At 36.6% G+C, this 72,089-nt stretch overlaps 1 protein-coding gene across 4 annotated transcripts; it reads right to left on the reverse strand.

The window, feature by feature from the left end:
* Window positions 1-2,357: 2,357 nt before the first annotated feature.
* On the reverse strand, window positions 2,358-56,802 carry LOC145662320 (phosphatidylserine synthase 2-like). Of its 4 annotated transcripts, none has more exons than XM_081727773.1 (12): window positions 56,648-56,802; window positions 40,849-41,071; window positions 38,442-38,543; window positions 35,114-35,264; window positions 34,099-34,233; window positions 30,917-31,081; window positions 26,627-26,745; window positions 21,591-21,705; window positions 19,914-20,059; window positions 19,517-19,627; window positions 13,422-13,511; window positions 2,358-8,804 (listed from the first exon to the last, which is right to left on the reverse strand). In XM_081727773.1, the coding sequence occupies exons 2-12, from the start codon at window positions 41,022-41,024 to the stop codon at window positions 8,675-8,677; spliced, it is 1,440 nt and encodes a 479-aa protein (XP_081583899.1). In that variant the 5' UTR covers window positions 41,025-41,071; window positions 56,648-56,802; the 3' UTR covers window positions 2,358-8,674. The 4 variants fall into 4 exon arrangements, with proteins under 4 accessions (XP_081583899.1, XP_081583898.1, XP_081583900.1 ...); XM_081727772.1 differs by having other exon boundaries at window positions 56,564-56,734; XM_081727774.1 differs by lacking the exon at window positions 56,648-56,802 and adding an exon at window positions 56,279-56,412.
* Between the last annotated feature and the right edge of the window lie 15,287 nt (window positions 56,803-72,089).

Below are 72,089 nucleotides of genomic sequence, written 5' to 3' on the forward strand. Positions count from 1 at the left end.
TAAAGAGAGTGCTAAACAGCCATAGCCCAGATTTTTTGCAAAGAGTTTGTCAAATTTATGCAACGGTGAGACAAATGCCTAAATCTCAATGGGGATCATGTAGAGAGGTGAGGAAGAACCCACTTACACATGTACCTTCAAGAATATTTTACAGCTTAGGGAAACTTATATATTAAACAACCCACATATATATGTATATGCCACATAATTTTTCAATGATAGTGCTTGACATAAAAAAATAATGCTTACATTATAGGAATTACAACAGTTTAAACCAGTGAAAGAACAACGAAAATAATCTAGTAAACTCTTGCATATTTTTCAAAGTAAAAATATGATCCATGGTACATACATTATACTTCGAAAATAACATTAGCAAAACTAGAGATTACTCAGAAATTCAAATTGGTTTCCTTTAATAAAATTATATATATATTCCTGGTAATCATATCCCTTTTCTTTTCGTTTCTAATCCCAGGAAAAGTTATATAGACCTTGTTGAAACCTTTTCGCGCTAAATACGTTATTTTTAAAACTTGCACATTTGACAAAATATAAAATTTTTAATTACACACATACTTTGTAATTACATCCACGAATAGATGATTATGGGTAAATGAAACGTTCATATGCATAAAACAAATTACTAGAACAGTGCATTATCATTATTTTATGAAAATTATGCAAGAGCACTTGGCTTGAAATGGTGCAGAAAAGAACTACCACTAAAGCACAATTTGCTTAAACATTTTCGTTAAATGATAGGACGATTCTAACATATTCTACAGGCATTCTATGGATTGAAATACAGTAATTAAAAGACAAAAATAAAGATTATTAATTATATTAAACATAATATTTCTGGCGGTAACCTCCCAAGAATAATCAGAACATACGGACATATACAAGTTTTACCAAGAAATATACAAATGGGAACGTACCGTAGCCAAGATTTCTGAAATAGGTGTCTGACTTTGGTAAATATTTCTAGCATCTTAAATGAAATCTTAACATGCTATAGGTATATTGAATAACCAGTAATATATGCTAATCCATCGCGAGAAATAATAAGTGGAACCATATACCGAAATACTCACACAAAATGTCGTCAGGATGGCATTTAGTATCACTGAGGGCTGTGATACTCAAATCCACTGAGGGCTCCAGAGTCGGTACTGTGATTTATAGTGAGCCGTTGTAAACGACACGTTTATGCGTATACCCACCATCACTGACGCGCCTGCTCCCTACTGACTCCCTAGCGCTCGGGACTAGAGATGGGCGAGGGGAAAACCCAGTGGGAGGGAAAATATATTTTGGGTTTAAACCCGTTTCTCCCAAATCGTATTTTCCCACGCAAAAAATGGGTGTTTAAGCAAAAATACGTTATTTTTTGTTGATGTTTATTGCTTTTAATTTTCAGAATGTTTACCAGTGTAGTGTACGTCAATTTTCAAGGATGTTATAAAATAGAGAATGTACCCATACTGCACACGCCATCTTTGTTGGCTCAACTTACCTAGTATAATCAATATCTTGTAAGTTAAAATTAGAAACTACAAAATTTATTCTTGAAAATTAAGGAAACAATCGGAAATGAGCTTGATCACGAAACTAACTGAGATTCGAGTGAGCCTGAGCCCATGTCAGCGAGTGTCTCTCAGAAAGAAATGAGTCCAAGTTCCATTAAAGGTAATGATTCCAAGTCTGAACGAAGTTTTTATTATTTGCAAGCCCAAGTAAGAGCAAGTGTAACTGAGGATAGTGAGCACGAGTCCCGTTGAGGGAAGTGACCCAAAGTGCGAACGAATTTGAGGCTGCGGAGCCCGAGCCTAAATAAGCGCAAGAACAAGTGAAATTAACGAACACCATCCCGAGTAAGCCCAAGCGCCACTGAAAGTATGAACCAGAGTTGCACTGAAGATAACGACCGGAGGTCCGAACGAAATTGAACATGAGCCCAAGTGAATGCAAGTCCCACTGCGAGTACGAATGCAATTGAGATTAATGAGGGCGAGCTCTACTGAGGAATGGAAAACCCGAGTCGAAATGAGTATGTACCCGAACAAAATTAGTGAACGTGAGGCTGGTGACTGCAAGTCTCATTAAAGGATGTGAGCTCGAGCTCGAGTAAACGTGAGCCTCAACGAGAACTTATACCGCAAAAATTTACGCATCGCTAACCAAAACAAGCTCACCTAGCCTAATTCCCGTAATCGGAATTCCATCTGAGATTTATTTTTCTAATGTGAAATAAATAAATAAATAAATAAATAAATATATATATATATATATATATATATATATATATATATATATATATATATATATATATACGTAAGTTCTTTTGCTATTTCTTACTAAAATCAACGTAATTTTAATTGACCTAGAGATAAGTTATGAGCAGTGCGGCCAGCCAACCACTAACTTCCCGACATTATTGATATTTGTGGTTGAAGCTCCGTAGGTTACCTTCATAATCATTTTTTATTAGTCATTAAGCAACTTTGTTGCAACAGACTTCGTCATTCAATATGCAATAACAAACTACGTAAACAATATACCATTATTATCATGCTTGGTATTCTCTTATTTCACACAAAAATTATTTGCAACGTCCAAATTTTCATAAAATAATAAAATTTACGAGAACTGTATTATTACATTCGTAAAGAACCTGTAATTTTTTCCATGTCAAGAGAGATACACTTATAAATAAAAAATACTTGTAGATAAAAGATATCATATATTTTTTCTCGTCGTTATATGAAAAAACCCTCATATTTTCCCAAAATGGGAAAAAAAATAACCTGGGTTTAAACACAAGGAAAAAACCCAAAAATATTTTCCCGGTTTTTTGCCCATCACTACTCCGAACCACTGCTGAGCTCTTGCCATGACTGTTAGATAGCATTCGTGGTTTTTAGGAACCACTTAGCAAAAGTTGGTTCGTGTTTTATGCACGGTACATTTTATGCCAAACGTCTACATTGCATTTATACCCATCACAATTACAAATAACGAACCGTAATCATTACCAAGAAGTGAGCTAGTCACTACCAAGTGATTTGCGGGAGAAACTAAATAACACCCCGTCGTTATGACAAAATGTATGGCAAGGCTAGGGCTAAAACTCTTACTGTGGGATTTACTGTAACCTAAAACTCAAGTTTTGCCACAACAAAAGGTCAAGACAAGGAAAAACTTATTCCGATTTTAATTTACGACTAGCAGCGTTCACCCCGCTTCGCTGCGGTCACCCCGGAACGCAATAAACTTTGTTACTTAGATAATTTTTACTTTTTCGCTTTCAAGTGATATGATAAAAACCATAGAAGATTGCAGTAAATCTTAACATTATATCGCCTGTCATTTATGTTAACCCGCCCCGCTTCGCTGCGGTCATCCCGGTGCTGGAATATTGTAAAAGTGTCTGTAAAAATAAGCAAATCAATTAAAAAATTTTAAACAGAAGATTCAAGCTATTTTCCGCTGTATATCGCCTGTCATTTATGTTAACCCGCCGAGTGACACGGTCATGCGGGTTGCATATAAATACGTTTATTTTTACCTATGATGAACTAATAACAAAGGATTTGTACGTTATGGACACTTGAATGGTCAATTATCTCAAGACACTGGTAATTAAAAATTAAAGTGATATGATAAAAAACATCTAGGGTCCAAATCCTAATAACCCCCCAAAAATGAAAGAAATTGGTTCAGCCGTATTAGCGTGATGAGCGGACAAAGGATTTTGTACGTTCTCTTTTATATATATAGAAGATAACAACGGAGAGTTGTAAAGTGATTCCTTTTTATTTTATTTATTTTTTTTTTTTTCACAGAGCTATATAAATTCAAACTGATCCAGCAGTTCCAAAGCTATGATCAAATGGATATAGACGCTGGTATGCACTTTTGTTAATGACTGTACATTGTGATTTACATACAGTACCGTCAGTTCGATTTGATGTCATTTAATATACAATTTTAAACCTGTGCATTTGTATTGTCTTGAAATAAACGGTAGAAAGTTGTATGTTTTATGGTTACGCCGCGCTAGTTCAGTGTTATTGGCGATGTGGCTGGATTGTCAGTACAGAGCAAAGTAAACTAAAAGCGTAGGAGAATGATCACAAATTTAGCAGAGTAGACAGAAACAGGAAATGAACTTAATGCAAGGCTCTGAAACACAATTTTCTGTCGCTGGCTTGTCTCTTAAACATTCTCGATTTTATTTGCTATTCAGATGCTTAATTCTGCAAACATCCAACATAAATTAAAGAAAGAAAAAAAAAAAAGCAAACTTAATACATTAATAGGTCGCTTAACTAAGTGTTGGAAAATGATTAGAATCGACCCACTTTAAACAATACATAGAATATACAAAATAAAATTTTCATTACAAAACAACGAAGACTTGAGGAATAACTTTGACCTTCTCAGTACATAAAACAAACAATAAAATCAACGATTATTTGTAATGTTATCCTGTAAATACCATATTTACCCGATAACCACATATATTTTTATTTCAAAGACAAACTGTTGACTACAAACTTTTGTACAGAATAGAACTCTTCAGTACTTAGGGCGATTGCCTTTGGTGTACTCTGCCCTGGGTTCAGAATTCCTTAGAAGCGGAAAGAGGCATATCATTGTCGATTTTGACCAGCATTGTAAGGCAATTCAGGAATTTCTTAAATTAAGAATTAGACAAAATGATGGCACTGGGAGCTGGTCTACTCAACACACATTAAATCATCTGGCTGTAGGGTAATCAAGTTATTTATTACGATCTGATTGTTCTATTTTTTCTAATCACAAAAGAATATAAGTGTACTTTCCAAAACGAAAAAAAAAAAAAAAACTGTTTTCACTTGACTCATGTTTCGTTCTTTTATTATTTAAGAATATAGGTGGTTCACACGTTTTGATTCCTGTAAAATATGGTTAATATTTAATGCAAGCCTCATAAAAGCTCTTATTTTGAATAAAACAAATACCTGTCTCCAGGCCCGTATTTATATATTGTGCGTCCATGTACACACAAACTTATGTCTCAAACAAGGAAACAAGTCGTGATTTTGCGAACATACCACCTCTTGTTGAGTAGCAGTTTAGGTATTACAAGTTACAAAAGCTACAACGTAATTTTACATGGCCTAATATGGGGGGTGCAAAGTCTTCATAAGAATAACATGGGGATATTTCAAAAATAATCGAAAACGACCAATATTAGAGTTGAATTCATAGTTTTTAGGGTCACTGAGATCACAGTTTTAATCCAATTCAACTTCAAGGTCATATTCCACTCCCCCGGGAGGGGGCGAGATTTTAAAAGTAATTGAAAACGACAGATATTAGTGTTGAATTCATAGTTTTCGAGGTCACTGAGTTTAACGGTATTAGTTTTCACAACGTTTCAAGTTTATCCCCATCCCTTGAGGTGGGGGTGAGAGAGTATGACTTTTTAAAAACAATCATATAAGCTAGCTAATTAGTAACTATCGTAATTACAGTGAATTAAAGACATTAACATATTTTCTCGCAGTTCCGTGGGACTCTGCGGGTTGCTAGTTTTAAATATTACTTGTGAACCTTGAAAAAAAAAATCCAAAATTTTGCCGTCCTGTGCTCGAGCACAGAATAGCACTTACCTAAATAATACGGGCCTGTCTCCATACGAGAAAAACATGTTTGCTTTCGATTTAATCTGATGTTCATCCTTCATAGCCTAGTGCAGGTTGGCTTCGGCCGACAATCGAACACTGGATCTAGCGTACCAATTTTAGAGCAATTTACCAGACTCTTGTGCACGAGAATTTTGTATATTGTACACATGATTTAATTTTATTGTTTTTCCTGCACTGCATAGTACATTGTGATTTGTGCCTTAGTTTCCTTATGCCTCTTTATTAACGACGATGTCATCAGTCATTGTACACCGATTAGAAATTACGTACGTGTTATTCGAGTAAATACAATATGTAACAGAACTAGAACACAATCTTTACTCACTCTGGTTTTAACAAAATTAAAAGTACATTTAGTTCTCATGACCATTCCTGTCTGCACTTAGGAAATTATTCACCAAACACAAACTACCAACAAACCGAACAACAAGTTAAAACATGTTATGAAATGAAACAGTGCAAATACCAAACACATACACACACACACACGCATAATAATAATAATAATAATATAATAATAATACTAAGGACGGATAGATGGGTACGTAAAGGTAAAGGAATGGTCACGATCTATCGATGGAACCAATACAAAAGGAATGGAACAAATGCTCCAATAAGGTTTTAAAAAAATCAAGCGTTTTGTAAACTTCTACAAACACACGTTGTCAAAATTGGATTTTAAAAAAATCTACTGCACGTTTCTTCTTCTAGGATGTTCCATTTCTTCCATAAATATCAAACATATATTTTTCTTTAATTCTTTGGTATACATACGTTTAGATATTTCTAATTAAACTTACTCAAGCTGATTAATAAAATTGCAAATAAACACAAGAAAATATATTTTAATGAACGAACTTACACACATTATCAATGAAACATCCTGTGATTGAAAAACGAAGTTTAATTTGATAAATAAACAGTTGATTTTAACTAAATAATACGTTTGTAAATGATTTTTTTTTACAAAAATCGAAGGAATGTACACAATCATTTCACTGTCACCTCATTCCGGGATACCAACGTATGATTAACCTCATTCCTTTCTTTTTTATTATTATTATTATTACACATTCATCTCTGGATATTCATTATTTTACAATATTATTCTAATGTTAGACATTTATGTATACAGGGTGTTCCACGATATATTCATCAACAATTTAATATTCATTTTGATATGCTTACGATCTGGTTTTTTTTTTTTTTTTTTGTTTGTTTGTTTGTTTTAACAGAAGTTATTTTTTTCTTAGAAAATACTAATTGTTCTAAATGGACAGTCATATTAAAAATAAACCTGACTCTTTGAAAGTCCTTAAATTGTTATAAATTTATAGAATTCAACGTCCAAACCGTAAACTTTTTATGCCTGACTGGGATTTTGATTTCAAGCCGATCCACAGTAGTCTCAATAGCCGAAATCGTGGTCAAAAGTTTAAAACGTAATTTAATATTTCTAAAACTCAGTATACAGAACAGAAATTTTTGTCCCGAGTCAACATACTGATTGTTACATTATTGAAATATAATTATGAACTTGTGGTAAAGAATTTATAGATTTTTATTAATCTGACATAAACCAAAAAGATCGTTCACAATGCACGCCTAAAGGCAAATTTTTGCATACTTGCAGAAAAATTTGGATTAAAAAAGAAAAAAGTAAAGAAATCGGGAGAAGCTATATTTTGTTTTAAATTTACGAAAAATGATATAAAATATCGAAAAAAATATTTAAGAGTGGGATCTTGTGGGACGTGGGACTACCTGATTATTTTAATTTTTGCGATTTACGTAACTATTTTTTCCCCATTTTATTTTTCACGTTAAAATTTACTTACTTTTAGTCGATATATGCACTCGACACAAATCAAACCGTCTAAAAGAAGCGGATACAGAACTTACGTGGGAAATAGAAGCAGAATTATACTATTAGCTGGAAAGCAGTTAATACAAGGATCATTGGACAAGACAAGAAGAGAATGAGTAGATAATATTAGACAAGATCTGAGGAAAGGGGATAATAACAATTCTTATTCTCATTGGATAGCAATTCAAGGGTTAGCTTTTGTTTCTGCCACGATTAACCTGCGGGTTCCTTAAGGTATAAAGGCAATCGTAAAGGGAAGGAAAAGAAGAGGAAGACGATGAGGAAGAACGAAGTTAAGGAACACGAAGGAGTAGACATGGAGGAAAATATTTGTTTGTAAGTTCACACACCAAGGAAATTCTTATCTAGCCAATATCCCCACGGTTGTAACTCTGCATCACTGCACGAAGTAAAAGTTAAAAAGTATCTATTACAGCAATAGTGACCGATCTAGATGCAAAACGTGAAACACCCTGTACATTAAAAAAAAAAAAAAAACGGACAAAGAAACAAACAACATTTCAATTGCCAATTCGTTCTGTGTTCCGCATCCAATGTGATTTTTCAGTATCTAGCATTTTCTTTCTTATACAATTTACTTCGTTTAGAACTACTTTACATAATTACAAAATACGTTTTACATAATGCTAGAAAATCAGCTTTGGTATCAACAATTAAAAATAACGGGGCATAATAATTTAAGCATGGTAAACTATTCTACACACTCACTAATTAAAAACAGTACACAAAAAATTTGCATATTACACAATATGCAGACTACGAAAATGTTATATCAATTTGTCTGACATATATATCAAAATATATATATTATATAATGCTTACAACTTGAACGGCCTTTGTTTCCGAAAGCGATAACGCAGTTATATTCTTATATACTTTTTTCAAATACTGTTACCAAATTATAAATTTCGTTTCCTTTGTACTTGAACAATCTAAGAGTAAATTCTTCATATCTTACTTCTCGAAGCATTTAACAATTTAGTTATCAACTTACATATACTGTGAAATGACTTTACATACACAGCTTTATACTGTTTTCCAGTACGAAATAACTTAGCAGTACTAACACAATAACAAGACATCAATACTAAGATGAAACAGGGCTATAATCTCCATTAGATAAAGAATCATTATTGAGGCCATACTTGCCAAGTTCGTAGGAACTAACAACTGTCCATCGCTGGCGCCTCTCTGCTACATCATGCGGACTCCTTCTCCTAAATTACAACAAAGAACTTAATTACTTGACAATTTATTCACTCAGAATATTAATTTTTACGGATTTGTTTTTTAGCGACAGAAAATGAAGCATGTTAATAACTCATCACACACTGCGCGTCATGCTTGCATTTTCCTAAATAGTTTCGGCAGATTCGCTTGCCATTATCAGTAGGTTGCAGTTATTTTAAATTTATTTTTCCTTTAATACTTCTGCTTGGTTTTAACTCGTTATTATGTTATCGTACGAAATATAAAGTTCCTGTGTTGTTATAATGTAGTAATTATGTTTTAATGTTGAAAGCTTATTAGTTAATGTTTTAACTTTGGTTTCACAATGGCATATTTATGCATTATAGTTATTTAATATAAGTTACCACCAATAACGCACAACTGATTTTTCTCTACGTTTGTTTGCACGTGCTATTAAGCAGAAACAGAAGTTTTGATTTTCGCTGTGAAGACACGTAAAGCATCACATTCATTTTACTAAATACGAACAGTATATAGTTGCTAAGTTCTAATGTACTACCTGTTTTACATTTTAGGAAGAGAGATGACAATTCTAAATATATTAAATCACAAAATACAGTGACCCAAACTTCCGGAAGTGATTCTAAACATCAAATGGACGAAAATAGTTCTCATAAACATCGTAGAGCCATTAATAAATCAAAATAAAAGGTAATACGAGGGAGGATCAGAAACTAAGGTTACAAGGAAGATATGTCTGGAGTTTCGTCTGTTATAGAGGAATGAGGAATGTGCGGTAATTTTAATACATGGAGTTGGCAACTATGCAGAGTTCCCCCCACCCGACATCTACGGCGCTAGTTGTAGGTAGGCACAAATAGCGACTCGTCTGGAAAACTGGTCTCTCGAAGAAGTCCGTCTAGTTATTCAATTTCTGTGAACGAAACATATAACCGCGGCTGAAATTCACCGGCAGCTGATAAGAGATTTACGGAGAGACTGTAATGTCCCATCAGCATATCATGGAATAGTGTCAAAAGTTTGCAGCTCGCAGAGAAAACGCGCGCCATACAGCCGAGATCACCACGCTGTTGAAGGAGTTTCGCTGGGACATCGTCGACCATCTTCCCTACAGCCCGGACCTCGCTCCAAGCGACTTTCACCTATTTCTGCACTTGAAGAAGCATCTAGGAGGCCGTCGCTTCGCTTCAGACGAGGAAGTGAAACACTTCGTGACAACGTGGCTGAACAAGCAAACACAGGATTTTTACCAGAAAGGAATCTTCAAATTCATTCCACGATGAGATGAGTGCCTCAATCAATATGGAGACTGTCGAAAAATAACCTAATGTATTGGTTATATGAAATAATATATACACGTGTCACTGCAGGCTTTGTAACCTTATTTTCGGATCATATCTCTTACACAAAAAGAAACTAGGAACTTTTAATAGACAGAACTTTCAAGACTCAACAAGCTGGTTGGTTAGGACTCGGAATTTACCATTTCTTTCAGCACCGAGACTATATGAAACATGGACCTAAGGTATAATTCGATCGATTGGAATGCGTTAGAATTTCAGTGCTTTCTCACAGGGACTCGACCCGGGACCCTGTCCACCAAAGGTGCAGACGCTAGCCATTAAACCAGCGGGCGTGAAGGCCGAAGACTGAACGAGCAATATTAATAAATACCAAATTTTCGGTCATTTGTCACTATCGGCCATGTTGAAAGAGTCACTCCCTACCCACTTATTTGGTTGGTCGGATTGAGGTTTATAGTTCCTTTTCAGCAACGAGGCTATATGAGATGTACATCAATAATATAAGGTAAGTTCAAATTTCAGTGCTCTCTCATTGGGACTTCATACGCCAAAAACGCACGCGCGCACTAGCCACTAAACTAATGAGCAGGGCTCTAATTATTTGTTTGCTCCTCTCTTTCTACTCGGTTACACATTCTTTCGTCATATAAATTCAAATACAACTTCCAGCGTATATCAACTATTATTTTCCTTTACTTTGCTTCTTTCAACACTACGCTCCATCGAGTGCACTTTATAGCGCATTATGTAAGCACCTTTTATTTCGATATACAGGATGTTTCTAAATAATATCGGAGTTTTAAGGTTTTGTACTATTTATTACAATTAACTTACAATTATAAATAATACATCAAATGAAAGAGCAACTCAAACAGTTTTGTACGCACGCATGTGCATACACTGTTTCCTCTGTCTGCCGTTAGAAAGCGCTAGTAGGAAAGATGGCGACTAGTTGCTGCATGACAATGAAGATTTTCTAAATCCTGTCGTCTTCAATGATGAATTGACATTTCACTGAAGTGGTGATGTGAACACTCATAATGTTTGCATTTAGTGGTTAGCAAATCCCACGAGATGGTACAGTTGCAACGAGACGCCCTAAATTTAATGTGTTTTGTGCCCTACCCCGGCGGAAAGTTTGTGGGCCTTGTTTCGTATGGTCTCCACGTTCACCTTTGGGGATTAATAAAGGATCATATGTATTGCCTCCGCTACCAAGAAAAAGGATTGAAGCAGTGGTTACAGCAATTCTCCACTCTAATCAAGGTTTCGGAAGAACTCGCCTATCGACTCGATGTGTGCCGTGTGATGAATGGTACTCACATTGAACACGTGTAGCAAAAACTGTTTGATTTACTCTTTCATTTCATGTATTATTTATAAATGTATGTTAAATGTAATAAATACTACAAAGCCTTACAACTCCGATTTGAAACACACAAAACATCCAAGTAAAACCAAAAAAGACATTTAATATGATTATTATTTAGTGCTATTGGTACAGAAATTGCAAGGAACAAACACTACTACACCTACGCCTAAACTTACCACCTTTCAATACAGAACACTCACTCAGAAATTAGACTTTCAGGTAGCGACGCTTTCTTCTGGTTTTTAAAGGTAAAACAAAAATTGCAATGTTCATTAGAAAACTGTCTGCACATGTAGCCATAGAAAAAAGTATAATGAAACAAACAAACAAAAAGGATCCATTTCTATGCTATATGTTTCTTCCACAAGTACATATGAATATTCTTACTCTTGGATCAGAGAAAAATACCGTTCCTAATAATTTATAACTACTGAGACCAAATTATTGTGCAAACGACAATAGACTTAATCTATTTGGATTTAGAAAAAGACAGGAAAGTCTAATTTCAAAACGCAAACATAAAAGAAAAGACTGTAACTGGATAGCTGAGTATGTTTCCAGAATTTTAAACATATGCTGCTGCACGCACTAAATTCAAAATGATAGTTTATAATAATTGTATGCTTAACCAAATTTTCTGCAAGTATAGTCTGCGGCTTTGTTACAGATTGTTCGCCGATAAGCCGTTTAAAAAAACGAAAGAGCGAAAAGTGTAACTGGGTCTGGGATAGAAACCTATTTTACGGCTTACCGTGCTGATAAGCTAACCACTATGCATCCCAGCTTTCTCAGTCAAACCTTTTCACTGCCTGGCTTTTCATTGAATTTCTATCTATAGACATGGTGAAAAAATCTCTATGATTATCTCATTTCTCGTAAAATATTAAAATATATCCTAATGACTGGAACAGGGGTGCATCTGACATTTGTTAGCATTTTTTTTTTAAGTACCTGACTAGAAATAAGTCAAATACAATACATAACAGAAAAGAGATCTAATTTCTTGAATAAATCAATTTTTTCAGGAATCAGCATGTTAACAGTGTTAAATACCTGCGCTATCTTTGTTTCTTAGCTGATTGATTTATGAGACAAATTATTTTTTTTTTTTTTAATTGAAATGAACGGTAATTTTAATGGATGGAATTTACTGATTTCTACCTCAAATCTACTTAAAAGTCCCTCATTTCATTTATTTCTATTTCACAAATGTACTTAAAAGTCCGTCACTTCGTTGATTTCTACTTCACAAATCTACTTAAAAGTCTCTTACTTCGTTGATTTTGGTTCATAATGTATCCACGTAATTTACGTTATTAGGATATTAAAATATCTCTTAATCATTTTGTGTCAATGTATTTAAAACTTTGGGACAGTATTTACAGTAAGACTAGGTATAATGCAAATTCATTTTGAAAAACCAAGACACACTCGACAAGAGTTAAAGGAGAAATGAGTAAAATTACGTCATTAAAATCCAACTTATTTGAAAGCGAACAGAAAAATAATTCCCCAAATAAATGAATGGTCTAAAAAAAAAAAAAAAAAGCAAGGGTGGCGAAGGCATTCAGCATCAGAAAGTGTAAATATTTTAAATGGTCTGTGTGGCAGTAAAAATAAATAAATAAATACATAAATAATAAAGTTAAGAAGAAAATCTTAATAAAATTAACTTAATCAATTTCTTATAGCAGACCTATGCATCAGACTCGATGAACTAAAACTCGGTTATTATATATGAAACGAAAGGAAATGGAAGACAATGTGTTACCGATAACCTGCAACTTACCATATTCCAAGAACAGTAATAATTAATGTTTCCATTAAAGAATCTATCAGTGAACAGAATATAGATCCCTTTACACATTCACTCTCAACGTAGGACATTTTATATATTCTTGTAACTACTCTTAGCTCTGTATGTAGTTCGTATAATTTGCACTTACTTTCTATGAGATCCTGGCGAAAGGAAAAATTTCCATATTGTCCATCCTAAAACTATGGAGCCACCGACTAACCAGAATATGGTAATATGCCTGTAAGAATAGATTCTTATTATTAAGGTTTACACTATTATGAAAAGCTGCTGAAAGATTCGTAGCCTAACCCAGAAAGAATAGAGATAGAATGATGAAATTGTACAATTTTACAAAACATCCCTCTGTATCTACAAACACAAATTTTCATACTAATAACGAAATTCTCTTTGTGCTTTTCAGCCCATGAAGTGATCATGTGTGCCCAACATGCGAATTTCACGAACATCGAGATCAGAGTTGTCAAGGATTTAGGAATTAGATTTCTGGGCTTTCGGTATCTGTGGCCATGTTAGCCAGTCACGTATGAAGGATGACGTCCCTAGGCGATCACACTATCCGAGGAAAGGGAAGGAAGAAAGGAAGCGGCCTGAGATCTATTTGTTAGGTACCATCGCGGCATTATCCTGGTGTGAATGAGAAAAACCCAAGAAAACCTCACTCAGAATGGCCGGCCTGAAAAAGCATTTACACTGTCACCGACAGCTGTCATCAAATTTTTGTTCCACCAATGAAAGTCACCGAAGCAATTCATGAGGAAATCAGTGAAACCCTATGGGATCCTCCTCTGTCATACGCAGTGGTGAAGAAGTTGGTGGCCCAGTTTAAACGTGGCGATTTCTCAACAGATTCATCAACGTCACGTGCAGGAAGACCAAATACAGTGACTGACTCCGAAATTATGCATAAAATTCCTAACATTATTCTTGAAAATCGCAGAATCTCAGCAAAACGTGTGGCAGAGATTGTAAGCATTTCTCGGGAACGCGTAGATAGCATAATTCAAACTGATTTGGGCTGCGCAAGCTCTCGGTAAAATGGGTTCCAAAACTCTTGTCAGCAGATCAAAAGTCTGACAGAGTGGGGAAATCAAGAGAAGTCATCTCCCATTTTGACCTCAGTGTCGATCAATTTCTGTCACTAATACTAACAAGCAAGGGTTTTCAAGTGTCACACTCCGATTTGCTTGAAACTCCTGGAGCGAATAAAGGAACCACAGTAGGACATACGTGTTCTTTTACATCGGCCAACGTGGGGGATGAAGGGGGTAAACACTCTCCTAAAGTGCGAACATAGGGCAATATGACGCATTTTAGCAAGGCCATAACCAGCAACGCATACTGAGAATTTTCTTGAAACTCCTGGAGTGAATAAAGGAATCAAAAGTAGAACATACGTGTTTATATATATATATATATCGGTTAACGTGGGAGATGAAGGGGTCAAACACCCCTCCCCCCCCAAAGTGCGAACGAAGTGTTATGACACATTTTAGCAAAGCCATAACCAACAACACACAATGGGAATTTACTTGAAGCTCCTGGAGTGAATAAAGGAATCAAAAATAGGACTTTTTTTTTTTTTTTTTTTTTTTTTTTTTTTTTTTTTTTTTTTTTTTTTTAATCGGCCAAAGTGTTGGCTGAAGGGTTTGGATGAGTATGTCATAGAACCAAATTATATCGCCGACTTTACGGAAGTGGATGAAACTTACGAGGAGTATGTGCGAAGGAGAGTATCGGGAACCTGCGGTATTATGAGTTGTGAGTCTGTGGACTTGGAATACAAGAGGAACGCAGTTAAAATTATGGAAGAGTGAAAAACAAGAGAGATTATCTGAACGTCCGTTATGCGGCACTACAAGAAAGTAACGTCCCGAAAACAGTCGTACCGTTGCGAAAAGCAAGTCTCTTCAGTTGGAACACGCAAAGACAATTGCGCGAGATGTCGCTTGCCGTGCTTCAGAACTTTCAAACCGCCGTCGGTCCACATTTACCGCTGCATGACGTAGATCTGCAACGGCGAAGAGCTCTCCAGGCAAGTCAGGAGCATAACCTCTCTTCATTTACGACCTCAAAAACATGGTTGTGAGCATTTAAACGGGCGCTCAATATTGTTTCACGTAAAGTGACCAAACTTATAACTATTTTCCAACATGAGCCAATGTGTATTTCTAACGGCTTAACTTGTTATGGTCTTCTTAATAGGTGTAGTGTTGTGCATGTTCGCAGTTTAGGGGAGTGTTTATCCCCTTCATCCTACTTTTGATTCATTTATTCACTCCAAGGGTTTCAAGCAAATTCTCATTGTGCGTTGCTAGTTATGGCCTTGCTAAAATGTGTCATATTACCCTATGTTCGCACTTTAGGGGGTGTTACCCCCTTCATCCACCACGTTGGCCGATATATATAAACACGTATGTCCTACTTTTGATTGTTTTACTCACTCCAAGAGTTTCATGCAAATCGGAGTGTGACACTTGAAAACTCTTGATGGATGAAACATGGTTATACCACTACGATCCTGAAACGAAACACAGCCAATAGAGTGGCGGCATTCAGCTTCCTCTCGCCTCAAGAAGTTCAAGAGAGAAGTCGGCTGGGAAAGTATTTGTAGGCTGAAATAAGGATGGAGTCGTACTCATAGACTACCTATTCAAGGATCAGACATTTAATGCAGAGTATCACTCTGCACTACTCACAAAACTGAAAGTACAACGCCGATGAAAATTGAAATAAAAGCATTCTGTTTGTTCCTTCAGGAAAATGACTTCGTCCATTGAGAACTGCAATCGCAACTGACACTCCATGATTTAGGGTTTTAATGTTTAGATAATCTTTCGTATTCCCCAGGTTTAGCTCTGTCAGACTATTACTTATTTCCCAAGCAAAAACAACACTTAAAAGGACACCATTTTGGATCTAATCAGGAGATGGTCAGTGCCACGAAAACTGATCTGCAAAAATTGGAGCACCGCGTAAAGAAGTGAATTGAACTTCGAGGGCAGTACGTAGAATAACTAAAATTTCATCATTCCACGTGCACATCTGGGTTGGGCTACGAACTTTTCAGCAGCCACTCATACATGGACAAGTTACAGATACAAAATGAAATATTTCAGTTTAACGTACCACAATTATGCCCTTTAGGCTAAAGGAGACGATGACTAAGGCAAGTGAATGATAATGGGAGAATTGGTAAAATAAAAATGTGAGAGGAAACGGGATACCTCAAGAAAACCCCTGAACTTGATTATGTCCACCACAAATTTACTTGGTCGGGGATCGAACCAGGGACACCACGCATCAGAGGCGCGTACTCCACCACTGAGTCAAAGTGCCACTTGAAACATCCTCGAGTAAGGTAGGATTTCAGAAAAACAATTCTTTTAATTTGATTTTCGTCTATTTGCTTTTGCTTATTTTTTTCAATTTATCGTACATATGTGCCTATTTATTTTATTATTTGATTTTGCTTATATATCCGGACTTGCGGCCCGTGTAACTCCTTGCGGCCCGTGATTGTTGACGCTGTGGGAGATGTTACTTGAGCTCCTCTGTCACTTGACCGCAGTCACATGACGGTTCTAAGTAATAGTCCGCTTTAATGATCAACGCAACCTGTCACTGAGGGTTCTCTTCTGACCACTGTTCCTCTTCGCTGATGAGGTTTTGCACTTTCGTGTCTCTCACACCACATAGCCGAGCGTCAACAATAATTTGTCCTCTTAAGAAATCAGAGAGGTCGCCTCTTTTACATTATCTTCGTCTGCTCAGTTTTCTACACGCTGCCTCCTAAAGAGATAATCGTGTGATCTTCAACTATAGATGTTTTTCTTTCTCATTGCACATTGCCGTTCGACGAGAGATGATCGAAAAAAAAAGTTCAAAAAAATAAAACTTTTATGTTATTCATTGTCACTTAACGAAAATTTATTTGTAGATTAATATATATCTGTCTTGGTATAGGTTTGAAGACTTCGGATTCCAATCATGTATACCTGAGAAACGGACATTTAAAATGATGACTCGTTTGGAAAATTGGTCAAAAGTGCAAGTGAATTGGTTAGTGGTGCGGTTCCTGTGGAACAAAAACACTATACCATGAACCTCCATAGGCAGATTGTAAAGATGTATGAGGAGGACTAAATTTCAAAGCAACACATAGAGAAGTGATGTTGTGCCTTCAAAGAAAGACGGACCAATACTGTTAATGCCCAACCCTGGATACAGCGGTAGACCCAGTACTTCGACAACTGACATCAGCTTGGAATGACTAAAATACCCCTTCTACAGTCCTGACCTAGCTCCAGTGACTTTCACCTTTTCCCTGTTCTAAAGGAAAAAATGGCTCTCTACCATTATCTGGCGTGTGATTATGTCAAAACCGCTGCCTCATAGTAGCTACGAAAACTTGACGCGGATTTCTATGCAAATGATATAGACCATTACTACTCAACGAAATAATACAAGTCACACCAGTCACTATGCAATCTAGTCTCAGCAAGTTGATACTTAGGTATTGTTGGCTTAGTGCATGACAGGTGCATAGTTACTTTGTCAACTGATAAATAGAGTTTCCTGTTGAAAATGTTGAATTATAAAATAAACCTCATCATTCATTTTGACGTCAACCATTTTAGTGTTTAAAAGTAAATTTACATTTAAAAAAATAACAAAATGCATAAACAAATAGAAAAAAAAGAAGCTCATTAGCTCTTCATTAGGTTTTTATATACTGGTATATCAGAAAACACTTCAAGAAAAAAGAACATTTTAGTTGTTATTTTAGTTATGGGTAAAATCATTTTAAAATAGTAATACACCCTATTTCAAAAAGAATATACGTATTTCGAATGCATATATTTATTCAACTTTAAGACATACGAATATGAAATTTTACACACATATTTACGAACCTCTCAAGTTCAAAGTTCAAATTACAGATGTTCAATATGTCCTCCATCAGCGACACGAACAATATCACATCGATACTTAAATTCCTCCCATACTCGGGCAAGCATGTCCTGTGTCACTGATTTTATGGCAGAACGGATTCGGTTCTTCAACTCTTCCAGGTTCTGTGGGAGTGGTGGTACATAAACGTTGTCTTTAACGAAACCACACAGGAAGAAGTCACAGGGTGTAAAATCCGGTGATCATGGAGGCCAGCTGAGACATGCTAAGTCGCCAGCTCCTTCACGACCAATCCAACGGTTCGATAGAGTTTTATTCAGATATTCACGCACTTGGCGACTCCAGTGAGGGGGTGCCCCGTCTTGTTGAAAAATGAAGTTGTCTTCGTGCAGCCTCGGAAACAATCAGTTTTGTAACATAGCGAGATACTGCTGATTGTTAACCGTGTTTCCATTAAAGAAGAATGGGCCGTAAACAGATGATCGGGATATCGCACAAAACACATTGACTATGGGCGAATCTCGTATATGTTCAATGACTGCATGTGGGTTCTGTAGGCCCCAAATTCGAACATGTTTGTCTGTTTACCTGACCACTAACACGGAAAGTCGCTTCATCACTGAACACGGTTCGTTGTGCAAAAGTGTTGTCATTGTCAATAACATCCAGAATCTCGTTACAAAATGCCACACGTTTGCGTTTGTCATCAGGACGAAGAGCTTGTAACAGCTGTAACTTGTATGGCTTCATAACCAACCGATGTCTCAAAACACGCCAAATTGTTGTCGGCACTTGTAATTCCTGACTGGCACGACGAGTTGATTTTGAAGGACTACGTTGGAAAGCAGTTTGAATTCGAGCAACATTTTCTTCAGGAACACGAGGGTGGCCGTGACTCTTTCCTTTACATATACATCCTGTATCTACAAACTGTCGATACCATCTGCGAATGTTCCACCCGTTCGGAGGATCAATTTGGTACCTCAACTTGAAACGTCTTTGTACTGTAATCACGGAATTGCAGTTCGCAAACTCGAGAACACAAAATGATTTCTGCTGCGGAGTAGCCATTTTAAACATATGACGGTTACCAAGCAAAACAGAAGACAACTGACATCTAGCGGCTATTAATATAAACTAAACTATGTATTCGTTTCTCCAAAAGTCGGGCCGAGGCGCAGCGATCGATAGTTTGGACAAAATAATTCTTCGTAATACGTATATTCTTTTTGAAACAGGGTGTACTGTGAACATATATGAACATATTGTAAACTAATCTATAGCTATAGGTTAAATGAAAACAAGACATACCTTGGAATAGGCTTGGTTATTGTTTCTGCGTCAAATTTCGCAACAACAAGAAATTCTGTTGAAATTATTGCCAAAGTCATCCACGATTGCCTTCCAATTTTTGTACAATCTCTGGAATAATAGATGAAACAAGATGTAAATAAAATTGCACCAAGGAAACCAAAATAATTTCAATAATGTAAAAATTCACAGGATTGTATTACGTTCTCCCTCACTCTTCCTGAAAGATCAGTAAAATATTGTGTCCATAATCAAAAGACGAAGAAAATAAAACCTTTAAACTTGTGATCCTTGACAGAAAATAAATGACCAACTTATAAAATTTGCTTTTTAATACGTATATAATGGTATCTCGCTCACTGATCAGTTTTCAAACGTTACAGGAAGAATTACTTACGGATCATCCAGATACTGAAATGCTTCTCTCATGGACACAGCTCCCCACAACAGGAACAAGATCAGTCGTACTAAGTTAAGATAATGTTCAGGAGGCACCCACAAAACAAATTTCAAATAAAATGTATTTAACTCAGCAACAAGAAACTGCAAAGAAACCATGCAAAGTAATTTTATAATTCAAAGTATCTGGAATATCCATTACAATAAAAACGTAGGATATTATTTTCTATAGTTACATAGATAGCTTCTTGTAGTTCCTACAGTTAAATATACAAATAAAACATTTTATGTATGTGTGAATTATTATTATTGGCGAAGTTAGAAATTTAAGATCATTCGTTATTCAGTTACATACATTTTTTTTTTTATTTCACTAATATACTGTAAACATATTTCATTAAATCTTTCTAAAAAAAATATCTAAATGGTGAATATGTAGTAACTACGAGAGGGAGTTCAAAAATAAGTTTCCCCTCTCGTTTTCCCCAGGAAAGAGAACAACAATGGGGAAACAAGACAGAGGTTGCACGCGCAATACACCCAGATACAAGTAGGTGTTCGCCCGTGAACCTGCAGATGGTGCCGTCGCAGCGCCTGCGCGAATCGGAGACGAGTCCCTCAGTCTGAGCCTGGTAGCTTTGGAAAGAAGACGCGTTTTGATGTCGTGGTCAAAGGAGGAAGTGAGAGCGGTTGTCCGCTATGAATGGGCACATGACATATCGGGAGCAGAAATCCATAACCACCTCGTGGAAGCCTACGGGCCTGATGTGATGTCGAAACAAATGGTACGGAGATGGTGTCGTCCATTCAGTGATTAGCGGCAGCAAGTGCTGGACACTGCACGGCCACTACCGCTGTTTCCGGCTTTGAAGAAAACTCTCGGCGGCAGGCGCTTTGGAAGCAATGATGAAGTCACAGAAGCTGTTCGAAGTTTCTTCCGTATACAGAGCCGTGAATTTCTTTGGAATGGTTTTTGAAGCTTATAGATCGGTATGACTGAATGTACGTGGTACTTACGTGGAAAGATAAAGATACGTCTGATCTTTAATGCCATATGCTATTTTTGATCTTGGATCCCCACCTCTCTCCACAGTCGCTTGGGGAAACTTATTTTAGGATCCCCCCTCGTACTTATCATGTTATCCAAACAATTAGAACGATTATAGTACAGGTCCTGGAACTGCACTTACCATTATCTTCTAACATTTAATGATGATTAATTATTTAAACTAGTGTGTAACCTTACAAAACTTATAGTTTATCCACTATCAAACAATCACTTACCAGAATATAACTCATATAGATTTTACCCAGGTACAGTTTAACACTTTATAACCATATGGCCAACTGTTCCATTATCACACTCCTAGGCTTATAGTACATAATGTGAAGTAATTCTAATTTAGATGAATCTTACTTCTTTTAATGAAATCACTGATACTATAGACCCAATTCTTGTCAAGGTTACGTTACCCAAATTTAACTTGTGTTTCTTCGTTCTTATACAATAGATTCAAACACACTGCTTTAAATGTGTAAAGTTTTCCTAATGACATTTAAAGTCCTGATATTTAAAGTCTCTTACATTTTGTTTTTCAAAAGATTGTTAAATAACCTAATAAAGTATCTGGTAACTGCAACTACAATTTACTCCTTAATATTTGCTCCAACTTACCACAAACATGATACCTAGAGTAGCCAACCATCTTCCAAGACTGGACGTCGACTTCCAATCAAAATCAATCCACGTATACGGACCAAATTGAGCAATGATACGCTTCAACTTTCCCCTGAAAAGAATCCAACACGAATTCATATTCGAGCAAGCAATGTTAACCATATCTATCTGCTTAGTTTACATTTAAACTGTGGCTGAATTTACATCTGTGCCTGTTTTGTCTGAGGAAATATCACATCCTAACGCAAGGAAAATCAAGTTCCTGAGCTTAACTCTACAGGAGATGAGTACAACAGCGATTGAAAAAACCTCTTATTCACGTTTCTGCTCCGAAAGAAAATCGATTTCCGTCGGTAAGTTTGCTCACTTCATAATCCAATGGATAATCAATTTCTGATTATATTCAGTAAGCTGAATCAAAGTAATATGGAAAGCCCCAAAAGCAATAGGTTCAGTTTGAGATTTTGCGTTATGTAATATATATTTCCAACAAGAAAAGATCACGCTTAACTAGCAGGCTTAATATTGAAGTAAGGAAAAAGTTGTCAAGTGCTATATATGGAATATTGAACTTTATGGTTCAGACACTTGGACACTACGGAAGTTAGAGAAGAAATATAGAGAGAGGTTCGGAATGTGGTGCTGGAGGAAGATGGAGACGATAAAATGGACAGAGAAAGAGTAATCAACCAAGATGTTTTAAACCAGATAGGGAAGATGCTTTTAGCAAGCATTCTTCGTAGGAAGGCCAACTGTATTGGACACACCTTGCGAAGAAATTTTCTTCTTCATACCGCTATAGAAGAAAAGAGAGGAAAAGAAAGAAGAACACAACTGATCGATGATTTGAGAAACTGGAGAAAATATTGGGAATAAAACAGGAAAGGTGAAGATCGAAAAACATGGATCGACCAGGCCCAAACCTAAAATTAAAAAGAAATATATATACCCTCGTTAGTCCCAGGACCTACCAACAGGCAGAATACATAATAATAATAATAATAATAATAATAATAATAATAATAATAATAATAATAATAATAATAATAATAATAACAGTAGTAGTAGTTTATGTTCAGTTTCCAATAAATGCCTCGATAAATCAGAATAAGCTGTCTGAGATCGCGCAGAAGAAAAATATTCCATCTACAAGTACTCACATTTAGACATGTTCCTACAATCGCGCTTAGGATTCCTCTTGAAGGCAAGAGTGTGTGGTGGAGAACAATCAATACTGTAAAGGTTGATACTGCAGAATGGTCTGCGCACCGGACTGAAGTTTCGGTCGTGGTTCAGAGCCTATGTTAATAGTAGGTCCAATCTTCATTATCACGGTGTTGCAGAAGGACGTATAAAAGAATTTAAGCTTCATTGTAGGAACACATTAAAGTAACGAGTACTTTTACACAGACTTAGATGTGTTTAAATTTTTGAAGTAAAATCTTGAAATGAAATCCTTCAGTTTAACGTCCTAAGATTACGTTTGTTAGCCTAAGGGAGACGGATGATTTATAAGATTGTTAGGCAAGCGAATGATGATAGAATTACTGAAATGAGAAAGTAGAAGGAAACAGAAGTAAATCGAGAAAACCCACGGATACTATGTTGCCCACCACAAACTTACTTGGCCGGAGATCGAATCAGAGACCTCAGGCACCAGAGTTAAGCACCCTACCACTAAGCCACCGTGCCGCCACAAAATTTTTGATGTGCCCCACGCTGCTGCGAACAATTCATTTGGATTTTCCTCCATGTCTATCTTCATTTATAAGTAACCTGTTACACTCAGGAAAACTTCATATTATTTGTGTAATAGCTTTTGTGTTTTGTAAAAGGTTTTCTTAGATTTTTTGATAGTACTAACATCAGGAACATGTTACACATTTCTGAAAAGTTTCTTGAGGTTGTCAGAGATAAACAAAAAACCTGGAATTCTTAACCTGTACATTTTTTTAATTGTCTAGAGACGAGTTCTCTCATTAAAGTGCCCTGTTATGACAATATGCCTTACCTCCCGTAATCAAGTTCTTAACATATTTTCATCATAGTGGTGTAATTTATGGATTAAAATACAGTGGGGAATCGGTAACTCGAAGCTGAAGGGAACAGATAAAATTCGAGTTATCCAGTATTTCGAGTAATCAAGGTTCGAGTTATCAAAGTGGCCACAATAAAAAGTTTTTTATATATATATTAACCATCTCTTTAAACCGGATATTAACAGTTTTCGGTTTTAATATTGATTTCCATAGACCAAGAAACTGTGATAGGTAGCGAGAAGCGGTTTCTTGGAATCGATTCAGAGTCCCAACAGTGCGTTCTATATCCTCTATTCAAATCGGAAGTGATACAAATTAACCATTTCCGGTTTCAACATTGATCGCCACAGACCAAAAACAGAGACATAGCGAGAAGTATTTTGGGATAGATTCAACCTCTGAAGAGAAGGTACTATCTCAACATGTATTTCTCTACTAAAACTACAAGTGGTAGGAATTTACCACTACTTTCGGCTTCAATATTTATTTATATAGAACAAAAACGGTAAGAGATAGCAAGAAGAGGTTTTTGAAATTCATTTAACGTTCTAAGAATAGATACCATCTTCTTTCTTAACGCTCTATTCAAACCACTTCCGGTTTTTAAGGTGTTTGCTATAGTTAAAACGGTAATAGCTAGCGAGAAGCAGTTTTCTCCCATCAATTAAGCGTTTGTTATTGTACAGGCGTTGTGTACAGTAACAAATCACACTCCTTCAAGTGCTGTACAACATGACACGTTGATGCTAGTGGTCTACTACTTCCACGCTTAGTTGCATGCATGGAGAGCATGCCCGCGACCGTTCGGATTCTTTAATGGACGAGCACCCTTTTATTTCATCCCGCCCGTAGTTGCTCGATACTGGACTTGTATCCTCGTGCACCGTCAGGATTTGTCCCCTTATCCTGACTCGCCTAAGCGATGTAACCCTCATTACTGAGGGAGTGGGATACGCCGACTGCGCGGCCAGAGCGAAGTCCTGAGTGCCTACCAATTAACCTACTGGTGGAGGCAGACTGCTACCGAGCCAGTCCTACCATGCTCTGCAGGCATGGCGCCCGAGCGTTATAAGGCAAGCTCACCTCCCGCCCCATGCTCACCGTTACCCAGATTCCTGGGAGTGGCTCCCATGAGCTACCGATTGCCACGGTATGACCACAGCCCGGGAGAATCCAATCCAAATCCAGGGCCCCAGGCGATGCCCGAGGGGGCTTGCTCAATCCCGGCCCTACCTACCTCTATCGTTCAACTGGCAACCCTCTTGTAGTGTAGAGGTACTACGCACACGTCTAGCTACTCCCGTATCTCATGCCGGACCCAATGATACGTGTTGTCATCATCATTTGACTTTGGTGCCGGCCCATATCCTACAGAGTTTCTTCTCTTCCGCGGGATCAGAGCCGTTACCCAGATTCCTGGGATTGGCCCCTCCTCCGCCTCCGTTCAGTCCCCCAGCAGGCAGGAATCCGACACTCCCCCTCGGTAGGGTCGTCCAAGCAATACAGGACTTCCTCTAATTACGGTAGAGGTACACCGTACATTACCAGAGCCAATGATTGATGTAGACCGTTTGCTCAAGGCAGACTTGTCATTTGAGAGCTGTGTCTCCCCTGGTATGTCCGCCCAAACAATACGGGACTACTTATTTTTCACGCGTTTAGGTACCACCTACACGTTGTAGCAAAGCTACATGTCTGAGTCCCAATGGTACGTTTAAACCACCATTAGAAGGGACACCCACACCCTTCCTTCGGTAGGGTCGTTCATCAAACAATACGGAACTACCTCTGATTACGGTAGACGTACACCGTACATTACCAGACCAATGGCTGATGTAAACTGTCTACCTTTAAAGACAATGGCCATTTGGGAGCGGCGGCTCCCCTGGTAGTGTCGTGGCTCCTGCACCCAGGGATGCACTGGGACGAAGAAGTAACCCCACTTCCTCAGCGCTCCTGAGGTACGAGTGTGCGTTAGGATACTAGGTATCCCATCCCGGACCCAAGAGCACGCACTACACGCTTTAAGGGCAGTACCTACAACATCCTCCCAGTAGGGCGCTGGATCCGTCCACACTTTGGACACACCAGCTATCCACTCTTTCATACGTCTTGGGGTACGACGTAGCCTTATCTCTCGGACCCAAGGACACGGCCTAGTTGCCCATTTCAGAGGATATCCGAGGGCTCACCTCCGCCGGTAGAGACAGCAAAGACCACCTACCTCGCTGAGGACGTGACGAGGTCACACGTACTCTGCCAGATATAATGGCACGAGTTAGTCTCCCACTCCGGAGGATAGCCGAAGCCTCACCTCCACCGGTAGGAATGTTGTCCCTTGCTATCACGTGCCGCTATAATAACGCAACACGCAGCACGAGGGACGTCCCAATCTCTCCCTCTCAAAGACGACCAGCCCACCACAAAGCATGTGAACTGGCCCAAAATTGAGGGGTTCCTCCCCCTTCCTCTGCACGGGCTTGGGACTGACTATGGTGGGGTTTGTTACTGTACAGACATTGTGTACAGTAACAAACCACACTCCCTCAAGTGCTGTACAACATAACACTGTTGTACGTATTTAGTTCTCATACATCTTATCCCCACCAAATACTTTTCAGTAGCTAATTGTTGACAATACTGATAGCTGCCAGAGAAAATTTCGACCCCAAATATGATTTTTTTTAATCTATAATAATTTGGAGGAGAAAAATCAGCACATTTCGAATTAATTCAAATCACAATTACTTAATAAATAAATCGGCTGCTTTGGGTCCGCCAGTTGATATCCCTAGAATCTCAATTGAAGACAACTCAGTCACGAAGAAAGGAAGCAACAGAAGGAGGGAAAAGAAACGACTTTGTTCTTGTTACCACACTCATTAGTTTCTTTCGCCTTCCAATATTTCTCCTCCACTCACCCAAAATGTCAGTATTCTTTCGAAAGTCCAAGTAAAACCAAAGTATAATTCTATAAGAAGTGTTGAACTCTACCTGTAGGTTGGAATGTTCCATAATCCTCTCCAATGGTAAGTCTTCATAGAAAAGTACTTCAGTGTTTGCATCCCTAAGTAAATGCCCAGCCCATTGCAGACTAAAGCATCCATGATCCACTGAAAAGAAAAATAGACATTCTATTAAATATAATATTCTTGTGTGGTTATTTACAAATGCTATATGTTTCGCTTTTACCTGTCTTTTCTTTTCTTCCGCAGTGTAAAACAAATAAAACAAATAACCTAATGTATCAAAAACGTGTGCTAATGAATATCGCTACGAGGTTTTCTAAGTCAAGACATACCAGGGTTCTCACTCGAACTAAATAATCGAACTCACGGTTTTTTCACGGATATCACGGTCTGAAAGATTATAAAAATAACCTATACTGACCGCACAACGACAATAAAATAGCCCGATATAGTATCCACGCCATAGTGTGGCGGCCATTGCGTTGAAATAGAATAATTAAACTTGTCCTCGTTCAACTTTACGATGTTCATTGTATTTACAAGAAACGAGAAAAAAATCTCTTTCGACTTTTATTTTGGTCACATAATTTTTTTTTTTTTCTATTAACTTGAAAATTTTCTCGATTTTCAAGGCCTGATCACCAAATTCACTATATCATGGTTGGATAGTATCTTGTAAAATTAGCAACAACGATTATGTAGTTAAAAGGGCACGTTCTAAATGGTAGTATTTCATATTAAAATCACTTCTAGTGTTTGTTCAGTGAATTCTATACAGTGTTTATGAAGTGAAGATATGAGTATTTATAGTGGAAAGAAATTCTTGTGGAAATTATCTATTAGAAAACTTATATTGGAAGAAACTTTTGCATACAAATGAAGAAAATAAGGAAATTAAATTACGTACGAAGAACATTGGTATGTACATATTCTATTTTATTCTTTTATTGGACCTTTGGCTGTTATTTTATTTTTGCAAGTATTTTGTTATTCCGATGTGCTCCTATACATATAATAAACTCACTAATTAATTGCTTGCGGATAGTCGAGTTTGTTGCATCTAAATACAATAGGTCTTCTGCCATTCATAATTTATTTGCTAATTTTCGCGTTTTGCTTTTCAGAAGTAAAATTGTTGTTTTTATGTTGTTAGAAATTAACCACTTTGATTTGGAAAACTATACCTATAGAGTTATACACCATCAAAAGAAGTATCCAATACGTCTTCCGGATTTTCGTACAATAGACGTAACAGGTTCTGGGAATGACCAAAAGGTCGAATGGGTGACATGGAGTTCGCTGGTTAGTACTTCAACAGTTTGCAATGGATTTTCTTCCACCACTCCTCGCAGGGCATCGTTGTTTAGCTGCACCTCGTGGTTTAAAACTAATATCCTCAAACCGAAACTTCCAGACCCACTTCTGGCACTTCCGCACATCCACAATACTCTGACCATATACGCCATATACCATTGATGTTTCGTGTCGCTGTGCTGGTTGAGTGTCCCGGGTAAAATGCCGTATTTGGTCCTTCAACACTGCCATGATCAAATACAAGTCACAATTCCTAAACGTGGAGTAGACGTTCTCGTACACATTGCTGCACAATGAAGTACCCCATATGACAGAACTGAAACCTGCTGGCTACATCACATTTCGCTCGTCAGATGACATCACGGAAGAACAAACTACATTACGTACCGGATGAGATGATATTCATACAGTATGTACATATGTGCTAGTATAACTCTGGAATCCCTGGAACAATTTCAACCAGACTTGCTACACATATCACTTACAACCTTCGAAGAAATACTGTGGGCGTTTAAGACACTTCTAGCACCCTTGCGAAGAACAGGCAATATGTAAATATGATCAGAAACGACAGATCCTAATGCCGAAACATAGTTTTCGGGATCTCTGAGATGAATAGTGACAATCCCGCTGTCATGTAAGACAAGACACTCCTATGGGGGTCAGAAGGACATGTAAAAATAATTAAACACGACCGATATTAATGTCGAATCCATAGTTTTCGAGGTCGCTGAGGTGATCAGTGACATTCTTCACTCCGTTCAAGTCGAAGTTCAGCCCCCATCAGCATCGGGAGGGGGGAGGGTTATAGAAAGAGTGAAATGTAAAATGCCCAAACTCGACGTTATCTGTTGTTTTTGATCGTATTAAATGGAAACACTGATCCGCAGAAGCGCGTAAATTTGAGCAGCGAGAAATGTATTAGAGAATTTAACATATGAAACTTCCGTCCGTTATTATTAAAGACTAGCAGAATACCCGTTCTTCGTATGGGGAGAAAACGTTTTATTTTGGACATTAAGGGCACCAAAACTATCACCAATGAACTTGGGGACTCCAAAAACTATGAATTCGACACTAACATTTCCAATTACTTTTACATATCATCCTCTCCCTTTAGGAGTACTAATGGGGGCTGACTTTGGATTTAAACGCAATCGGAAGTGTCACTGTTCATCTCAGTGACCCAGAAAATTACGGATTCGACACTAATATAGCTCATTTCCGATACATTTTATACATCTACCTCTTCTCCCGCTCCCAAGTTGCGGGAATGAATTTGGATCTAAACGGCATCGAAAATGTCACTGTTCATCTCAGTGACTCCAAAAACTATGGATTCGATACTAATATAGCTCATTTTGGATCATTCATACATATATATATATATTCATCCCTCTCCCCTCCCCGAATTTGCGGGGATGAATCTGGATTTAAACGGCATGAAAAGTGTCACTGTTCACCTCAGCAACCCCGAAGACTATGGATTCGACACTAATATAAGATCTCCCCCTCCCCTTCCCTCAAGTTGCACCTTCAAAATGAAAGGGTAAAAACTATCCCAGGCTGTAACCTCATCTATGTTGAATATTTTATCGAGATCGGTCTGGTGGTTCAAGAGTTGTTAAGTTACAAATTAGTCAGTTTCATTTTTATATATACATATAATTTGCCGCAGTAGAAAACAGGTATTTGTTTACATACAAAATTTTGTACATAAAGTTTATATAAAAGTCTTTTATTAAAATTTTAAATAATAGTAATTTTGTGTTTTAGTGCATGAGTATTAGTAAAATTTGCCCACTGCTCTCTCTTTTAAGACGTAATTTGGTTAAAAATAACAAAATTTTACCAGATCAAAGAGCACATTAAGAATTGGTTTAGGTTTCTGAGCTTTCCGCATCTAAGGCCATTTAGCCCGTCACGTTTTGAGGGATGACATCCCTCGGCGAGCACTAAGTTAGATACCACCCCGCCATTTGCCTGGTGTGAGTGAGGAAACCCAGGAAAACCTCATTCAAGGTGGCTGGCCTGAAAAAGCGTTTTACACTTTTTCGACCAAGTGGTCCCACCGGGAACCGAAGGTGAGAGCGTTAGCGACTACACTACGCGGGGCCACACATTAAGACCTAAGTTTCATTTAAGAGCCCTATTTGTTCCTACGGAAACGCTTCATGATGGTAGATGTGTATGCAACTGTAAAAGTTCTGTAATTAATGCCCAACTACGAATAAACGACTAAAAACACAAAGGAAATGAGTGCAAACTATTAATTTTTAAGAATAATTACAACAGTTTTATTTTCGAATGCTTCTTCTTTTATATATTCGCAATACTGAAATTTCTCAACTTACATTTTTCACGCGTTCGAATAAAAAAATCGGTTTCATTACTAGTAAAATTAACCTAATACTAGATTTTTGTTATTTTCCCAATTTTTCCGGAACGAAATCGAAAAGAGAAAATTGTTTTTTACCAACAGGATAAAAATTTCCGGAAATTTGACAACACTACTCCTGATGATGTTTAACTCCAAGTTCAGCTTCCATTGACACAGTGGTGAAAATAACATGTCCAAAATCGACGAAATCTATTGGTTGTGACCCCATCATGGAAAAAAAAAAAAGCTGACAAGTTTGAAATAAATTTGGAAAATAGTTAGTACATACCTACACTGGATTCTTATCATGTCACTTTAATCAAAGGACGTATCGTAACTGGATAGATGGTGTTCAAACATACCAATATATATATATTACGGATTTTTATCATTATACCTTAATTGAAATATGAATTCTAAGGGAAAAAAGAGGCTTAAATATTTATCATAAACCTATGCTCAAAATGCGAAGAACAGATATTTTAGTTATTGTAATCATTGAAAAAATGCGTTAGAGCAATCGTGCGTTATGCAATGTATCTTTGTACGTGAGAACAGCATAGGAAAGATTTCTCCTTCTCCACAAACATATAACAACCAAGGAAAAAACATTATACTTACATGGTCCCACCAGCATTCACTGAAGTTGGGTAATTGGTGTTCTAACGTATACTCCAATATTTCAAACATAACAGAATACACCATACAAAGCCACCAATCACGTAACACTAAAGTCTTCAACAGCCAACCAAAAAAGTGAGTAGCAACAAACAAATCCATTTTGTCCTGAAATGAGAAGTTTGCATTTTACTAGACTTGGCAATTTTCCATGTATGCAAGTTCGTGTAATTATAAAACTATTTTACATATTAAAGAGTTTGCACACGGAACTGATCTCACATATTATAAAGATTTACTATTAATGGGGAGAAATCGATATATACGAGGTCTCTTTGGAAAACAACCGGACTGACGGCACTGACAATTTATTTATATGCCAAACTACGAACTACATGATGTTCCCTTCAAAGTTACCTCCATTCAGTCTAATACATTTCTCCATCTGTCTCTGCCATGCCTCTATGCACTGTTGCACGGATTCTACTGTGGTATTCCGAAGCTTAGAGCGTTTATTCCTTCTTCGCCACTGTTAATTTACTCTTGTTATTGTATTTCTGTTGCATATTTTGATGAATTATAGAAATATTGAGTGAGTTTCAATTATTTTCTTGTTAAAGTACTTCAAGACTCCCAAAACTTATTTCAATACGAAATATTTTTTTTATAAATTTATATTTTCCATATTTTCAATTTCCAATATGTATCCTTAAATTCAAATGCTAATTTCATTTATTTTGAATAATTCTACAATCGAAATCTCATCTTATTTCTACATTTGTTACTTATAAGAAAGACTATATTTGTTTTTATAATTTTAGTTCTCGGATTCGTCTGTTCAATATCTTCAAATAAAAATGAAATGTCCCACGGTTATGCCCTTTAGGCTAAGGGAGACGGATGATTAAGGCAATTGAATAATGATGAAAGAATTGGTGGAATAGGCATGTGGTAGGAAACGAGGGTGTCCCGAGGAAGCCCACGGACATCATGATGTCCACCACAAATTTACTTAGCTGGGGATCAAACCAGGGACCTCACGCATGACAGGTAAGCACTCTACCACTGAGCCACCGTGAATATCTTCAAATAGTTGGATAGGTTTGGAAATGAATCTTTAATTATTATTCCTACTATTAGATACTCATTTCTTGTTTTAGAAGAGAAAATTGTTTTTAATTGGCTCTTTCAACACTATGGACACATTTTTACATAATTACTTTTCATATAATAGGCCTACTCTTTGATACCTCAAATGATTCGTCCAGTTCCCAAATCTCGGAACTTTTAGTTGGCTAATTCGTAATTCACACATTTCTGCCTAGCAACAATATGGGAATTTTGTTCAATATTATTTCCCCTCCTCGCGGGAAAAGATCTGCTCTTCAACCCATCCATCTTTGTTAACTACATCAACTTGTGCCGCGAAAGTGTATTCAACACACGTCGAACGTCTCAGCGTTCATTTATTCATTCATTTTTTCTTTAAGCGGGAGGGGAAGGGGAGGATTTCGACATACTTAAGCACAATTGCATTATAAAAGCTTAATTAGTATCGATATTAATCAATTTTATTACAATTTTCCGTATGTAGAGTCCCAACATTTATTTTGAACAGTTTTGTTCACATAAATCTAGACTACCAGAGTCTAAGTTCAGAAAGTTAAAGTTGAACCTAGATTCTTACGTCCTCGGATCTGTGCTTATACGCAAATTCATTTTCCTTCCATTCTGCTACAGAGTAACATGCCTAGTCTTACAAGAGCAATAAACTATCTGCACGTTGCTGCCAAGTAAATTTATAATTGATAAATAGAACAAAATTTCAAGGTTCGCAGAAGTCCAATCTGAAGTGGAAATGAAGTCCAGAACATTGCCTCCAGCCAATGCTGGGTTGTCCGTGCCTTGTGTCTTGGGGCTGAGTCTTGCTGGAAGCTCCAGTTCTGTCCATGGAAGAGGGTGTTGGTGAGATTCTTGACTGGTCTCTCAAGCACTGTCTCCTGGTACATGTTGACTGACGTTTTGACCCCTTTTTCACAAAAATGGAGCCCCGTTGTGACCTGGTAGCTCACACCCCACCACACCACGACTAAGGCAGTATGTTGACCCCTCTGAATCCTTGGAGCCTTTTCATCAGCTTATCTACAGGATATGGCATATATCCTACATCCTAGAAATGGAGTGAACTGAAAGTCTCCTCAACAGTGTCAATCTTTTCATCAGTGGAAAGGATTTGACGGTGCCCATTTGTTGAATAACGCTTAAGTAAGCGCTTTGCTTTTAGGAGCAGACGCTTCAGTTCATTTGTCAGATGTCCTTCGCGTTGTTTGTAAGCATCTAGCCCCACGTCCCTGCTTAACGTGCGAGACAGACATTTTCGGTATCTTTAGCTTCATGAGCCATAATTGACTGTTTCCTAACTGAATTTTGTCGGACACGCGCCGCCACTGCTTTCATAAGTTCCAATGTTCGTACTGTGGGTAGTCTTCCTTGCCGCGGGCGATTTTTGACAGTTTCAATCTCAACAAAGCGCTGGATAGTGCGGTAAGCGTTTTTTTTTTTTTTTTTTTTTTTTTAATAGTTTCTGGAGAGTTTTAAAATCTCCTCTGGTGATTTGCCTACCCTGTACAACGCTATCACGGCCACACAACTTTTATACTCGCCCCATTCCATCTTGAACACTTACAACTGACTCCTTTGCACTTCTTCGGATCATCCAGCAATGACTCACGCTTCACGATACCGCTCTTGAGTCGCTTGCTTGTATGGGTGGAAGTACAACCACCTTCAAAAGTTTGGACAGTATTTCTGGTAAGACTAGGTATACTATAACTCTCTTATTTATTCTTTCATCAATCATGCATCAAAATTTTAGAATTGCTACTCTAGCGAACACAACCGAATCTCTAATACTTTCTACAGGGATCATAAGCATTAAACTAGGCCTCTCTGCTGATCTAGAGGCCAGTGCTTGCCTATTGTCCCGGATTCAATTAATGGAAGAGCACAAATAAAGTAAAAAGAAAAGAAAAAAAAATAATTTCACAATCATTAATCATCCGTCTTCACTAGCTTACAGGGCATAACTATGGAACATTAAACTTAAAAAATCGTTTGATGAGCATTACATAAAGGCAACTTTCATTTAAAAAAAGATAGATAGATATATAATAGTTTTGTCTTACCCACACATTATGAAATGGATTATTTGGAACTTCGTGATCATATATTCTACAATTGCCTCCATAACTTCTTTCCATTAAAGGTTTACCTAAATCACTATCAATGTGCTTGAACAACAATCTAGCGTCTTCTTTCGTCTGAAAAAGAACGAAAAAACGCAGAAATACATATTATTTCACTAGCAACCCAAACGTTACTTCGAAATTGGGAAAATGTTATTATTACTAATGAATGAAAGTAAATCATTATTGATAATTCCAGTATTAATAAATATTCGACTGTTCGACACAACTAATTACAATATTTATGGAAATAATGAACACACAAATCAATATGTTCTCGCGTACAAGCCTGATATGAAGTAATTTGAATAGGAATACAAATCGCACTGACCAACGCATGCAATCACTTTGAGAAATAAGTAATAACGTAATTAATACAAAAGAAAAGAAATAAACCCAGATTTACTGCTTTTCCGGTGTATAAAATAATAATGATACACGAAAAAGTGTACTGAAAACTCACTTCACTTGTCAGTTATATAGCAGCGCTGCGAATCAATTTAGGAACACCTTTTACATATTTAAATGATCCTCAATGCAATGTAAAAACTTACTTAAATGTTTTACCACGATTTGCGCTTAGCATATTCGGAAAAAAGTAACTACTAACGAATGCTCACACCAGAGAAAAAAATGGAATAAAATTTTGTTTGTTTCCCACAGCACCTGCTTCCTAAAAATGTCAAACATACTTCCTTAATCAAGTAAGCTTTTACGCCGAATTTAGGATCATTCATGAAAACACGAATTATTAAACTTCTTTCCTGTTCTATCCAAGTTTAAGTTTCAGGTTCAAACATCTCACTAATGAAGCCTACAGTCAAGATGTGAAATTTTGGAAAAAGTTTGTCACTATTCTAAATATCAGAAGAAGCGCCGATAAATTTAGTTTCCTCCCATCATTATTCTAATAAATATTACCAACATAAAGCATGAAATTAACCACTATACTTACTTGGAAAAGAACAAATATGAGGCACAACTCATAAACAATGCTGCAACAAAAAGTGAATCTCCAAAGGGCGGGATGAGGTCTCTTGAAAGGTCCATCAGGAGTAATTGTAACACCAAGAAGAATAAAAACAAGAACACAGGCTACCAAGCCTCTGGAATATAATAAAATATACGCAATATAAAGCACCAAAGTTATGTCAATTTCCAAATAACAGATTTTATAATGGATAATGAATAAATCAGCCGTCCAAAGACCGTATCTGCAGATTTGGCCGAAGCAAGATTGTTAATGCAGGCAAAATAAAGGACAATGGAACATTAACCGACAAAAGCGGGAGGTTGTTTCTGTAATAATGGCAAGGTTATCATTCACATAAGCCTTACAATATCCGCACGTCCCCCCTCCCCCCCAAACAATAATTATAATTTTCTCTAAAACAGATTTTCAGCAGATACGGTGACGGAGGAAATGGAAACAATATTGTTGAAATAAAAAAAAAGGAAAGAACAATTAAATAGATGATATGAGAATCAGACTCTTACACAAGTGTTAGTCTAAGTGAGTCCCTTTCGTTACCTTTTACGTATAATCAATACATAATTAGTAGCAAAATGAGTAACGAAGTATTGAGTTCACAACAATTTTCAATTAAAGATTAATTCTCACATGCATTTGCACAATGTGTATGACAAGCTATAATAAACTATAGTCTATTATAGAAAACTTATTTGGAAGCATATTTCCGGAAAAGTATTTTATGAAAATTAAAGAAACTTCACACCAATTCTTGTGGGGTCCTCACCTATGGTGCGTGGGGTCCTTGGTTCGATCCCACATCAAGTAAGTTTTGATCCCACATCGTGTCCGTGGGTTTTCTAGGGGTACACCCGTTTCCTTCCAGTTTCACATTCCACCAATGCTTGTATCAACATTCACTAGATTTAATCGTCAGTCTCCCTTAGCCGAAAGGGCATAATAGTGAAAGGTTAAACCAAAAGATTTTATTTTCATTTTTCACACCAATTCCATGTTCTTATTTTTATCTTCTCGACTGAGCCTCTTGCTGCTGTGTCAGCTGCTATCTGATTTCCTTGAGATTACCACGAATTCACATACTTTGGTGAATAAAATCTTTTTAAAAGGAGTATCAGCAATTCTCATAAGTAATCATGTTAAGACTGTGAATATTATAAAGGTAGGGGCCGCGGTGGCTCAGTGGTAGAGCGTTGACCTCTGGTGCTTGGGGCCCCGGTTTCAAACCCTGCTCCCGCCAAGTGAACTTTGTGGTGGACAAACACCGTGTGCATGGGTTTTCTCGGGGTTCTCCCGTTTCTTCCCACTTTCTTCATTCCACCATTTCATTCATCTCTCATCATCACCGTCTCCTTTAGGTTAACCGGCATAACCGCGGGACGTAAAACTCAAAGATTTCATTTCGTTATAAAGATAATCGTTACTATTAAAATCATTATTTAATTAATCTTCTGAGAATCCTCTCTCGCATAAACTATCAAGGCTGGCAGAGGAAGTGAAAGTGGAGTTCTTATCCCATCAATTAAGAAGTCTGTGAAAGCCCCAAGTAACTGTCTCTCATAAGCTTGACACCTTGAAAATAAACTTCTAGTTTCTTCTCTTGTAAACAAAATATTAAAGTGGGTATTAACAGGCCAATTTTCAGTATTAACTTCTTCATAGTTCAAAAGTTCACTGGCACTGTTGAATCTTTTTTTTTTTTTTTTTTTTTTTTTAAACCGACTTCAGTAGACATGCAAAATTTAAAAAGAATGCCTCAGGGAACATTAACTACGAGCATTTCAATTCCGCGAATAAATGCAAGAATTAGGTCACTTGTAAAAACTAGGTTATCACCCAAACTCTGGCCAGTAATTTTAGATAATTTTAAGTGTTCTCTGAGGACCGAGTATTCTGGATTTTCTACAGAAATATATCAAATATTCACCAAAACCATATAATTTTAACAAAACGCACAGTTACTGCCACGCACTAAATGCAAATGTTTGCGATGAGAGTATCAGATATGCAAGCGCGCAAGAATCAATTCATCTCGGTGCATAGTACATATGTGACTACGTCTGCCAATTCCCGAAAATAGATTTTAAAGAATGGAGTATATGATCGAGTTAGCGTACTTGCAAATGGAATGAATCATGTACTGAGATGACAAAGCGCAACATATATATATAGGATATAAAAACATTAGGGACTCGAAGCAATCGGAAGATTACGGTCGCAGAAACAAATTTGAACAGTAGATCCTATACAATGCAATGTCGAAGTAATTCATTAAGGCTTGGTTACACTTCTCTTCTCAAAATCTACTTGATGTAAGCAAGGGTTTTGTAACAAGAAGCAACTGCACGAAATCTTCCATGGTATGTGTCAGTGATCGCCAAACCGCCGATCGCAAGCTACTAGTAGCTCACGGGGACATTATCGGTAGATCGCGTTAATGCTCCGGTTGGTTAACCTTGATTCCTCCACTGAGCTGATGCTAACGACAGGGGGTGCTGACAACAATTGTTTGTTTCTCCCGTGCAACTGCCATTGTCAGCCTCATCTCACATTTGATTGTATACGCGTGAGGTTGTGCACGTTGTTTTTCGTGTGTATATTAGACACTTGGTAACTTCAGTAATTTGACTTCATATTTGCTAGAAATGTGAGTTTATAGACATGAAACAAATGTAAAATTTCTTTTTTTTTAAAAAAAAAAAAAAAAAGTTGGTAGTTCTTTTGACTGGTAGCTCACAGTAGGAGTTAAAAACGGTGCGTTGGCTCAGAAGCTTCATAGGTTTGGCGACCACTGGTATGCATCTTACTGACCTTAGAAAAATCAATCTGATTGGTTAAATGATATTTGGCAGTGTTCACATACTGTTAGAATTCATTATACACCTTTCGCCAAAAACCCATGTATTTCGCATTTTTGTCTTTCTTCTTTAAGATTGATATAGGCAAAATAATACAAAAGTGAATTTAATTTAAGATCCAGATCAACTACTTTCAGATTTTCATTCCATGCAGTAAATACGAATAAAGATTGTATAAAAGGATGTGAACATGATTCGGTAAGTTTTTCTAGTTTTCTCTTAAGATTTTCCTTTTCATTTTGTAATGTTTGTCAAGTTTTCATGTTATTATTATATCTACGTATTGTCATCAATAAAGTTCCTTGTTCTTTCACCCTAAAAATGGGAGCGGCACTGAGATACTGAAAATGATAGAAAAAAAATTCTGAACTACGAAACCTTTATCTGGAAATAAGAATTCTACAAATGATATTAGCAGTTAATGAGTACTTACGTACCTTTTAGTATTATATTCAGAATCTGGGTAAACTGGCTCAAATAAAGCAACATAAAATAGGGCACAGAAGAGAATGAAAAGCATAGTCAAAGTGTGGGCACGCCTGAAAAGAAAAAGAAAACAAACACATTGCATAAATACGTTACGCATTCTATAATTACATAATACTTGTTCTTAAATACAGTAAAGAAAAGGGTCATATTCAGCTCATATTATTTTTTCTTATTTAGAAAAACAAACTTGTGTTTGTATTGCAACAAATAAATAAGGCAACACTCTTAATAGTACAGATTCGAATATCTACCTCTGGTTGTGGACATGTACTGAAGAAGTAAAATATAATCCTTAAATCTAAATTATGTTGCATTCTTGAGATGTTGCTACATTGTAAAATAAAGTCTTAAGTTTCCATTCAGCTGCAGTATTTTGATATTTTATTATTTTTGTACACTATCTAATGAACTTTACAATTTTCATTATACAGAGTGGCGCAATTTTATTTACCAACTGGTGTGTATTGCGGCGGAGCAATAAAGATAGCCATGTACATATTCCAAAAAGACACAGCATTCTTAAGGGGTTAGGCAGAGGAGTTCCGTGAACAGTCAGTCATCAGGTCATACAAGACATTTGTAATTTTCGGGCTATTCCACAGAATATAAGACGTGTCACGGAAACCTTCCTACATCCAGGCAGGAGGAGGACATTTGGAGGAGTGATTTCCACAGTGCACGGATGTCTGTGTTGTCCATATTACACATTGTATTAAATGTTTAAGTATATACTTGTATTTCATAGCAATAGAAAGGCACTACAAGCATTCACTTTTTCCGTTGCCACTTGAACTTGGTAGGTAAAATATGAGCTACCGTGTAACATAGAACCCTCGAAAGCATTCCTGTTCCCAGTACAGCAAAATACAAATCTAGGCCTCGGCTGAACTCACATATCACAAAGATTTTAGCTCTGGCAATGAACAAGGCGACAAGCCTCTTCTGTCTGTTCAAAGAAAAACATTTTTGATTTTCATATATAGATGGCAGGGAAGGGCACGGTGACATGCCACTCTGGCGAATTTTACGCACAGAACTAAAATTTTCCTGATATGTGGGTTATCACCTTCTACACCCGAGGTCTAGAAATTATTCAAAATTATTGCAATATTCCTGAAATCAGTTATTGTATTCTATGACCTATTTCCTTAAAATATGCGTCTCAAGATCACAGAATTTAAATTTTGTATCGCATCTTCTGTACTATAGTAAGTAATTACACATTCATAAAAGAAGTTCAATAAATACGAAAGTACTTCACATGTCCATTCATTATGAATGGAATTCTTAATTACTTTCGTATTTATTGGATTTCTTTTATGAATATTATTATTATTATGTATAGTTACGCAGCAATAAAATAAAGAATTTTGGTAAATCCCAAACAGTTGATCAGTTCATTACAAGCTTAATAAACATGGAAAGTCAAACGCACTTCTGCGTCTTACTAACCATGTCCAAGCCCCATTCATGCTACAACATATATCAGCTAGGTCCAATATAGTTTGAACCTGTTTTCTCTGCTACCAATACGCCTTTTCTTCAAGGGGATTATTCTTATTCTTATTCTTATTCTTATTCTTATTCTTATTATTATTATTATTACAGACTTAGAAACAAGGACAGGATGACCCGAAACCTGAGAAGGTCTGGAGCATTATCCACTAGCAACAAACCGACACAGGTTAGGCAAAACGGATTTAGGATTTAGCTTTCTGGGCTTTCGGCATCTAAGGCCATTTAGCCCTTCACGATTGGAGGGATGACGTCCCTCGGCGAGCACATAATCCGGGGAAAGGGAAGGAAGGAAGCGGCCTGGGACCTATATCTTAGGTACTATCGCGGTATTTGCCTGGTGTGAATGAGGAAAACCCAGGAAAACCTCATTCAGGGTGGCTGGCCTGAAAAAGCGTGTTACACTTTTTCAACCGAGTGACCCCACCGGGAATCGAACCCGGGACCGCTTTAGGCAAGACGGAGTAGAAAACTGTTTTGTAACCCAAAGTCGAGGAATCTTTTCTTGCAGCTACCGACACTTCAAAAAGTTTCTTGAAATAATAGTAATATTTTTTTTCAGCTTCCTCCTTATTTTAGCTTCTGTGGTAATCATGAAAGATGAAAGATGCAATCTGCGATACATTTTTCAATTTGTATCGCATTTCCATATTTTTACATCGCAAAGTGCGATATGATGTCGAAACGGCTGTGGTTCACTGTTGAAATAAGGCCTCAATATCATAGACAGAATGCAACCTGGATGTGACAGAGTGGTGTAGGCAAAAGAATAAAACAGGAGATAAAAAGACACAAGGAGCTTGAAACATGAACTTTAAAGTAAGTGATTGTAATGCTTACCAGAAAAAGGTCATTGTTCCATCATCGAAGAATTTCTGTTCTTCATCCGCCTTCCAGTCATAAGTGCTTTCTAGCAGAAGAGGTTTGGTCACCTCGTCTTCCTGGGAAGTGTTCTGTTCAGAGCTCTCATCATCATCATCTTCAACTGGGGCAACATTTCTTCTGCGGATAGGCATTGATTGCAGCTGCTACGATTTGTAGGTGTTAACACAACGAATACTCTCTGCAACAAAATAAATTAATGTGGATAAAAAATCTATAGAAAATTTAACTTATTTATTGGATATCTCATTGACACTTTACACTGGAACATGACAATAGGACGAAAATAAAGCATTAACAACAGAACAGCTTGTCAGATTGATGCGTTATAAGCAGGGCCCGGATTTTGTTGACCTAAAATTTTCTAACAAATGACCTATAAAATGACACTAAAATTCTTGTAAAATGACCCTAAAATTCACAAAAATTGACCTTAAAACATGCGTTTTTTAAAAAACGTTTATTTCGTTAAACATTGACATTTTAAAAAATATTTATTGGATTTTAATTAACGTTTCTCACTCATATTCCAAAAAGTTTTGTTTCAGTTAGTTGCAGTCCATTGATCATTTATGTCCATTGATCAGTCCATTGTACGGCATTGTACGTACTGAATGCGTCAATTTACTCCCGAGATGAAACTAGGAAGCACTCTTAAACAATAAAAGTTCGCAAGTGTAGACTTCATGAAAATAATAGATGAGATAGTCTTTGTACGCCTTCTAATCCATTTTTAGTTATTCACGTGATGACATCCTTTGTGGTCAACAGCCCGAAACTATCTGTTTGGCCACCTACCAACCCCCACTTTTCGTCAACCCACTACAGCTTTGTTTTCATTAGCTTGTTAAGAATGCAGTTTTTCCACCCCAATAGTCAGGAAGCATGGAAAGAGATTTTTAACTTCGTCTTTTTCACATCCATAAACAATGTTCATTTTAAGATTTCCTTATGTAGAAGAAAAAAATAAAAAGGCCGTAAGTGACCTAAAAGTGACTTTAAAATAGTGAAAAATGACCTGAAACTTCAAAACGGTAAAAAGTCAACAAAAGTTTACCCTAAAAAACATAATTTTAGAACCTAGAGCTGATGGATAACGTTCTTATTTGAATTTGCCTTGTCCTATGCGTAACAGAAAAAAGTTGACTTGTCAACAAAATCCGGGCCCTCGTTATAAGTATAAAATATCAAATATATAAAATACAAGGTTTCTACAGCTATCTTAGTGTAAATATCCCTGACTTCAATACAGATTTTCCGTGACTTATATTGTCGGTCGCCTCCTTCCCTTATAGCTGATCATATCTCGTTTTGTTATATATTATCTTTTCAGGTTATTTTTAATATTGCAATTTCATGTTTAGTTGGAAAGTAAGAAATATATATACTCCTTCCTACAAATGTTTGTATCAAATTTTAATATTCTGGTTACAATTAGTAGGCCTATATGCGGTTCAGTATAGTCCACATATACTGATTATAGTGCATTAAAACTGAATATTCAGTTACATATTAACAAGTGGACTGATACAAACTACTTACGTAATTAATAACATCTAAAAGTTTAAATGACTCTTCTGCTTAGCTTCCTCTCTCTCCTTTTAATGTCGATGTCTAATTCCAGAATATGCTCGTATCTTTATAGAACTGATGCATACATAAAGAAATTTTACTTATGCTTAATGTTTTTCGCAGTTCTTATTCTTTGTTTTCAACGTGTAATTCATGGAGTCTACTTCTCGTCTTACTTATTTCTTATTCCTCTCTTTTCCATATCGTTAGCATTTTCTTTTTCATTACCTTCAGTACCAATGTTACAAAGAAATTTCCAGCACTCCATAAGAAACTACATATTTTCCTTGTCACTACATTTAACTGTAACTTAAATCTGTATGTCAGCGCCGATACGAAATTTCACGATGACTTGACATCAATAGCAATTAACTTGGATCCTGTTGCTGTACTCCTCGTTTAATGCAACGACTCAGATCAAATTCTCCAGACCTCCAAATAAGAATGAACACATAGATTTTCACCACGAAGAAGTGGTTCACATTCGACGGAAATAAACTTCCAGAATGCGTATTTGCACATAATAAGTGGATCTTTCACAGTATACTCCTTGCTGGGTCACAAAAAACATTTCCGCATACAAATATACTTAGTAAAAGTCAACGGACACAGGAATAATCATTTTTATGGCATACAAATCTATATGTAGCTGGTAGTGGGGAAGAAAATAAGAACACAATATTTTTGCAAACATATGGGGATAACGATTTACAATAGGATCAATGATTTCTAAAATTGAGCACTGTGTAAGTAATTATCACTGCATCTGACGAATGAGGTGTATAGATACCAAGAAACAGGGACATGCTAAGCACAGAATCCTCCATTAGGAAACTACTATGCATAGTATGCAGTGGTGAAGACGATGTGTTAACTCACAATCCGTAACGGAAGAAGTGTCCTAGAGGTAAGTACACATAGATTACGTGAAGATGGTATTGTGTAGATAGTGGAATTATACATAATGTCTAAAAAGACATTGTGTACGAACTATCAAAATAAACTAAAGCGAAAGTTAAAGGTACCGGTACTTGAAATTGGTTAAGGGAAAAATATTTATTATAGTGGCTTTAGTTTGTAACGGAATTTGTTTACGCGCATACCTATCGTTGCTTCCTCCCCCCACCAGATTTGCCCTACCCTGAATCGATAGAAATGCTGCCTGTAGTTACCACCTAACAGAGGTTGGTGCATGTTTTTCGAGCTTGTCAATTTTATGGCATATGTTTCCACACATATTATAAATCTATACATAGGCAGGGGTGCCCACAAGGGGGGGTTATGACGCAAACTGCGTCATTGAAATATTTGGGGGGGGGGGTTAAAAATCTATATAAATATGTTTGACGGGGGGGGGGTAAAAATTAATCGAAAAGATTTTTTTCATGGAAGAATACCTATGGATAGACAATTGCGGGGGGGTGCGTCATGGACATAAGGGGGGGTGGGCACCACTGACATAGGTGATACGTAATATAATTGTAAGGATGGACAACATTTTTAAAAGTATATTTGGGTCAAATTTTACTGAAAACCACTGTATTTATATGACTGTTTAGCCCTGCTAAAATAAAACTGCACCAAGGAATGCAATGCCAACATATACATGATTACTCAAGGTATTAAGAGTAGATTTTGTGAAAAAAAAAAAATATATATATATATATATATGGTGCCTTCCATTTCAACTCAGGCAAAAAAATATAAAATTGTACCATCACTATCTCAGATATTGTTGAAACTTTTTTTATAGCAACTAGACGTGTTTTTAAGAGACCCATATTTTTTTGTTTGGTCGAAAAAAATTTTCCCGCCAAGTAATGTGCCATCAAAGACGGGGAGTACAATTTAGGAATTGTAGAAGACATGGAAAATGGTCAACTTCGGAGCTTCACCATTCGGCTATGGAGACAGGTAGAGTTATAATTCTTGTTGTGGTATGTACATAGGGATATAAATAAACTATATTTTATTATAGTTTGGTTTGCACATGCGTATCTTTTTGTACATAAATTAACAAATGAACGTCAATTTATCTGAAAAGTCGAAGTTTGCGAATTTTTTTCAAGCACTTCCGGTTCGAATTTTAAAATTCTGTTTTCACGGTTGGTAAGACCTAGCTACCCGCTTTCCGAAACAATTTTTGTATCGCTTCTGTGTGCAACCGTTTTGTCGCAAAAAATTCGAGAAATTGTAAAATTTTCAAAAATCGCCATTTTTGGGCGCCATTTTCTCGAAAACACCACCTTTTAAAATTCTGAAATTTTGTCAGATGGTGCAACTTTACATGAATAATAAACATACCAAATATCATTCTCGACCAATGCTTCATGAATTAACTGCAACCTTTTAAAGTTAGCGAAGTTTTATTAACTTTGATGTCACAGTTAGCAACACTGGGAACAATAAAAGTGCAATGATTTGATGATGTTTGTGGTTCACATTCATTAAATGAAGAATAAAATGTTTTCTTGACTGTTTTTTTATTATTGTTTTGATCAAGAAGGCTCTTTGAAATAGTAAAATGAACCTCCCCCTAATCCTCCGTTTTCTTAAACCGAAATAATCTGAGGTGGAAATTACAATTACGAAACTCACAAATTTCAAGTTCACTTACTTAAAATGGTCTTCGGAAACTAAATTTCACTGATTTTTTTTATATTTTTTTTAATTTTTTACATGGACCAATCATTTGCTTGGTTGGTGTCTTCTTCGCTAATAGCATGTAACCGTGCACGTGCTCCAATAAGTGTTGGCTCACTCACAACTCGTCCAGGAGTGGATCTAGGGGGAAGAAACTTTTTTATTTTATATATAAATAAAACCGATCTTAGAGTTTGGAGCTCTTAAAAGTAGCAGTATTACCCCCCCCCCTTACAGAAGTCCGTCCTGGATCCGCCCCTACGTAGCACATTGTCGATAGTCACAAATGCTGAAGGTCCATGTGGAAGCATAAACAGCACTTCAACTTCACGTAATTCATGATTTATTCATAATATTTCTGCTACGCACCACTGATTATCATACATATATGTATATAACAAAAGTTCCTTTTTGCAGATTTCTTAAATCTACACTTTGAATTGCAGAAGTTCGATTTTGGGGGAAGCATGAAGTTAATTCATGGTGACCCGTTACTGCCATAAAAACTTCGCCATTTTCCGAAAGCCAAAGATGACTTCGTTGAATACCAGTTACCGGTCGCATACTTTCCCTTTTTTTCTTCCGGTAGTCGTCGAATTCAGTTCCAGGCAACAAAACGAGAGTAATACCCGGAGTTTGTACTTGCACTATACTCACGAATTCTTCTACGGTTTTAGTGGGGGCGCGGTGGCTTAGTGTTAGAGCGTTCACCTCCGGTGCTTGGGGTCCCTGGTTCGATCCCAGATCGCGCCGTGTGGGCTTTGTGGTGGGCAAACACCGTGCTCGTGGGTTTTCTCGGGGTTATCCCGTTTCCTCCCACTTTCTGCATTCCACCATTTTATTCATTTTTCATAATCACCGTCTCCTTTAGCCTAACCGGCAAAAGCGTGGGACGTAAAACTTAAAGATTTCATTTCTTTTTTTTTTCTTCTGTGGTTTTAATACTGTATATCTATCTGTATTTGCCTAAGTTTATGCAGCGTTGCCACATTCTTTACGCCCCCCCCTTCCTCAATACCGTCGCAGAGACCCTTACATGGCCGGTTTCACTGCAAAACCACTGCTTTATCGGACCTGTCTGCATCTGGAACATCTGAAAGCTATTTTTAAAGTGGGATGCAGCTCCATCAGAAATCACTGACACGATTTGGGAAATTGTAGACACTTATTTTCTCGTATTCAAACCTTTTTCTATAAAATATATTTTCGCTTTTCTTCGAGTATTTTTAGAATCTTGTCTATGGCTATGAGTACATAAGCCGAATCGTGTGTTTTATCGTTGTTTATTACATCAAAACTGTCAGTTGTTTCATATTCCGGTGATAACTCTGAATTTCACTTTGCAGAATAACAGTCCAGATTTCAGCGAAGTCCATATGATGTAAAATAGAATTTGTATCTTAAAATTTTATACAGTGATTTTCGGTAGCAATTAATTCTCTTTGATTTTCTTGATGTAGTCATGAATTACAATTCTTACAGTTAAACCAGCAATGTATGATACGAAAACAGAAAGTGGCATAGTTTTTTAACGAGATTATTGTTTTCCCATATGGCATACGTAACACTTTCATTTTCATCAGGATCAATAATTAAAGACTCCACACTTATTCCTTCCACTCCAGGACATTCACCACATTCTTGAAGAAGACAGTTGTCATTTTCTACGGATCATACTACTAAAGGAAATAGGTCACTCATGACAGCTTCAATACAGGCTGCACCTTTGATTTGTAGCAACGCAGTAGCAGCTAACTTAAAATTTGCACAATACACACATACATACACACATACACACTTCCCTCGCAGGTTGCGGACTGACCCACTTTAGTCGAATACTGTAAAATTCCGAGTGACCCATTCTTATGTTGGGATTGTTCTGTTTAAAAAGTCAATAAATTTCTTTGGAACGCGTAAGAAAACGTTTCGATTTTTTAAAACTTTTTGTCCTTTTTCAATCACTGTAATGACATCGCACTTAATTGTGACTTTGTCTGGAGCATTCCAAACCATCACTGAGGTAATAGTTCAGGCATTTTGTAGATCAGAATTTATTGGATGACCGTTTCAAGTAAAGTTAAAATTTGTGTGTTTCGTAATTATAATTTCCACCTCAGATTATTTCGGTTTAAGAAAACGGAGGATTAGGGGGAGGTTCATTTTACTATTTCAGAGAGCCTTCTTGATCAAAATAATGAAAAAAACAGTCAAGAAAACCTTCTATTCTTCATTTAATGAATGTGAACCACAAACATCATCAAATCATTGCACTTTTATTGTTCCCAGTGTTGCTAACTGTGACATCAAAGTTAATAAAACTTCGCTAACTTTAAAAGGTTGCAGTTAATTCATGAAGCATTGGTCGAGAATGATATTTGGTATGTTTATTATTCATGTAAAGTTGCACCATCTGACAAAATTTCAGAATTTTAAAAGATGGTGTTTTCGAGAAAATGGCGATTTTTGAAAATTTTACAATTTCTCGAATTTTTTGCGACAAAACGGTTGCACACAGAAGCGATACAAAAATTGTTTCGGAAAGCGGGTAGCTAGGTCTTACCAACCGTGAAAACAGAATTTTAAAATTCGAACCGGAAGTGCTCGAAAAAAATTCGCAAACTTCGACTTTTCAGATAAATTGACGTTCATTTGTTAATTTATGTACAAAAAGATACGCATGTGCAAACCAAACTATAATAAAATATAGTTTATTTATATCCCTATGTACATACCACAACAAGAATTATAACTCTACCTGTCTCCATAGCCGAATGGTGAAGCTCCGAAGTTGACCATTTTCCATGTCTTCTGCAATTCCTAAATTGTACTCCCCGTCTTTGATGGCCCATTACTTGGCGGGAAAATTTTTTTCGACAAAACAAAAAAATATGTGTCTCTTAAAAACATGTCTAGTTGCTATAAAAAAAGTTTCAACAATATCTGAGATGGTGATGGTACATGCTCTGCCTGAATTGAAATGGAAGGCACCATATATATATATATACTGAAAACATATATACTGTAAATCTACACCGAAATGGTAGGTACATTAAAATATTATATAAAAAAAGAAAAAAGAGATAACTCTGCCACCGGAAATTCTGTCATCAGAAGTTTTGTCGCGGTAACTCTGTCATAGAAATATTAGAATGTAGGAAATTTTGTCACATTTGTAGTAGTCGATCTAAGAGGTACATTAAACGACCAAAATAGATTATTTAATCTTAATCAAACCTGGACAACAATTTTGCTGTCGAAATTTGCAAAACTGAAGTTTCGGATACTCGACGCAAGGACTCGGGGAAAAAAAAAACTGTTGTTTTTGAAAAAACTCGTTTTTTTTCTGCTTCGCCTTTTTGCTTGAGAAATTCTGCTTTAAACTGATAAAGCAGACTTTGTTTCGCTTCTCTACAATACAAAAACTCATTTAATTAATGATTAGTGCATATAATAATACAAAACCTGAAAATAAACCATAAACTGGTTTAGAATCGGGAAAGTACCGAATTTATTGTCCATGGATCACATACGTAATAACCTGTTCATCTAAGCGTGTGGTTTCCAAGGCTCTAGATAACCACCATCACAGTTTACTTAGTCCTGAAGGTTTCTGATTTTTTAACAAGACTAATTCAACATATCATTACGGAACTCTCCACCCCTCCTCCCAAATAAATAAATAAATAAATAAATTAACACTACGAACACATTAAGCTAAGTCAAGCACAACTGCACAACAACCATGAGTGAGTGGTTAGCTTTTGCGCTTCTATCGGCAAGTCTGGGATTCAATCCTACACTCGATCATTCTGACAAAAGTTTTTCTTAATTTCACCTGTAAATGTAGAGATACTGCATGTACTGTGAATTCTAGCCGACTTCCCTTCTTATTGCTTTTAAATCGTCGTTATTTCTAATCACCAGCAGTGACGAATTTCCGAAGGGGGTGTCTTTCGGACTGAAGCCTGTTCCCCGAAATTACGAATTTCAATACAAACGAAATATTAGTTATGGCTTTACTCATAAACTTCAAGCTCCCCTGAAATAAAAGTTGGGAATTTTTAGAAAAACTAAACATTAGGAAAAAAAAAACTCCCAAATTACTTGTCTAATCCGCCACTGATTATCAGTTTGAAATGGTCTTCAAGGTTGTATTCGGAAGATTATTACGGAATATACAAACGAAACGAAATGTTAGTTATTCCTGTACTCACAAACTCCTCTTTAAAAGATGAGGAATTTTTAGAAAAACCAAACATTAATCAGAGACACCCCTCCTAAAATACTTTTCTAAATCCGCTACTGATTATTTGTATAAAATAGTTTATAAATAAATGTATAAACGTATTCAAGGTTGTATCCGAAATATTACTGCTAAATAATTGTACAGCTACAGTATAAAACGTAGAAGCACTCTCTGTCGGGTATATTGGAAAACGTACGCTCTGACGGATATATTGAAATACATAAGTTTAACTTATGTGCTAGAAGCTTATGTGCTAGTACTAAGTTCTAAGAAATGAAACACGGATAACTAAAAATGAAATGATAGAGAAAAAATGTGGATAACTCAGTAGTTAAAATCAAGTTAAATAGCCTCTAAAATTGCCCTCAAATACTGCATACTTCATGTTTACTTTAATTCATACAACATGTGAATTCCATCATGGTGAATTCCAGAGCAAAATATGGCATTTAGGGCATAAAATGTTATTTAACTATAAATTATTCTATAAGAAAGCTATTTAGATAGAAAAATAATGAAAAAAGCCAAAATTTTCAGTTTTTCCCCCCAAAAGCAGGTGATTATGTGGAAAAAAAAAATCGATTCAAAAAAGCCAGCTATTTGCATCTCTTTTCAGTAAATGTTAAAACTGTGCACAAAATGACCCCTTAATGAATGTGTATGTTATTACTTACAAATATTAGGTTGAGCTGAAATCAGAACTTCTGAACACAAAAAATATAATATATATATATATATATATATATATATATACACCTTGGTACAATACAATAAATCTTTCGCATGCTCATCTCCTACTATGCTTCACATTATAAGAAACACCAAGCAGAGAAAGTCTCGGAGCAGGACATTTGGGCGCAGACGTTTAGGAGCGAGACATTTGGGCGCAAAGCCGTATACCTGAATACGGTAAACTACTTAAATGGATTATGGGTTATAATGTATTTCATAACTAGAACCCGGATGTCTACGCACTAAAAGCCTTGATAATAGGCACTAATATCACAAACATAAACAAATAACTGCACAACTTAAATTAAGACAAGATCACAAAGGTGAAATTTGATTCCAATCATCAAAAACTCTAAATTTTCGTTACGTTACAGTATGTCCTATGGTAAACAGTCACTGAAAGTCTCGGTTGCAACAAATACTTGGTTTAGTTCTAGTAAATTTTTGTACAACACAGAAAGAAAGAAAAAATCTATACGGGCGTAATTATTTTGTTTCTAGAATGATATATCCTAATTTCAGGAAAATCAAAGACCATCATGACCTGCAGGGTTTTTTTTTTTTCCTTTCTTCATGAATCTGTATTGCACTTTAATAAAATTTGCTGTAGGCATCTTATGACACTCAAAGTAAAGGAATAGGCATTTTTATATTCATAACATTGTATTACTGCTTATTACTATGTATTTCCAACAGTGATAATTGGAAAGCAAACAACAGTAACATACAATGTAGATATTAAATAATTTGTTTCTGTCTTATGTTACATTTATCATGACATTATCATTCCATGAGCCAGGACGGAATTATGGGCCAAAGCCCGCATGTATTCTACAATGTAAACGGTTTCAAAATTCTGTACAATACGACGAATTCTTTCATCTGCCTCAATATATTTTCTTGGACAACTCTTGTTCTCGAAGATCTTTTCTTTCTTTTTCTCCCAAGTGCATCAATAAAGCGCCAAATAAATGGATGGTCCATTTGAAGCTACGGCTGCAGTCCACGATGACCAGTTTCGGCGTGGTGTTCTTTCTTGACTATTGTCATTGAGAACTCTGTCATACAGATTCCCCATCCTTATTGGAAGTAATGCTGTTCTTCTTGTACCATGCGTTTTAATAATTTATTATAGAAAAAGAAAGTGCAAAACTGAAAATATGTACAGTATTGTACACATTTTAAGATAAATTCTATAACGTCTGACTCAAAAAATCAAGTACAGAGTGTAATATGAATATATAGCCACATCTTTAAAATAACTAAACATTAAAGAAAAAGTGCGTTATTTTCTTTTTACACAAATTACATATGTCTTATTTTATTAAAAAGAAATATTCTTTTAAAATTAAACCACATAGTACGGAGTACAAATATCGCGACCCGGACAGTCGAAAGTCTGCTGCAATTCCTGGCTATTTCTTTTCAACCGGTAGAGAGAAGTTGTGCATGATGTGCAGAATCTTTGCTAAGTTCAAGATGTTATTTTTTAGTTTTTGCAAAATTATTTGTGAAAATGTTTCGAAATTTCCAATGCTTAAACATCCGGGCTCTAGTTATGAAATACACTATCACATAAACCGTATAGGTAAATAAAACTATTTGGATAAAAGGTTTTGCGCCCAAACGGCCGCGCCTAAATGTCATGGACCCAAAAATCTTGCAATCTCTTAGTTCCTGTGTTATATGGTAAACACACGGCCTGTGGGTGTTTCTTAAACGACTGAAACATTCGATTCTTTTAGTCTTCTTTCTTGGTGGCTAGCGCACAGCATCTTGATGTCGCGCAGTTAAAGTCGTTGTTTAATAGTATTGAAATGCGTGAAAAAACTTCCAAATGGTTGTATGGGACATCTCTACTAGATGATGAAACTTCTGGTTCCACGATTCGTAAATGTTATTTGTCCGAGGATTGTTGTTCAGGATGGCTTAGTGAACATCTCAGGTGTCTGGGAAATATTGAGGAGGGACACTGCGAAAGCAAATATTACCTGATCATTGAGTTCTAGGGTTAACTGCTGTATCGCCGGACCAATTTCAGAGAATTTACCCGATGAAATGGAGAAATTATTTTGGTTTGTGACCGATTCCATTTCAAATCGTCCAGGCAAACCACAATTGGTCCCCATCATAATCTCAGATTTCATTTTTTTTTTTTATATATGGGATCTACATGCAATATTATTAGACCCATATTTTTTTCTTTTTGCAGAAAAAATATTTCCTTCGATTTACAGCCTTCCAAAATGGCTACCCTTCTTTCGGATTGCTCGAAAAACTGAAAATCATGTCAAACTAAAAATTTTATTGTAGAGAAACGAGTGTACTTAGTAACATAATCGCAATAGCAGGAAGAGTATAAAGTTGTATGTTTCGGTGGAGGACCAAAATTCGTTTATTGGTCCAATAGGAATAGCGCAATTCACTTGCAATGTTGCCAACTTTGGTGACATTTTTGCTAACTTCAAACATTCATTTTTCTGTCCTCATGAGCAATACCAACCATCTGCTTCTAGCATCGAAATCTACTCCATAAAGTCTCTTGAAAATGTAAAGGACTTACGTTTCTGATTATTACATCCCACGTTATAGCATGATGAAAAGCTGAAAATTTCATTAAGACGCCATGTTTGGACGCAATTTTCTCAAAAACCCCACCTTTTAAAAATCTGTTTTTTTTTACAACTCGGTAGCTCAGTGGTAGAGAGTTCACCTCTGGTGCTAGGGGTCTCGGGTTCAAACCCTGCTCCCGCCAAGTGAACTTTGTGATGGACAAACACCGTGTGCGTGGGTTTTCTCGGGGATCTCCCATTTCCTCCCACTTTCTTCATTCCACCATTTCATTCATCTCTCATCATCACCGTCTCCTTTAGCCTAACCGGCATAAGCGTGGAACGTAAAACTCAAAACTTTCATTTCATTTCAAATAAAACCCACGTAGTATCGTTTGGAAACAAATAAAAGTTCTACCAAGTTGGCAACACTGCGAACCAAATTGGAACTAACGTAAAAATCAACATATTGATACAAATCAACTTTGGGAACTTCATCAACATATAGTTTCTGATTTAATGTGAAATATATATTTAATTTTCAATTGTCCCGAGGCGATTTTGGGTCCCGAGTTGGAAACCCTGTAACTCGAAAACGAAGCGGAATTCGACTCGTTATAGGAACTTTTCTACTGGATTTGATGTCAGGATTCATCCCTCAAAATTTCCATACTCTTTTTCAAATCGCCTTGTGCATAGGACCTAAATACCCATAGGAAATATTTACATTTCAAGTACAAAAATCGAAATTTCAATAATTAATTGAGAATGTTAGGAGCTGCAGCCGCATGAACGGTTAACAGATATTAAATACTTAGATATTTCTCCAATAGCTGTAAAAAATCAGATTTTTAAAAGGTGGGGTTTTTGAGAAAATTGCGTCCAAACATGGCGTCTTAATGAAATTTTCAGCTTTTCATCATGCTATAACGTGGGATGTAATAATCAGAAACGTAAGTCCTTTACATTTTCAAGAGACCTTATGGAGTAGATTTCGATGCTAGAAGCAGATGGTTGGTATTGCTCGTGAGGACAGAAAAATAAATGTTTGAAGTTAGCAAAAAATTCACCAAATTGGCAACATTGCGAGTGAATTGCGCTATTCCTATTGGACCAATAAACGAATTTTGGTCCTCCACCGAAACATACAACTTTATACTCTTTCTGCTATTGCGATTATGTTACTAAGTACACTCGTTCCTCTACAATAAAATTTTTAGTTTGACATGTTTTTCAGTTTTTCGAGCAATCCGAGAGGAGGGCAGCCATTTTGGAAGGCTGTATATCGAAGAAAAAACTTTTTCCAGCAAAAAGGAAAAATATGGGTCTAATAATTTTGTATGTAGTTTATTTTAAAAAATAAACTAAATCTGAGACAGCCGTGTGTACCACCCTGGACGATTTAAAATGGAATCACTCTTGTGAGGAAAAGTGAGTGAAAGTAAGGTGAGAGAATAGCTGAGTTTAAGAACACACTTCTTGTTGTAAGTTGTTTTTGATTTGTTAGCGGGGGGAAGGGACTATATGGCGGAGAGGTACTTTATTGTTCATGGGAAAGGCAGTGTGAAAGTGGTGCGTAAATGACAAGATTGTGTCATATCGCGTATGAGTTTTATCGAGTTACACAAAAATAAAGTGTGTCAGTTGTTGCAACTGTGTGAAAGACATGGTCTACTAAACAGGAGAACAGTTTATCATTAGTGTAGAAACGAATTGAAATTACAGAAAAGAAGAGGAACATCTAACCAAATCTAATCTAATTTAGTACATTTTGGTACGTTTTTCGATGGCATTCAGTATCTTCCCCAGCTATGCAACACATAAGCCATGCATTTTATGACATATAAAGTGTCTTTCCACTGTCACCGTTTATACGTATACACACTGCCGCTGATGCGCCTGCTCCCTACGGACACACACTCGTGCTACAGTTTAGGCCCCACTGCTGCACTCCTACGCTGACTCGCTTAGATAGCATTCGTGCTTTTCAGTAGCCACCTAGCACAAGTTGGTTCGTATTTTATGCACTAGTTTTTATGTCATATGTCCACATCGCATTTCGAACAATACTCAAGCAGGGTCACAACCTAGTATTTTGGGGTAGAAAATAAACAAGGTTTTTTTTTCTTTCTCCCATTTTCGTATAGTCCGGCAATACAGCAGTAATGCCCAGTTCTATCACAACGGTGCATGCCATCGTCACATAAGTATTAGCAAAGTACCAGAGGTTTCAGTTCTTCCTCCACGGTCTCTTCTCTAAGTATTTGCACTCTTTGTTGCATATCTGATGTGGGAAGAGATGTCAATCCGTTTATTTTCCTAAAAAATAGACGAACATTCTCTTCGTTCCTTTATAGTTTGGTGAGCCCAAGCTCATGCATCTTCCTCTAAATTGACAGAATCCAACGGTCAAGTGCCAGATCGCCGGACCAATTTTAGGAAATTCACCAGGTCAATTGGAGAATTTATTTAAGTTTGTAAGGAGGAATGAGTGAAAGTGAGGTAAGTGAAATAGTCAAGAGAAGAAAGTCGTTGTTTTTGATGTTGAAAGCGGCACTGTATGTGGAGGCGGAAGGGCTATTTCGCGGAGAGGTACATTTCTTATGATATAGTAGCGGAAATGTTGGGGAAGAACATTTCGAAGGCTATTTAGCGGAGTATTGATTTCAGAAAAGGGAACCGCAGAAAACTCTTGCACACGATTCTTTTCTTGAAATTGGAAAAGTTTACAAGCCTCAGTTTTGGAAGTAAGTGACGTCTAACTGAACGGGAATGTATTTCTGCACAGTGTACAGAAACTGTACTCTATGTTAACAAGTGAAGGCGTTGCAAGTGCTACTGAAATTTTTATTATCGGCAAAACCCACATGTTGTCACTACCCTTGCTTACGCGTCTACCCACCGTCGCTGACACGCCTACTCCGGATCCGATCGGGCTCCCTGCTCCGCTCCTACCCTGACTAGGTTAGATAGCATTCGTGCTCTTAGTGGCCACCTACCACAGGTTGGTTTGTGGTTTTGTACTGTAGTTTTTATGCTCTTAACGTAGAGTAACGTCATCTAACGTAACTTAATGTAATCCAACAAAATGTAACCAATTGCAGTACTTTTTTTTTTTTTCAATTTTCAAATTGGTCCGGCGATTCGGCACTAATACCGAATCCAGTGTAGAAAAGCGACTCTAGTAGTTATTTCTATACCTTGCATTGCTGTTACCTCAAAATGCTCAGGGGGCAGGGGGCTGTAGTTGCAGGGGGCAGGCAGAAACTAACTTTCGAAGAATGGCAAACCAAATACGTAAAAAATTAAATTGAAAAGAACGTGTATAATACTTACCGTACTATTACGAGTTATATTTTGAAATGCTTTCTTCTGCTTATTGCATTATGTTCTAAAAGATGACGGCTATTGCCTGTGACAAAACTACCACCGGCAATTAATGTGTGTTCATATTCTAAAACTGCATGTGATAAATTACTAAATTCTCAATTCTTCAAATTTCATAGACAATTACTCTGCTACTCTAGAAATAATAACTGCTATTCCCAAAAAGGTAATTCTATACATAATCTTTGTTGAAATAAAGTCCGTAATAAATGTTAAATCGTGTATTACCAATAAACACTAATGCTAAAGAACTTACATCTATATCTAAGTGTCTACTATCGTCTTACAAGTTGATGGATAACACTAGACTTGAACCCGGCACCCATAATTCAATAGAACACACGCTATCATGACAATTACTTGTCTAGTATTTTCCATGTAAATACTACCCCAACATGAATTATAAACACGCAGGGATTTGTGTACCTCTTTTAATATTCTTTTGATTTTCACTTACGATTGTTACGAAAGAACACCGTAATGAATTGATTTTTTTTTTTTTTAATCTGATAGGCGGTAATTCTTTTACATAAAAACTCACCAAGTAATTTACATTTTTGGTGTAGTTATATACTTAAGGGGAAAAAACGTAGCGCTTGTACCATGCAAACATATATTTACTTACAACATACATATAATTTACTACTACTATATACACATTAATTCTTCAAGCTTCAAACACCCTTCTTCTGTCCACTTTTCGCATCAATGTTGCCATTCGATGTATTCTTCACACATAAAATACTATACCAGAAGTGTTCACAAATTTAGGTTATTAACTTTCTCTCTCTTTCATTCCTTATTTTTAAAACTATAGCAGGGGTTTTCAAACTGTGCCGCTCGCCTCCCTGGGGAGGCGCTGAAGGTTGTCAGGGAAGGCGCGAGGACTTATAAAAACAGATCCTACAAAAGAACATATTTATAATGGAACACACATACTAAAGTCTGCACTCTTTTTCTTTAATAATACATAATGGACTATCTTATTGACTTTGCTGAATATGTAAACGTGCCGGTTTTAATTATTTAAACTCCCTCTCTGCTTATAGTTTTCAATTTTCGCATAAATATCTGACTTATCACAATTAATAATTATTAACACCGACTAATAACATTAAAAGGTGTAGTCAGTGTGTACAATGTAGATCATCGGTGTTAATGAGATATTTTCATTAGTGATTAATAAATGAAACATAGTTTATCATTGTAATAGTCTTTCTTTTCGGGATACAAGTATTTATGTTGTGACACATTTCATTTTTGATAGGGGAGGCGCGTTTAGATTTTGGTGGTTGAGGGAGGCCTCAACTGCAAAAAGTTTGAAAACCCCTGGACTATAGGATTCCGTTTACATGTAACTTTTTCATATTGACTCTAGAACCATTGTTTAAATACATAATACTTTTCTGACCTGAGTATAATTATACGTATTTATTTAAATTAAAATAAAGTGTAAACTCTGTTAAGAAAGCTATTAATTATTTCCGTTTAAGTTTCACTTCTGTTTCATACACACGAAAGTACTGATTAAGAAAATTAATTATTAACCTTTAGGACACGAAGTAACTATATTTAGTTACCTAAAAATGAGTCTTGGGACACGGAGTAACTATTTATAGATACCTTGCAGTTTGCCCACTAAACATAATTGTTTTTTAACTTTCTGGGTATCAAATATATGCACTTGCATGTGTTTTATTCATGGGACATACTAGGCAACTGCTGAATACAGAAATTATGTTGTTTTTGTTTTTTAAAAGTGAACGAACGTGACTGTTTTGTCATAAACCTCTTTAAAACGCATTTAAATTTTTAAAGTGCGCAGTTTTGTTCTCAGAGGTTTAACACAATAATAAGTTAATTGTTGTGAAAGAAATATATAAATAATCAGTCAGGAGACGTTTCCCTTCCAATCTGGGTGCCAGGGACTTAATTGGGAATAGAGGGTGTGGGGGGAGAGGTCTTGACCTGGCTGAGAAATAAAGATATATTTCTGCACGTGGTGACAACATACTGTGATAAGAGAGTTTGTTTGGGTTTCTGGGCTCCTACAGCCCTTGTAAGACGTAGATATCGTTGTTTCTCTTTTCATATGTGTGTTGTTAGTCTGAACTGAGTGTTGTGAGCGCGTTCTTTCCTGCATACGAATTTTAATTTAACATACATGTTACCTTATGCTCGGCATAACGTAACACGTTCCGGTATTTTTGAACACCTTGTATATTGAAAGGAATTTTTAACTTTATTGAAAATGTAAGAAAACATGTTTAATTTCTTGTAGTATAAAAAGTATGTCGCAAATTTTGCGCAATTTAAATCAGTAAATCGTTTCAACGAGTATTACATGAAAAATACATAGTTAGTAATTATATTTTGTATATTTTGCGTATTTAGCCAAAAATATAACATTATTTTAGAAAATAAGTATATATTTTAGCTTTTTTAATGGTTTTCAGTTTATTTCTATAGATATTTCGACATAGGGAATCTTCAAAAGAAAACTAAAAATTTTATTTCGTAAATTTTTTTCAAAATTCCAAATTAAGAAAGTCAACCATAATTTCTTCTTGGTGCATCTCTTTGTTTTCGGAGTAAATTATTTGATTGGATCATCCGCAATCACAGCTGTGGTTGAGATTTTCGGCTTTCTTTGATCTCAGCACAGAAGCCTATCATCCGATAGTTACGTCACAATTATCTTCCAATTAGGGATTATCTTCTCATTGTTCTTTGTCTTGCATCTTCAGCCATTATAGGACACAGACGTACAGTGTTCGTCGTCTGTATAAAATTGTGAAATTAACTAGTATTTCTAAACTTTGAGTTATTCTTGGACTGACATTAATGTTACTTGTATGGAATGGTGCTTCTAGAAAGTTTTACGTTCTCGAACAGCGAGGAATTGCAGTAGAAGCCGAATAAGACGGTGGCAAAGACTCAGGTCTTGAGTTTGGTGATTGGCGTCGTGGAAGAAGAGGTGAGTTGGTAAGGCATATTTGCAGAAGAAAATCTGTCCGGAGCTCTCGCAGCTATGTTATATTTTGGGACCACAACTAAATGATTCTTTATAGAATTATGTGGAATAAGTAGGTATATTTTGGTAAAATGTTATGTTTTATCAGTTTTGGCTCGTCGTTGGATGAAAAACAAGTAAGTGTAACGAGGAAAATCAAGGAAAATTGTTCAGGCACGATAACTTCTAAATTCATTGTCTTGTAGCAGAACAAACGAGTGTGGTGTTTTTCTGTGCATGTGTAAATATTAACATGATGTGCTAAGTGCAGTAAGTTTTTCCCCAACATTTCATACATATAGGTCTGGAAAATGTGACAGCGTGAATTCATTCAATGGGGGAGGGAGAAGAAAGCTAGAATTATCTCAACGCAGAGCGATTGTCATAACAACAAGAAAATGTGTGTACCGCACACATATTTTCCCCCAGTGAAAGAAATGTTAGATTCCCTAAAACCTCACAATTATTCATTTTCGGAAACATAGTACTGCTCGAAATTAATTTGTATAATTTGGCATGTTTTCTTTGGTTTTAAAATAATTCTAAGCATTACAGAAATTTTGGAAGTGTCAGAAATCACGGCTAATATCTAGTACAAGGGTACAAGAATTTTGCGTACCGGTAACAGGAAACTATCGCCAATAGGTCAAATATCCGTTATGTTACTCTGATACCCATCGAGAAAGTTTTAAAAATACAGTTTTAACGAATACTAGTAGAAATGTTTCAGAATTTATTTTCTTTAAAAGGGTAAAAACAGAATTTCAGAGCGACACTTTAAGAAATAGCCACTACGTCTTCTGTCGTAATGTGGTAGCTAAAGTCAACATAAATTTTATGAATGAAAAGGGTGCTTCATGTATATGTGTATGACTTTTTTTTCTTAGGTTAAGTTAGTATAGTATAGCTAGGTTAGGATAGGGATTTCTGTGCAATATTTTCTCTGAGTGTTTACCTGTGTTAGGTTGTCCAGTGGGTCCGTGCTTCAAGAGAGGTAGCGAAAAGCGTAAATCCTTTATGCCGACCGCAATTTCGATGCACAGAAGGTTTTGAGCACCAAAATGATAGAGAAAGGAAAAATGTAGCTAACCACAACAATATGTAGTGAAGATTTAAAAGTGTGATGTATTTGTTTTGTTGAATTTTCATCTGTTTTGTGTCGGTCTGATGTGAATGTTTATAAATGTTGAGAATATTAATGAATATGAATATTTCAGGAATATCTGTGGAAAATTAAAGGAAATTAAATAATGTTTAGGCTCTGAAAGTTAGAAAATCTTTGTTTGAATTCAAATGGGTATGTCAATATGAGCAAATGTAAAGATTCTTTTATCAAATTTCTTGTCAAATCCACTTTCCATGAATAGTGTCAAATAAAATTTACTAGCCGTGAAAACATCTTTCTTTTCAAGTACAGAATATAAATTCTTTTGTAGTTTTAAGAAGTAAAATTTGAGTTACAGTTATGTTTGATATTTATGTGAAGCATGAACAAGGCAAAGAGCAGTATGCACATAATAATTTTACTGGGGAAATGAAATAGCTGTGAATCAAAGGAAAGAGATTTTCCTTAGTGTGACCGGGGTTGGAAACAACCGAGTCTGCAGAAATTTTATTATTTTATCAGTTTTAAATCAAAATCTCAGTTCGGATTTTTTTTTTAAATTCCGTTGCGCTACAAAATTCGGTTTTGGGATTTGTAAGTTTTTTTTTTATTTAGATAGGGCTTTTACAGACAACATTAAGATCTCCATTGTGCTCATTGCCAGCTCCACTCGTAGGTCGATGTCCTGTGTCTGTAGTTGTGGTTCACAACCTATTTCCTGATGGGATGTGGATAATGAACTGCAGGCCTGGATACCAGACTGTGAGTTGAGATGGACAAAACTCTGGAATCTTTACATTTTCGGGCAAGATTTCAGTTCTATTTTCCGTAGACGATTGGCTTGGTGAGTGTGTCAGTGACTGTTGATGGCGAGCCCATACGGGCCCAGTAGGTTCGTTGTCACTAGTCAGTGATACATTCAGCATAGCCTGTAGTCTCAAGGAAAGGGAACATCATACAAGAAACACAACATTATTAGTATCATCATCATTATCATTATTTTATTATTTTGTTCATTTTTTATCTTATTTTTTTCTATAAAGTTGAAAATGTCGACCCATATCCAGGATCTCTGTTGTTTCAATCCTACACGAGTGCTAAGGAAAAATAGACAATCACAGCAAAGTATTTCTAATGGGGATCATTATGACAATCGACTCATTGAGTGATTCATTATCACTTCTGTATCTGTATATGTGTGATGTTGGGGAAAACAAATTTAATGAAAGTGAAGATGTCTGCTGGTAGCAGGTCTAGTAGCGAATCTCGTCATCCGAACGAGTATATATGTTGTAGTGACGAAATCGCAGGTTTCAGTGTATACTGTGATAGTTGTTTTAGATGGGTGCATGCCCAATGCTATGACTTGTCTGATGAACAAGTACAAGAATTAAATAAAAGTAGTGAAACGTGGTTATGCAAACCTTGCATGGCGAAACAGCTTACAGTGTTGCCACTTCCAAAGTCATCGGAAACCGATACCGAGGAAGGTGAAAATGAAACGCAGGATAGCCCGAACGAAACTGACAAGGAGGAAGGAAATCGAGGAAATGTAGATTCCGGTTCTAATGTAACGTTAACAGACTTTGCGGCTATGATGGAACGTTTCAGTCAGGCATTAACCTTGACGTTAAATGAAAAATATGAAAAGGTTGACAGTAAATTCCAGGATATTAGTAGTAACTTTCAGACAATGAACCAGAAATTCGACAATGTAAAATTTGAGATGTTGCACATAATTAACGAAAAGGTAGCTCATGTAAACGAAGATGTAGAGGCTATTAGGTCTGAAGTTCGCGATTTGCATACATCTGTAGGGAATTATCAGAGTAAGATAGACGCGCGGGTAGACGCTGTTGAGGAAGGTCTCCGGTTGTCGGTTGAGGCGCAGAATCGACGATGTGATGACTTGACTAAGGAGCTATCACATCTCGAATTAAGTACCCAGAGGTCGTATCAGGCACTTGAAGCCAAAATTCAGACCTTAGAAGAAAACGAAAACCAAAGAAAAGACAAACTGTGTGGACGAAAACGATCGCGAGACTTTGTTGTCTGTGATGGGATCGAATCTGACGGGACCGAGTCAGACATCCAAGTGGATGTACCAGTCTCTTCCGTTGGGGAGACTCGTGCTGTGAATGCTGACTGTCTCTGTCTGTCAGCCGACCAGCATTCACGGCACAAATGTCCTTCCATTTGAATTACCTTCACATATGTCGAACTTAAGCAATTCGAATACATCCTGTGTTGAGACAATGGGTTGTCGGGCTTTGTCCAGGAGGTCGAATCCTTTGTTAGTTTCACCTCAGGTGTCGGGATCTTCAAATACCATGTGTCGGTTGAACCATGTGTTGTCCTCTAGTAATGTAGCAGACATGACTCCTTCGTGTGCTGGAGCTCAGGAGGGAATGTGTGGTCACGCGGTGGTATCGATGCCAAACAATTTAACTTCTGTGCAAAATTATCAACGTTATTCCACTTTCGGACAAAAATATTCGGGTGCAAAGAGCCCCGTGGTTGGCCACAATTCTCCCGTGAACCCCAGTAGGAGCGAGGAGGTTTTTGGTAAGCGAACTTTAAATTTAAGACTTTCCGAACTAAATTATTTACCTACATTTTCTGGGGAATACGGTTTGGCTAGATCATTCTTAGAAAATTTAGAACAAACGTTTAAGGTAATTTCGGCATCGGAACATGAACGTCTAACCTTGGTACCTTGTTGTTTAACATCTGGGACCAAGACGTGGTTTCAGACTGTTTGCAAGGACATCAACAGTTATGCAGACTTTGTGCGCCTATTCAGGGAACACTATTTTTCGGCAAGGATGGAAAGATTGCAAAAGAAGTTTATCCAGGGAATGAAGTACGATCGAGCAAAATACAACCGGTTGAAAGATTTTGTCTGGAAAATCGTAGCGGAGTATTATGCGGTGGCACAGCATCCGGACGAAACCGAACTAATCGGAATTGTCTTGGACTGTTTACCAGCTGGTGATGCTAAGTTACTGCGGGCTGTTCAACCGAAAAATATACAACACCTGATGGTCAAAATAGTAGAGATTGGAGGACATCCGGAGCCGAGTGAACCGGTCACTGACAAAAGGCTTAGACGTTTTCAGGTACGTCAGGCAAAATTAATCAAGAAGTCTGAAAAGTCAGGAAAACACCCCACCAAGGATACTTCGTCTCAGACGGAGGAAGACGAAGGAAAGAGGAATGAAAGATATTCCAATGGGAAAAGAGAAAGAAATGACCGATTTTCTAGAAACAGGGATCGAAGAAGAAACTTTCAGACCGAAGACCTTGGCCCAATAATGGAAGGCCGAATTGGGTAAGATCTGACCATGGAAATCGGAATGCTCCGTATGGGTACAACCAACGCTACCAACCAGCAGCGATGAGTTACGGGTATCCGCGGGGTACATCTCAGACATGCGCGCCAAACGCGATGAACTCAACAGGAGCGGAAGCCTATCCGGGATATGTGCCGAATTTACTTCCTGGAGGGGGAGTGGCGACTCCCACGTCTACTCCTTTCCCGGTAGTGAACATGGCAATGTCCACTGGTTGGCCTCCGCAATATCCAACGTTTGTACCTACGATGGCACAGCCACCGGAATCGAACGGGAATAGTTTGGGAAATGCATATCGCAGCCCTCATTAGGGGAGAGTGTGGACTGCGAGATGGATTCCTCAACTCCCCAGAAAGAACAAGATCAGTTAGCGAGTAGTCAAAATTCCAATTTGGTTAGAACCTCATTCGATTTTGATACAAACCCTCCAAATTCAAAATTCACCATTTTGGCAAATTCCGAAAATCGGAAGACGAAATTGGGCACGCCGCTGTTGTCGATTCGTTTCGTGATTGACGGGAAGGAGTGTGACTCCAGTGCGGAGAAAGGTATTCTTTTAACTTATCCTTCACTTACGTTAACCTGTTCAGTTGGGAGTTTGACTTTAGTCTGTATCCTGGATTCTGGAGCGGATACGAATTTGTTGTCTAGAGACGTTTGGAGGAAGATTAAGGAAATATATCCATCTGCTAAGCTTCGTCCAAAATCAAATATTTCATTACGAGGTTTCGCAGGAGACGAATCTTTTCAGGTCAAAGGTTTCCAAATTCTAAATTTTACCATTCAAGGTCACGCTTTCAAGGTTCCAGTGTATGTGATTCAGAAATTAAAAACAGATTGTATTTTAGCTTTCCCCTTTTTTATTAGGTACAATGTTCTTCTAAATTGCAAATCGAAAGAAATTTCCCTTGAGACTGATTCCGGACAGATCATCTCCATTAGCTTGGAACAGCAGCATTGTTGCCAAGTCACCGTTGCAGAGTTATCATCGGATAAAGAGGAAGACTTTATATCAACCATCTATTACCAAAGAAGAAATTCAGAATTTCGTTTCTCAGAGAACCGATCTAGACTCAGATTCTCGGAATCGATTATTATCCCAGTTACTCAGGTTTCGTTGTCTCTTCACAGAGAATCCCAGAGTCGTGAAGGTTGAGCCGTATAGAATACAGCTTTCGGACGACGTTCCCGTGGTAGGAAAGTTGTATCCTATACCCGTTCACCTCCAGAAGGAATTCGAGCAAGTGCTGGACACATGGTTGAAACATGGAATTATCATAGAAGGTCCTTCACCTTATAGATGCCCTGTACATGTGGTTCGGAAGGCGTCTGGGGATCTGAGACCGGTAATGGATTTGCGTGGGATCAACGAGCGTGTGATTGCACCAAGGATTTTGGTCGAGCCGACCACTGACCTGATCGCACGAGTCAGTGGTGCCAACATCTTTTCCTCGTTGGACTGTACGCAGTCTTATCACAGTGTTCCAATCCATCCAGACTCCTACAAATATGTTAGCTTCATTTACAAAGATCGTCAATATCAAATGACACGTCTAACCATGGGTTTGAAATCATCTCCAGCAGTTTTCCAATCAGTCATGCACACTTTTTTCGGCTTAGAACCTTTCAAAAATTTTCTTATTGTGTATCTTGATGACGTCCTTTGTTTTCCATCATCTATTAACGAGCATTTCCAACATCTTTAAAAGGTCTTTGAAACTCTTCGTTCGGCAAATCTTTCGTTAAATTTTCAGAAGTGTAATTTTCTTCAGTTACAAATTACTTTCCTTGGACACATTATTTCGGGATCATCAGTCAAAATTAATCCAAAGAGTAACGAGGCTATCCGTCACTTTCCTCTTCCGCGAACTAAGAAAGCTTTACGAAGATTTCTTGGTCTCGTAGGATGGCGAAAGCGACATTTCGCTGACTTCGCTGGGTTAACAGCTCCATTTTATGATCTTCTCAAAAAAGATTTTCAGACAGAATTTCAGAGCGACACTTTAAGAAATAGCCACAATGTCTTCTGTCGTAATGTGGTAGCTAAAGTCAACATAAATTTTATGAATGAAAAGGGTGCTTCATGTATATGTGTATGACTTTTTTTTTCTTATGTTAAGTTAGTATAGTATAGCTAGGTTAGGATAGGGATTTTAGGTTTAAGTTGTGCAATATTTTCTCTGAGTGTTTACCTGTGCTAGGTTGTCCAGTGGGTCCGAGCTTCAAGAGAGGTAGCGAAAAGCGTAAATCCTCTATGCCGGCCGCAATTTCGATGCACAGAAGGTTTTCAGCACCAAAATGATAGAGAAAGGAAAAATATAGTTAACCACAACAATATGTAGTGAAGATTTAAAAGTGTGATGTATTTGTTTTGTTGAATTTTCATCTGTTTTGTGTCGGTCTGATGTGAATGTTTATAAATGTTGAGAATATTAATGAATATGAATATTTCAGGAATATCTGTGGAAAATTAAAGGAAATTAAATAATGTTTAGGCTCTGAAAGTTAGAAAATCTTTGTTTGAATTCAAATGGGTATGTCAATATGAGCAAATGTAAAGATTCTTTTATCAAATTTCTTGTCAAATCCACTTTCCATGAATAGTGTCAAATAAAATTTACTAGCCGTGAAAACATCTTTCTTTTCAAGTACAGAATATAAATTCTTTTGTAGTTTTAAGAAGTAAAATTTGAGTTACAGTTATGTTTGATATTTATGTGAAGCATGAACAAGGCAAAGAGCAGTACGCACATAATAATTTTACTGGGGAAATGAAATAGCTGTGAATCAAAGGAAAGAGATTTTCCTTAGTGTGACCGGGGTTGGAAACAACCGAGTCTGCAGAAATTTTATTATTTTATCAGTTTTAAATCAAAATCTCAGTTCGGATTTTTTTAAAATTCCGTTGCGCTACAAAATTCGGTTTTGGGATTTGTAAGTTTTTTTTTATTTAGATAGGGCTTTTACAGACAACATTAAGATCTCCATTGTGCTCATTGCCAGCTCCACTCGTAGGTCGATGTCCTGTGTCTGTAGTTGTGGTTCACAACCTATTTCCTGATGGGATGTGGATAATGAACTGCAGGCCTGGATACCGGACTGTGAGTTGAGATGGACAAAACTCTGGAATCTTTACATTTTCGGGCAAGATTTCAGTTCTATTTTCCGTAGACGATTGGCTTGGTGAGTGTGTCAGTGACTGTTGATGGCGAGCCCATACGGGCCCAGTAGGTTCGTTGTCACTAGTCAGTGATACATTCAGCATAGCCTGTAGTCTCAAGGAAAGGGAACATCATACAAGAAACACAACATTATTAGTATCATCATCATTATCATTATTTTATTATGATGTTCATTTTTATCTTATTTTTTTCTATAAAGTTAAATACAGTAGAATCTACCTTTTCGGACCCTAAAATTTGAAAATTTGTTAACGTTGGTTTTACTTGTGAGAGTTTGGTGTTTCGTGTATTAGTAGAAATGGCATCGAGAGATGTTCTCGGTTCAGAAGACATTCGAGACGAGTTGGAAACAATGGACACAGATTAGAAGTGGGATGAAGAACAAATTGAATTTCCTTCCTCAGACACTGATAAATTTAATTTTGATGACTTTGATGATGATTATCCCACCCCCTAATCCTTGATTACAGGGATCGGGCGTAAACCATACTAATTATAAAACTTCCATGTATTCTCCGTAAAATGCTTCAACTTTCGTGAGTCTACTGCTATTAGAGCCTGAGCTATAATCATTTGAAAATACCCTGCATTTTGTCATTTCTGTCCTAATCAGTGGCGTAGATACATTATAATTTTGAGGAATTTCCTAATTATGCTGTATGTATCTTATGTTAACACTGCTGTTATATGTTATTGAGAATATATCAAAGAACATTTTGATGTACATTTTATACGCATCGTCAATTTCTAGAGCGGCAGAGGGGGACGGAACTCAAAATTTTTGTTAGAAAAATCGTAAAAATTGTGTTTTCCCCACCCCGTAATCCTAGATTAGAGTGGTCGGGGGTACACCATACTAATTATGAAACTTTCATGTATTTTCTGTAAAATGCTTCAACTTTCGTGAGGTTATGACTATTAGGGCCTGATCCACAGCCATTTGAAAATAACCCTACATTTTGTTCAAAATTGGCGCCGTATCCCAGGCTTTATTTTTTAAAAAGGCTCCGTAATCAAAAGGTTAAGTCCATCATTAAAATGATAATTTACCGGTTAAGATGAGTTAGTGTAAATGAAAGAAGATACCCTCGTAAGAATTTTTCGCAGTGTAGGAAACCAGTATTTCATGTTTATTAGTGTAATGTTAATAGTGTGAAACTAACAAGGGTTATGTTTAGGTTATAATGAGTGAACACACACACACGCACACACACACACATACATATTACATATATTTATATATATCAGTGGCAGCCGGTAGATTGTGGTTTCGGGTGTTGCAGTACGAACGATCGGAGACAGAAGATATAAAGTGGACTCATTGACTAATCAGCATAACTTTAGATGCAAATGCTATGTAACATCTGTTTTTAAGAAACAAAAAATGAAGAACATTTTATCCGATTAATCATTTAATTTAATTAGTAAGTTCAGTCTCCTCTCTTTGGTTGGAGCAAATATGTCTAATACATGCTGATGGAACTCCGATATTCCTATTGTCAGGTCTTTTTCTATGGAAAGCATAACCAATGGTGATAACCTTTCTTGGGACATTCAATTCCTTGAAAGTGTCTATTATTTTTGATGTGGAAAAAAAACTTTTCGTCTTTTGCTGACGCCATATATACAGTTAATATTAATTTCATAATCTTTGTAGATTCACTAAATATTTTTTCTAGATTATTGCGAACGATTCATTCTAGCAAACTCAGTCCCTGACAGTGATCCGAATTCCTCTTCTGCGTTGACTGAAGAGAGTTCGTAGCAGAGATTAGTGTTATAAAAATGTACGTTGAACACACTTTATTCACAGTTTATCTAGGAAAATTTAAAATAAATTGAGAAAATGTATCTAATGCAAACAACATTACTGCCATAAGATATCCTGTAAATTTAAACTGGATTTTTTTCGAACACTCCTCTGAATTGCCCTTTACTTGTTTTGTCTAAGCCTTAATTGCAAGTTTTTTCTCAGTTGAAAGCTGGTCAATGTTTTTTGTAAGTTATTTACAGAAACCATGGTATGCAATTCATTCAGAATTTGTAGGTTATTTACAGAATTAAAGCACACACAATAAAATTAAATCTAATAATTAAAAACCAAAACACCTGATATAAAAGAGGTACTGGTATATGAATTCCGAATGTCACATATTCATAAATCAACACACACACATGTGCGTAAAAGAAAAAAAACTACATTCCAAATCATCCGTCTTGGTTGTTACGCAACGCAAGATGAACACAATATACTTCCACATGAGGCGAAACAACGCTTATCAATGTCATATGTTCTTGAAAGGAAACCTCGAAACCCGCCAGATGTAGGATCAGCATGTAACAGAAGCCAAAAATCAAAGAACATCAAAACAAACGGCATTGCCAGTTCTACACCCAGAAATATTTGTCGTGAGGGGTCCAATGTACAAGGGGGTCCAATACGTTTATGCAATATCGAACCTGTCTTATTCTGCACCCGAAAAAACGATAAATAATTAATTAGTGTCCCTATATTTTTAGGAAAAATGATAGAACGATTATTTTATAAGAAAAGAAAGAGTACATCAGCCCTGGCCACGGCGAGCAGATAGTGGAAACTCTCCTCGTGAACGCTCACGAGCATTCTACGTGCAAATACCGTTGTTCGTGCTTCGTGCATCTTCGGGTTTCGTCCTTAGAGGAGCAGAAGTGTTGCCAACCTTGTCGGTAATCACTAGCTTACCAAATAAAAGAAAATAACTTTTAGGCAGAGTTATTAGGATTTTTCAGGTAACATTTATAAAAATTTCATGACTGAAAAAAGAATGCATAAAGTTTGATAACATGTTTCGTGTGTGCATCTAAATCCACGATAGCCCTTTTCTTCGGAGTGAGTTCCAAGATTTAGCGTTAAGAGTAAGAATTTCATCTAAATTCACTTGTAACATGTTAAAAATAAAACAAGGTATCACCGTGTGGATTCAAACAAGAATCTGTAACAAATATGGGGTTTAAACTACTATGCTATGAAGGATTTACTGGACTTTTGCGGGCTTATAAGCAAGTTAGTGCTAATTTCAATTTTATGCTTTTGGTAGGAATTCTACCCCGGCTTTTTTATCACTCTTTGAGATTGAGGATTTGCCACTTCGTAATTTAACTTAAACACGTGAATATAATTAATATCATGTATTTAGTATGTTCAAGAATAAACCCAAATGTAACATTAATATCTTTCTTTATTGTTAAAAATTATGTCAGGATACCAAGATCTGCTTCATCGTTGCCACACGTTGCAGGTACAATCCGCGGCAAAAAACCTGCAACATGAGCATATAAGTTTATTGTAAAATGACGAAGTCTTTTGCTCCAAAATAAGTGTGCACGGGAGGAGACCGAGATTTAACCTGGCGTGATTCGTTCCACTTAGACGTTATGTTCATTCCCTGTGCTGTTAGGCGTAGTTTCACAATAAACTTACATCCTCATGTTGCAGGTTTTTTGCCGCGGATTGTACAATACCAATATCTCATTAGACGCTCATTTGGAGGGTAAGCCAACAATTCCGTGAGTATACAATGTCTTTGCATGGCGCTTCGCTTTATCATGCGAGCACCAAACTAGTATAAATTACTCTTTTAGTAATTCTTACTTCTTTAGTCTGGACTACTTTAGTAAGTTACTTCCATAGTAATATACTCTTTTAGTAACTGTTGGAGAGCTCAATTTATATTTACTTCTTTAGTTGTAACTAAAGTAGTAACGCCTTTTTACTAAAGAAGTAAGCCATTTCTACACACTACTGGTACGTGTATTTCGTTTGCTATCGGGAGCTGAAGCTTATTAAAAGATGCGCCCATGAAAAAAAAGGCAGAGAACATGCTCTTGTAGTGAAGAACAGGAAGTTGTTGGGAAAAGTAGACGAGCTTCTTTCGTTGAAAATGCGTTTAATACGAGAGGAATATAGTGCAAAAATGTTGTTAATTAAAAAGACAGAGAGAAGTCATAGAAAATAACCTTAAAATGGAAGTTATGAATAAGTTCAACAACGAAATGCATCAAATTTTAGGTTCCGGTTCTTCAGGCAATGTGCTCGAGAAATTTATGTTTTTGTAAATGAATATGAATATGTTTTATATGTACGAAATTTACTTTATTTGATTGATATTTTTCCCAATATGGTCTTGTTTTTCATATGACGTAATGTTTGTGTTTATTATTTCAGCATCAGTACATTTAATTTTTCTAATTACCACGTACTAATATTTATTTGTATTAACAAAATTATAAGAGTAGACATCTTGTTTTTCTTAGAAATAATCAAAACATCCTTATTGTATAACTTTGCGTGCTGAAGTAAGAAATAAATTAAAATGTTAATCCCCTATTTGCAAAAAAAAGAAAAGAAAAGAAAAAAGAAAGAAAGAAAAAAGAAAAGAAAAGAAGAAAGAAAAAGAGCACAGAGAACCATAACTATAAAATTATACATAAATAAAATGGGTCACATTTCACTGCAGTAGTGACGATCCAGTGTCTTATATTCATTTAAGAGGGAAAAGTCTTTACAATAACTTCTTATTCTTCTAGCAAATTAGGTACCACATTAATTAAAATAATTTAGTATAATAGACCTGACAGCTTGCCCTGCAGCATCTGCTTCTGGCTGAAATGCATATTGGTCGATGTCATTCACATGCACAGCATCAGGGTGAAACACATATCCAACTTCTATTCCATAGTTGTGCAGATCTGGAGCAGCCACAATAACATTTCCACATTAGTTTTTTTTTTTCATATCACATTGTTTCAGTGAAAATTTGGAAATGTTTCTTGCAAACACCGAATGAACGTTCTATTATACATCTTGTAGCAATATGGGCTCTATTGTAACGCTCTTCGGCTCCTGTCTGAGGTCGAAACTCAGGAGACATAAGATGTTTGGAGAGAGCATATCCGCTATCTCTAGCAAGCAACCTATCATACTGTCCATTTTCAAATTCTACAGAACTATAAGATTACCAATGTCCCAAATGCATGCATCATACGTGAAACCCAGTCACGGTTTACCAAGTTCAAAATCTTCATATTGGCATCAGAAATGATTTGTGTACTACTAGAAAGAAATTCTTGATTTTCTGTATAGCTCTGCTTGCTCCAGATGGACAAATTATGGGTATATGTACTGTACACTCATGTCCAAAATAATTGTCGCATATCTATAACTGTATTCTTTGTAAGAATATAATTTGATAATGATTTTGCAGGGTACTTTTAATACTGATAGTACGTGTATAATCGGGAAATGTATATTTGTGGTAATTTCATAGGAAAAAATATATAAATACGAAAATTATAATGAGTAAAATAAAATGTTGGTAAGTGGACAACAAAATTTTATTTTCGTTTTGTTGTTCTTATTTACTATTATACACATT

The sequence above is a fragment of the Thermobia domestica genome, chromosome 10 (assembly GCF_964235325.1).
Source record: "Thermobia domestica chromosome 10, izTheDome1.hap1.1, whole genome shotgun sequence".
Lineage (NCBI taxonomy): Eukaryota > Metazoa > Arthropoda > Insecta > Zygentoma > Lepismatidae > Thermobia > Thermobia domestica.

Excerpts from the sequence above, each read along its gene's own strand:
- LOC145662320 (XM_081727773.1), bottom strand. The coding sequence starts at position 41,024 with ATGCCTATCCGCAGAAGAAATGTTGCCCCAGTTGAAGATGATGATGAT. Across the intron at positions 19,628-19,913 it reads TTTCAGTATCTGGATGATCC|AGATTGTACAAAAATTGGAA; the intron begins GTAAGTAATTCT and ends CTATTATTCCAG. Across the intron at positions 13,512-19,516 it reads ATAACCAAGCCTATTCCAAG|GCATATTACCATATTCTGGT; the intron begins GTATGTCTTGTT and ends CTATTCTTACAG.